This window comes from Miscanthus floridulus, chromosome 1 (assembly GCF_019320115.1).
Source record: "Miscanthus floridulus cultivar M001 chromosome 1, ASM1932011v1, whole genome shotgun sequence".
NCBI classification, from domain to species: Eukaryota; Viridiplantae; Streptophyta; class Magnoliopsida; order Poales; family Poaceae; genus Miscanthus; species Miscanthus floridulus.
This window is the reverse complement of record NC_089580.1, coordinates 42,980,180-43,049,840: the sequence shown is the minus strand read 5'-3', so window position 1 is coordinate 43,049,840 and position 69,661 is coordinate 42,980,180. Positions and strand designations below refer to the sequence as shown.

At 44.2% G+C, this 69,661-nt stretch overlaps 8 protein-coding genes across 8 annotated transcripts in view; 5 read left to right on the top strand and 3 right to left on the bottom strand.

Moving 5' to 3' along the window:
- Positions 1-16,946: 16,946 nt before the first annotated feature.
- LOC136501804 (calreticulin-like) lies at positions 16,947-20,777 on the bottom strand. Its single transcript, XM_066497367.1, has 14 exons — positions 20,548-20,777; positions 19,862-19,969; positions 19,570-19,762; positions 19,215-19,473; positions 19,059-19,115; positions 18,832-18,879; positions 18,627-18,713; positions 18,475-18,532; positions 18,316-18,383; positions 18,133-18,228; positions 18,002-18,049; positions 17,870-17,911; positions 17,627-17,773; positions 16,947-17,502 (listed from the first exon to the last, which is right to left on the bottom strand). The coding sequence occupies exons 1-14, from the start codon at positions 20,663-20,665 to the stop codon at positions 17,491-17,493; spliced, it is 1,341 nt and encodes a 446-aa protein (XP_066353464.1). The 5' UTR covers positions 20,666-20,777; the 3' UTR covers positions 16,947-17,490.
- Positions 20,778-22,100: 1,323 nt separating this feature from the next.
- LOC136481488 (uncharacterized) lies at positions 22,101-24,658 on the bottom strand. The gene is made up of 4 exons (XM_066478833.1): positions 24,420-24,658; positions 23,125-23,180; positions 22,587-22,653; positions 22,101-22,508 (listed from the first exon to the last, which is right to left on the bottom strand). The coding sequence occupies exons 1-4, from the start codon at positions 24,579-24,581 to the stop codon at positions 22,428-22,430; spliced, it is 366 nt and encodes a 121-aa protein (XP_066334930.1). The 5' UTR covers positions 24,582-24,658; the 3' UTR covers positions 22,101-22,427.
- Positions 24,659-26,625: 1,967 nt separating this feature from the next.
- LOC136501714 (probable protein phosphatase 2C 36) lies at positions 26,626-29,873 on the top strand. The gene is made up of 4 exons (XM_066497271.1): positions 26,626-27,130; positions 27,230-27,597; positions 27,690-27,926; positions 29,302-29,873. Exons 1-4 carry the CDS (start codon positions 26,797-26,799, stop codon positions 29,512-29,514), a joined length of 1,152 nt encoding a protein of 383 aa, XP_066353368.1. The 5' UTR covers positions 26,626-26,796; the 3' UTR covers positions 29,515-29,873.
- A 1,822-nt stretch (positions 29,874-31,695) lies between these two features.
- Positions 31,696-34,837, top strand: LOC136501536 (pentatricopeptide repeat-containing protein At1g11290, chloroplastic-like). The gene is made up of 3 exons (XM_066497087.1): positions 31,696-34,017; positions 34,434-34,502; positions 34,623-34,837. The coding sequence occupies exon 1, from the start codon at positions 31,736-31,738 to the stop codon at positions 33,941-33,943; it is 2,208 nt and encodes a 735-aa protein (XP_066353184.1). The 5' UTR covers positions 31,696-31,735; the 3' UTR covers positions 33,944-34,017; positions 34,434-34,502; positions 34,623-34,837.
- A 1,273-nt stretch (positions 34,838-36,110) lies between these two features.
- LOC136501627 (uncharacterized) lies at positions 36,111-42,412 on the top strand. Its single transcript, XM_066497168.1, has 13 exons — positions 36,111-36,448; positions 36,761-36,947; positions 37,254-37,326; positions 37,751-37,895; positions 38,302-38,411; positions 38,922-39,053; positions 39,137-39,278; positions 39,348-39,485; positions 40,056-40,213; positions 41,075-41,149; positions 41,241-41,379; positions 41,679-41,945; positions 42,096-42,412. The coding sequence occupies exons 1-13, from the start codon at positions 36,212-36,214 to the stop codon at positions 42,240-42,242; spliced, it is 1,950 nt and encodes a 649-aa protein (XP_066353265.1). The 5' UTR covers positions 36,111-36,211; the 3' UTR covers positions 42,243-42,412.
- A 4,535-nt stretch (positions 42,413-46,947) lies between these two features.
- LOC136481479 (galactokinase-like) lies at positions 46,948-52,689 on the top strand. Its single transcript, XM_066478824.1, has 13 exons — positions 46,948-47,286; positions 47,394-47,566; positions 48,234-48,280; positions 48,413-48,507; positions 49,167-49,249; positions 49,576-49,644; positions 49,791-49,976; positions 50,298-50,432; positions 51,044-51,178; positions 51,365-51,435; positions 51,575-51,652; positions 51,803-51,944; positions 52,264-52,689. Exons 1-13 carry the CDS (start codon positions 47,103-47,105, stop codon positions 52,372-52,374), a joined length of 1,509 nt encoding a protein of 502 aa, XP_066334921.1. The 5' UTR covers positions 46,948-47,102; the 3' UTR covers positions 52,375-52,689.
- A 12,362-nt stretch (positions 52,690-65,051) lies between these two features.
- Positions 65,052-65,834, bottom strand: LOC136455633 (protein FAR1-RELATED SEQUENCE 5-like). The gene has a single exon (XM_066455569.1). It carries the CDS (start codon positions 65,832-65,834, stop codon positions 65,052-65,054), a length of 783 nt encoding a protein of 260 aa, XP_066311666.1.
- Positions 65,835-69,294: 3,460 nt separating this feature from the next.
- Positions 69,295-69,661, top strand: part of LOC136481469 (probable glycerol-3-phosphate acyltransferase 3) — a 4,588-nt gene continuing 4,221 nt past the window's right edge. Inside the window, exon 1 of the mRNA XM_066478812.1 lies at positions 69,295-69,661. This exon is cut by the window's right edge and continues 532 nt beyond it. Within this exon, the coding sequence (XP_066334909.1) occupies positions 69,441-69,661 (221 nt within the window). The 5' untranslated portion in view covers positions 69,295-69,440.

Here is a 69,661-nt window from a genome sequence, read left to right as displayed (position 1 = left end):
GCCGAGTGTCCCAAAAGACCTCGGTAAATCAACATCACAACCAAGATCACGTGATTAAGCAAATACACATCACATACACAGGGTTGCAGTGGAAATAATATTACAAATGGGTTCACAAATAAAAGTACTAGTTTGGGTTTCAAAACCGCTTAGTGAAAACAACATAGCTTTCGAATGATTACATTAATATAAGTTCCAAATATATTGCTAGCATAAGTGACATCATCTGACAAAAGCATATAGATAAGAAGTAAGTATAGAATCACCGAGTCAACTATCCAGGAAATCTCGAGTTTGCTAGGAACCACATGTACCCGGGGGCCAACCGACTGCACTTTGGTCTTATCATCTTGCCCCCGTGTCCTACCACACCTGCTCCGGCACAGTGCGCTGCAGGCAATCTACTCGGCCCGAATAATCTCCCAGCTTCGCGGTCGGAAGGTACTTTATCCGTCCAGCTAAATGTAAGGCATGCGTTCAACATGACTCGAGGCCCAACAATGGTCGGTCCTTAATCGACACAGATGGAAACTAACAGCACCCCAGAACCCTGTCTGGTTGCCTCCAACTTTTTCCGTCCGGTCTCCAATTATCCATCACACATGGTTAATTCCAGGATATCATTCTTTCTATAGCTAAATTCTTCCAGTAACCACCTATAATGTAGGTGACCGGATATCACCGATCGCTACCGGTCTAAGCAAGGCTAAGCAGTTATTCGATCCTAACCTAACAGGGTAAAAAGGTAATAAGGTAGGCAAGGATAGTAATAAATGCATCAACGGTTTCAATCAACTCCTACAACTTAATGCAACAATCTATAACTCATATATAGAAAGAATTGCTTTTATAAATTAGGAGACTTATAATGCTCCGGGGCTTGCCTGGGATCCGACACAAGTCAGTTCAGTTAGCTTGCACCGTCTCCGGGTTCGGCTCCAACATCCCATCCTTCACGAGGTTTATCTAGCGTACCTAAATGAGATGCAAGATGCATGTGTATGAATGTGATGAATTGTAACACAAGATGCATCACATAAGCATTCAAGATAAACACAAGATTATGCAAGACATAGACACCAATAGCTATTTAACTAACCTCACACCACTAACTATAAAGAGCAAGCACATCAAGCATGTCACAAGTTTCCCAAGATCTTAGGTGCTCTAACTCAGTCATCATTCAAGGCATAAGTCACACTTAACAATATACAAGCAAACACTATAATTGGAATCTACCAATTTCTGGACATGCAAACAGTAGCTACAAGATTTAGCTATAACTGGAGTTACACAAATCCAAATGACTTGCAAGAAGACATTATGGAAAGCTTATGAAATTTTATACAATTCATCTTTAATCATCTTAGCATTATTCTCAAGTTAACTAAGTCAAATATATTCATTTACAGAAACTGGTCTACAACTGACAGAAAACAGCCATTTCTGAAACCCAACTTTAAACAGCTATAACTCTTAAACTACTTGGCCAAATGACACCAAATTTTAATAGAAGCTAGATACATGAATTATCTATAACTTTTGTATAAACAAGTTTCACAACAAAGCACATTATCACGAAGAACTTTGCTAAGTTTCCAGATCTATCCATAAACCACATCGGCAAGAAAATAATTATTAACTTATGTTGCAAATACATAATTGGACAAAACCAACTTTACCAACATTTCACACATGACTAAAGAACACCATAAAACCTAGTGTCCATGACCAAATAAATTCTTTTAATGCATTTCTTAATTTATTTTAGATAACAAGGTGACTTAATGAACATATACCAAAAGTATACAATAAACTCTACAAAAATTACAGTAGCTCACCTATCCTCTCAATAGTCTACTGTACAATTTTCACTCCATTTGAATATGTATAGCAACCTCTATGAAAAAGACAAGTCGCTAAAGCAAGAAATCATGTGAGAGCAAGATAAACCAATAACTCACTCATACTTCATCCAATACTCATGAAATTTTTACCACACATCAACTATCACATGAGTAGCATGCCACAAAAATTTCACTTCATTTGGAGCCCTAGATCTACAGTTATGAAAAATAACAAATTCAACTAGCATTACAACCTTACTGCACAAATCTATTTTTACCGCAAAATATTTAAACTAAAACATGCCATATTATAGATCCACTACATAGAAAATTTCACAAGGATTCCAAAAAGTCCTCATTTACTATTTTACGAATTTTCTACAATTTACTATGAATTTCCAAAGTTTCCTGCAAAATAATTACAAACCAGTCCTTACGGCACTATTCACATGAGTCACAGGTTCTGCAGAAAGGCCCCTGCTCTTCTTCGAATTGCTGTACGAGGTCCCTGACGCGAATTGGAACAGAGGACGCCGGGGAATCGGTCGGTGGCGGCCGGAGAAGGGCCGGCGGCGGTGGGGGAAAGGTGGGGAAGCACCAGGAGGTTGGCGCGCACTCGTAGGTGGCCGCAGCATGGCCAGAGGTGGCCTGTGGCCTGCTGGCCGCGCGAGCAGGCGAGACGCCGGCGGCTGCTCTGGCCGTGACGGCACTACGGCGGCCGTGGCGACAGGAAAAGGGGCGCAGGAGGGGCGGCAAATGACGGCGAAGGTGGTGGCGCACTCGGTAGGTTCAGAGAAGGCTCGGAGGTGGAAGAACGACAGCGGCGCAGGAGCTTCGCCGCTCGGCAATGGCGGCCATGGCCGCAGCTCGGCGTAGAGCGACCGGCGAAGCGAGAAGCGGCAGCGCGAGTGAGAGAAAGGAGTGTGGAAGCTCTGGCGCTCGTTATGGAGGAGCAGGGCGTGAGCCAGCGCGTGGCACTGAGGTGGGACGCGCGTCAACAATGGATGGCATGCTCTGCTGCATGGGCGACGCGTCGACCTGCTGTCGAACACCTGGCGTGCGTCGATGAGGGCAACGTGGGGAGCCGATTTGAGCCACTTCCAGGCCGAATCAGACCTTGGGCCAAAAACAAAGTTTGCTCACCTCGGACTGCTCTACATTTCTCATTAAGGGACTCCAGTCATTTGAGCATCACAACAGTGGGTAATTAATCTCCAAGTTAACAGCGTCAGCGCGTTGACAGCGATGAACAAAAGCCCAAATTGATGGTCAAAACGAAGTCGAACGAATGCCATCTTTATACATGCCATCTCCATCATGTATACTCCAACTTTTATCTTTGGACCCAATCAAGTTGCTTAACGAATTTCAGAGAACGCGAGACGTCAATGCCGATGTCGATGAATTTCTAGACTTAGAATATTTCTAAGTGCTGAAATCAGCAGCAAATTTGATCTTGTGACCTCGATTTGACTTACTTCCAAGATGATCTAGCTCTTAGTCCAAAAACAAAGTTTGTTCTACATGATATGGACTACAACTTTCATTTAAGGTCCAACCTCAAAACTGGTATAGATCCTGTTGTTCTACTTTGACCAAAGTAGAATCACGATGAAGCTTAAATTATCCTTTTTGATCCATTGGAGCATTTTCTTGACTTTTGTTGTAGAGTTCATCTAGAGTCATTTGGGCATGGTTGCAAGATTTGGTTGACGATCAAGAATTCCATTCACTTTATAAAATAATTCAAGCAACAACATAACTCGTCATTTCATGTGACTTCTTGATTCCAAACTTCACGAAACTTTTTCATGGATCAATATAGATGGGTATTGATGTGAGACACATGAAGATATTCCAATAACACCACCCAAGCATATATCTTGAAAAAGGGGTCTATAGGCGAGCAAAGGTGCAATATCCAAGTTTAGGTTGGGGCTCGTTTCTATAGGTTTGACCTTGACATCTTCATCATTACTTAATATGCCATGTTTGAGCTCAAACCCATTGCTTAACCAGTGGCAAACACCTAGGGTGTTACAGCCCTCCCTCCTTAAAAGAATCGCGTCCCGAGATTCAGGACGAAAGACTTTTATGGAAGAGAGACATGCTACCAGTTTCCAATATCAGCGATAGCTTTAGGCTACCTAGCTTCAAGCATAAGAGAGGCTAATTTGGTCAAGACACTTTCTGATACTTGTCCTTTGTAGTAAGTTTTGTCTGAAGAATTTCCTTCGTTGGCCTTCACGATGTATTGTTACTTTGGGAGGAATCTAAGATAGCAATGTCCTACGTACTTCGTCCTCGATGTACGAAGAGCGATACAAACGTAGACTAAATACTTGTAGCATCTACTTCCCTAGTGGATACAGCACATACCATATGGACTTTGCACTAGATCATAATCTTCTGAAGGATACTCGTTGCAATGGTTCCATGTGTGTAGTTCTCTTTCTCTGATAACAATATTATATGGTCTGAGTCTGCCGAGTGAGTGGTAAACGTAATAGCTGACTCTGTCGGCTCAACGTTCTCGATGATCATTCCTTAGGGAGCCTTCGTATCCAAGTTACAACAGTGATCTGGGTTGAATCTGATGCAACCTCTTGGGTAAAAACACATATAAGGTACCAAAGGCATGTCAGCATTGGAGAACCATTGACACAGAAGGATGTTAGCGAGGCTTGGAGGACAATACAAGTTGCAAGTAATCACAAAACTAGGGACTAGTTCACCACCAAGCAGGTTGAGTACAATTTGCCTTTGTGGTGCAGTTGCATAGCAAGTTGGGTTGACTTGCATCATAGCAAAACCAGCTTTCTTACTATATTTGTCGTCGAGGCTTCCATTCTAAGGCCAATCAATATCTCAAAAACCACAATCCGAAAATCCACGGTTTGACACCTTTCCAATTACTTTCGAATTGCAAGGGCACAAGTTGACTTGTAGAACATCTTGACTGCTCAACTATTATCGATACGAGAGGACAAAGGTATGGCACAAACATGGGTGCAAGGAGTCTTCTCTAGGGCATGGAGGATTGTCTAACAGCGATACATCTACAAGTTGTAATTTCTTGGCATGAATTACAAACACAACCATCTAATGCAAAGGATGATAGCAGTCACAGCAAAATTGCAGATTCTGTACCCTTTTGTTTTCTATTCATATCTCACAAACTACTGCTCCCATATGCACAAAATTTGGTGGGCTTGTAGATCCATGGGTCTTCTAACTACTCACCAAAAATCAACTCAAACGGACACCATTTGACCATCCAAATAATTCCTCTACCAAAACTGTTGTGTTCTGAAATGGCAGCAACCGAGCCGACAAGGTATCTCTCAAATCCGATGTTTTACTTAGCCAATACTCAAACCAACTTAAGACATTGAAGGGCCTTAAGCAAGGAATGAGATCACCAAGTTTGGGGTCAATCCAACTTCGTTTGAGTCACTAACCGCCGGCTTGAAGATAACCGGTTTAGTGTCACAAAATCTGGACAGATTTCGTGTTCTCCCTTTTCTTTGCTTCACACGTTGAGGTGTGTGTTTTGCACTCTCTACTTTTCTCATAGTAGCAGCAGCCTTTCCCTAGCTAAGGATGGAGGCTAGAGTTTTCCTTACATGCTTCTCTGGTAATACTTCAACCATCGTTTTAGACACCAACTTGACGATGCACAAGCATTGGACTGGTGGGCTGTTTTCGTAGGGCACAAAACATTATTCCACATGTAGGGCATTTCTACATTGACAAGGAACCATTCCTATATATCCTTCGGCATTTCATCCAATAGAGTCCGGACACATGTGTTAGTGGCACCTTGGGGCACAAAGATGCTGACTAAAAACTAGGGACGTGCTTTCGCTAGCTCCTACCTAGCCGATACCACGTCTTGTACTATATACGTGATTGTCCAAGATGGAATTGACTTGATAGCACATTTGGAGAAGAAGTAGCACTTGCATCGTGGGGTCAGGTTTGCTGTTTCCTTGATCAACATTGTCCTGTGAGATCTAGCCTTCATAGTTACCAAATAGTCATTACCTAACTGAAGACTAACTTTCCTACTGGTAACAAATCAGTTGTCCCTCAACACTTAAAAAGGTTCCAAATCTTCACTCTTGATAATAAAAATTTTGGTCGAAGCCTACCGATGGTCACCATTGAAGTCAGCAGAAAGGGGTCACACCAAAGAAGGTCGGTTCGTCTACGTCATCCTTATGCACCTAAAGATTGAGAACTTGGACAAGAATCTCATATATATACCAGGTGACCTATTACAGCACATAATCTCCTGGTCCATTTATCATCCGACTGATAACTTGTTCAATCTTAAGTGTGGTGCACCTTTCTGATCCAATGAAAATGACATAAGTTGCTCACTAGATGATCGACGTCATTACAGGGACAGTCACGTCGAGTAGAGTCACTTATCCACCACCTCTTGCAGTCTGTTTATGTTCCTATTATTGACCTGTTCTTCAAAGGTTAACCGTTGGACGACTTAAAAAGGGAGTCCTATTGCATCTAGTTCGACATATAGATCTCTTGACATGATGAGGAGAGATAACCAAGGAAAAGCTCATATGAAAATAACACATCGGTGCAGTTCTGTGATGGATCATGACTAGAAACCTCGATACCAACGCATGCCGAGCAGCATAGCCTTGTGTGTGCACCCACAGGGGCTCTCGGTTTCGTCGTGGCACCATAGATCGCTAATCATGGCACCATTACTGAACTGACAACCAAAGTGAAATTTCTAGTGGCACCAATTAGATTGTAAGAACAAGCATTGTGCAAAAGAGGGATAGCAAACAAGGATAGTCACAAGGTTAGGAATCAACAAGGAGGCGATCTAAAGATCAAAACACAGCGCAAGAGAACATAGCTTAATTGCCAAAGACAACTAAGTATGAGATTCTTGATTAAATTCCACGCACGCCTCGCGTCTACCAAGGTGATTACCAGATGAAAGATTATCATAAGATCTGGTCATGTTGAGCAACAACATGAGACCAAGACTGATAAACATCCAGAGACTTGAAAGAGTTGGAGATAAAACAAACAAGATTCGAGGGATAGAGCCAAGGCATTGACTAAGGATTTAGTCGATAAAGCATCGACATGATCTACGAGGAAAAGGTTCCAAAGCAGGGTAGATAGCGATTAGCATTGCGCCAGATCATCAGTAGAAGAAGGAGCAATGAGATCTAACAAGGATTTTTGATCAAGGTCCTCCCACACAGGAGCGGGACAACCACAAAACATGCGAGCAAAGAAGGGGCTAAGCTTGGGCCTAAGGTCAAGCAAAGGCATGGATAAAAGTCTTCGTAGCGCAACGTTCAAGGGCTAGCAACCACATGTACAGGCTCAGGCTCCTAAGACTTAATTGAAAATGATAACCATGAGATTACCAAAACTTGGATGTGGTTCTAGGATAGCGCTCTTCAACACTCGTATGCTTACCGAGGACAAAAGGGGTGATAACTATGGCACTAATTAGATAACAAGCATACATACCCACCACTTGGCTAAACTAGAGGACATTATAGGTTAAGCATGTAACCACAATTATTTCTAGCAAGGCTAAGCACACACTTTTCTTAAGCACTTCCTATTCAAGCAACATGGAACAAGACATTCTTGTTTAACTCCACACAAGGAAGATAGTGCAATACATCGATCACAAGTTACTTAGTACTTAGAACAAAGGAAGGGAAGCATATTTATGCACAAGCACAATCATGATGCATGCTCGTCCTACTCGTCCTCATGAAATTGTTAGCCTAAGGTGGCAATTACGTTCTATGTCGGTGGCATAACACGTACTCTCTCGATATATAGCTAGTCGTCAGCTACATTCAATCTACGCATTCATGGTTAGCGTACCTGCAGGCAAATTCATTGCAGCCCATCCCCACAAGAGATAAATAAGCGCACAATGAAAACAGTGAACTAAGATACTCTCCATATATACATCCCCAGATGTATATACTTCAATATCCATAGCTACCCGATAAATATACCCGCAATTAAGTACCTTCATATATACATGTGTGTAACATGTAAATATTCCAGTAGCCACAGCTAACTCTCCCTTAGACCGACAGTTGGACGGTCATGCTCTCACAACTCACACTTACCTGGACATAGAGGCAATTGATCCATACATTACCATTCAAGCGAATGGCATCCATACAATAGCACACCGTATGGATGACGAAAGAAAAATTGCAATAAAGTACATCCCTTAAAGTTAGTACTTAGATAGCCACCTAATAGTCCTTAACTGGGCATAAAGGAGGATGTCGCTAGCATAGTTTTGCAAATAAGTTTTGACAAATTTGCCTATAGCTAAAGTTTTAGTTAAAATAGACTTTTTAAAACCAAAACTTGGCTTTTAAAACTATGTACCTGACAGTATTATGCTTAATCTCGCCCTGATACCAGCTATGACAGAACCGCCCAATTTATACAAGATCAAGTACGGTTGTCCCCGCTAACACGTTGACACACCCATACTTTCACTCATATAAACCCGGTAGTCCGCCGAGTGTCCCAAAAGACCTCGGTAAATCAACATCACAACCAAGATCGCGTGATTAAGCAAATACACATCACATACACAGGGTTGCAGCGGAAATAATATTACAAATGGGTTCACAAATAAAAGTACCAGTTTGGGTTTCAAAACCGCTTAGTGAAAACAACATAGCTTTCAAATGATTATATTAATATAAGTTCCAAATATATTGCTAGCATAAGTGACATCATCCGACAAAAGCATATAGATGAGAAGTAAGTATAGAATCACCGAGTCAACTATCCAGGAATCTCGAGTTTGCCAGGAACCACATGTACCCGGGGGCCGACCAACTGCACTTTGGTCTTATCATCTCGCCCCCGTGTCCTACCACACCTGCTCCGGCACAGTGCGCTGCGGGCAATCTACTCGGCCCGAATAATCTCCAAGCTTCGCGGTCAGAAGGTACTTTATCCGGCCAGCTAAATATAAGGCATGCGTTCAACATGACTCGAGGCCCAACAACGGTCGGTCCTTAATCGACACAGACGGAAACTAACAGCACCCCAGAACCCTGTCTGGTTGCCTCCAACTTTTTTCGTCCGGTCTCCAATTATCCATCACACATGGTTAATTCCAGGATATCATTCTTTCTATAGCTAAATTCTTCCAGAAACCACCTATAATATAGGTGACCGGATATCACCGATCGCTACCGGTCTAAGCAAGGCTAAGCAGTTATTCGATCCTGACCTAACAGGGTAAAAAGGTAATAAGGTAGGCAATGATAGTAATAAATGCATCAACGGTTTCAATCAACTCCTACAACTTAATGCAACAATCTATAACTTATATATAGAAAGAATTGCTTTTACAAATTAGGAGACTTATAATGCTCCGGGGCTTGCCTGGATCCGACACAAGTTAGTTCAGTTAGCTTGCACCGTCTCCGGGTTCGGCTCCAACATCCCATCCTTCACGAGGTTCATCTAGCGTACCTAAATGAGATGCAAGATGCATGTGTATGAATGCGATGAATTGTAACACAAGATGCATCACATAAGCATTCAAGATAAACACAAGATTATGCAAGACATAGACACCAATAGCTATTTAACTAACCTCACACCACTAACTATAAAGAGCAAGCACATCAAGCATGTCACAAGTTTCCCAAGATCTCAGGTGCTCTAACTCAGTCATCATTCAAGGCATAAGTCACACTTAACAATATACAAGCAAACACTATAATGGGAATCTGCCAATTTCTGGACATGCAAACAGCAGCTACAAGATTTAGCTATAACTGGAGTTACACAAATCCAAATGACTTGCAAGAAGACATTATGGAAAGCTTATGAAATTTTCTACAATTCATCTTTAATCATCTTAGCATTATTCTCAAGTTAACTAAGTCAAATATATTCATTTACAGAAACTGGTCTACAACTGATAGAAAGCAGCCATTTCTGAAACCCAACTTTAAACAGCTATAACTCTTAAACTACTTGGCCAAATGACACCAAATTTTAATAGAAGCTAGATACATGAATTATCTACAACTTTTGTATAAACAAGTTTCACAACAAAGCACATTATCATGAAGAACTTTGCTAAGTTCCCAGATCTATCCATAAACCACATCGGCAAGAAAATAATTATTAACTTATGTTGCAAATACATAATTGGGCAAAACCAACTTTACCAACATTTCACACATGACTAAAGAACACCATAAAACCTAGTGTCCATGACCAAATAAATTCTTTTAATGCATTTCTTAATTTATTTTAGATAACAAGGTGACTTAATGAACATATACCAAAAGTATACAATAAACTCTACAAAAATTACAGTAGCTCACCTATCCTCTCAATAGTCTACTGTACAATTTTCACTCCATTTGAATATGTATAGCAACCTCTATGAAAAAGACAAGTCGCTAAAGCAAGAAATCATGTGAGAGCAAGATAAACCAATAACTCACTCATACTTCATCCAATACTCATGAAATTTTTACCACACATCAACTATCACATGAGTAGCATGCCACAAAAATTTCACTTCATTTGGAGCCCTAGATCTACAGTTATGAAAAATAACAAATTCAACTAGCATTACAACCTTACTGCACAAATCTATTTTTACCACAAAATATTTAAACTAAAACATGCCATATTATAGATCCACTGCATAAAAAATTTCACAAGGATTCCAAAAAGTCCTCATTTACTATTTTACGAATTTTCTACAATTTACTATGAATTTCCAAAGTTTCCTACAAAATAATTACAAACCAGTCCTTACGGCACTATTCACATGAGTCACAGGTTCTGCAGAAAGGCCCCTGCTCTTCTTCGAATTGCTGTACGAGGTCCCTGACGCGAATTGGAACAGAGGACGCCGGGGAATCGGTCGGTGGCGGCCGGAGAAGGGCCGGCGGCGGCGGGGGAAAGGTGGGGAAGCACCAGGAGGTTGGCGCGCACTCGTAGGTGGCCGCAGCATGGCCAGAGGTGGCCTGTGGCCTGCTGGCCGCGCGAGCAGGCGGGACGCCGGTGGCTGCTCCGGCGGCGACGGCACTACGGCGGCCGTGGCGACAGGAAAAGGGGCGCAGGAGGGGCGGCAAATGACGGCGAAGGTGGTGGCACACTCGGTAGGTTCAGAGAAGGCTCGGAGGTGGAAGAACGACAGCGGCGCAGGAGCTTCACCGCTCGGCAATGGCGGCCATGGCCGCAGCTCGGCGTAGAGCGACCGGCGAAGCGAGAAGCGGCAGCGCGAGTGAGAGGAAGGAGTGTGGAAGCTCTGGCGCTCGTTATGGAGGAGCAGGGCACGAGCCAGCGCGTGGCACTGAGGTGGGACGCGCATCAACAATGGATGGCGTGCTCTGCTGCATGGGCGACGCGTCGACCTGCTGTCGAACACCTGGCGTGCGTCGATGAGGGCGACGTGGGGAGCTGATTTGAGCCACTTCCAGGCCGAATCAGACCTTGGGCCAAAAACAAAGTTTGCTCACCTCGGACTGCTCTACATTTCTCATTAAGGGACTCCAGTCATTTGAGCATCACAACAGTGGGTAATTAATCTCCAAGTTAACAGCGTCAGCGCGTTGACAGCGATGAACAAAAGCCCAAATTGATGGTCAAAACGAAGTCGAACGAATGCCATCTTTATACATGCCATCTCCATCATGTATACTCCAACTTTTATCTTTGGACCCAATCAAGTTGCTTAACGAATTTCAGAGAACGCGAGACGTCAATGCCGATGTCGATGAATTTCTAGACTTAGAATATTTCTAAGTGCTGAAATCAGCAGCAAATTTGATCTTGTGACCTCGATTTGACTTACTTCCAAGATGATCTAGCTCTTAGTCCAAAAACAAAGTTTGTTCTACATGATATGGACTACAACTTTCATTTAAGGTCCAACCTCAAAACTGGTATAGATCCTGCTGTTCTACTTTGACCAAAGTAGAATCACGATGAAGCTTAAATTATCCTTTTTATCCATTGGAGCATTTTCTTGGCATTTGCCCAACATGAACCTTTCATGACTTTTGTTGTAGAGTTCATCTAGAGTCATTTGGGCATGGTTGCAAGATTTGGTTGACGATCGAGAATTTCATTCACTTTATAAAATAATTCAAGCAACGACATAACTCGTCATTTCATGTGACTTCTTGATTCCAAACTTCATGAAACTTTTCCATGGATCAATATAGATGGGTATTGATGTGAGACACACGAAGATATTCCAATAACACCACCCAAGCATATATCTTGAAAAAGGGGTCTATAGGCGAGCAAAGGTGCAATATCCAAGTTTAGGTTGGGGCTCGTTTCTATAGGTTTGACCTTGACATCTTCATCATTACTTAATATGCCATGTTTGAGCTCAAACCCATTGCTTAACCAGTGGCAAACACCTGGGGTGTTACAACGACGGCCCACGATAGGGAGGACCCGCTCGCGCCGATCATCTTACGAAAATGCCCTCGGACTACTCGGTAATCGCGCAAGCACTAAGAGCACTTTTCTACCAGTCTGCTATCTTATAATTATGCCCCTCCCCCTTTTCATCTTTACCACAGCCATACCCTTAGGCCCCCGCACGTGCACCGGTGTGGCGGCGCTGGCACCGGACGGTTATGCCAACCAGACCAACCCCTCCCCGCCCTATCTAAGGAGCCGATATCTACCTAGGCGCGAGCGTGAGACACTGAGCGAAGAAAGCATGAGTCGAGATGCCGCAGTAAGGCTGGACCATGGTGACGGAGCTCCTGCAAAAAGGCGGTGGCGTTCTGGTGAGTTACAACAGTGCCGGGGTAAATAGGATAGCGAGTGAGCTCTAGGCACTCACCACGGAACCAATCGAGGCAGTGGTTCGACCGGAGGTGGCCCGAGCTGAGCTAGCCACGTGCGCACGGATGGTGCAATGGTGCACAGCGGTGGCAATGCTGCGTCAGGGGTGGCTAGGTGGTGGTAGCGACTTGGCAAGGGTGCGCAGGGTGATGAGTAGGTGGAGGCGAAGTTGGTGGTGCAATGAATTGAACGCGAGCAGCTCTAGAGAGGGGGCTTGCCGTCGACGCATATCGACACGGTCTTATAGACTCAGCGGGAAGGAAGCTCCAAATTGGAGCATGGCACGACAAGGCTCACTGCAAGCTAGGGTCGGGTGGTTGGATGACTACACGACGGAGCCGCGGGCAAAGTTAATTGGACCGAGGTGCCTCCATTGACCCGAATTGAAAGCACGGGTCCAGCGACCATGGCGATAGAGGAACAGGGGATGGGAGGCATGGCTTGGCTCATCGCTGCCATGGCGGGACGTGGCTGTCAACTCAGTGCACAAACGTGCACAGGCTATAGGGCAATGGGGGGGATAGCGAAACGTGCTCTAGACGTTGGTCGCATGGCCATAAATCACAAACTGACGACGGCGGCTCAGTCCTGCGTGCCGCAGTGGATGGCGCCGGTCAGCGTAGCGTCGCGTTGAAGCGGATGTGATGGCAATGCAGGCGGGGCAAGCCCACACGTGGCAAGGGGACATGCGGGGAGGGCCATGTGCCGGTCGTAGCAGGCCAAGTGCGGCCACGCGCGCACGGTACCGCACTAGCGAGCGCAAGGCGGTAGAGCGGCCAGGCGGACACGACGGCGGTGGCAGAACGCACACGGGCGACTTCACACAAGCTGTCACGGCTAGCAACAACACGGTGACATGATGCATGGAGTCAGCGACACGACGAAGCGGCGACAGTGGACTAGGCAGGGCAGTGGGCCCACGACGACGGCGGTGGTGACGAAGCAGCTAGTCCATCGGGCACGACGTGCGCGTGCGTGCATGAATCGCGTGCCCGGGGCGCAGCAACGGTGATGCGGGGCCTACGTGGCTGTGCGCGTGTGCGCGCTAGGACAAGCCCGTGTCACGGTGCCGAGCCGACCCGAAGCCTGGTGACCGCGTCCAGAAGCAGAAGCCGGCCAAGAACGTGCCTTGCACGCTTTTTAAAGCATCCCAAAAATCCATCTCAGTGATCCAGTTGCTAAACCACCTATTTAACACTCAGGATGGTATGTCAAGCTACTAGAACACACCCTAAGACCATATCACTACTTAGCCTGATTCGTCTGCAAAAATTGCCGAACTTAGCTTCGTCAAACCATTTTCTAACTTAAGAAATGTGACTACGTCTTGATCGGTTTTGCGTCGAATGCGATTTCCAAGCTACTAAGTAAGCTAGCTAGTGAATCCCGTTCTCGACCGCACGTATTTCATCGTCACCTACGAAACTTACACTACAAACTTTATTAAAGTGCCAGATATACGTTCTATAGTATTTTCGTTCAATAAAAATTCGTTTAGAACTCTAAGCGATATAACGCGACATGAAATATAACATTCGTTTCGTTTTTTCGATGAACGTTTCGAGTTACGTACATTGCTATACACCATATATTACACACATTTACACATAATAATGATGCTCATACAGTGTTTTAGCAAAAGATTGTACAGTGTAACACCGAGGGTGTTACACGTAGCCCACTTTGCAAATGGTTGAAAATTGACTCCTGCTCCACAATTTCTTGTGAGACTTCCTAAGATATGCAGTTGCTGCTGGCTTAGCTATCTCCATTGCAACCCAATGTTTGTCAAACAAATATTGGCTCCATGAGTACGCTGCTGGCCAGAGGTGGTCATAAAAAACCCTTACCATGATGCCATTTGTTGAAATTCATCACCAAGTGAAACATGCATTTCCTATGTCCTGCCTCTAGGAACACCTCAGCTACCCCTGACATCACTGCCTGCCCAGCATCTGTGCATATTGCTAACCCCCGTGGTGATCTAATGGCCTTCTTAACCATTTGCATAAACCAAACCCAATTGTCACTTGTTTCATAATCAAACACCCCAACACAAATCGGATATATCCAATTATGCCCATCAATAGCGGTAGCACTAGCCAACTATCCTTTGAATTTCCTAGTCAAGAATGTGCTGCCAATTGCTAAGTAAGGACTGCAACCACTAAGAAAGACATCTATGCAAGGTTTCATGGCAAAGAAAAATCTTCTGAACATGATTTTGCCATCTATTTCATAATGATCAATCTCTATTATGCTACCAGGGCAAGATATCTCAACTTGTGACTTAAATCTAAACAAATTGTCAAAGCTACTATCCCAATCACCATATAGTTCCTTCAATGCTAATTTGCCACCATCCCATACTCTCTTGTACGGGATGCTCACCTTGTGATGTTCTTTTGCTCCAAGGGTTGCATCTTCAATCAGCCAATCTTTCACATTTTCACATATCCAAAACTTGGTTGCATTCTTTATCATTTTTTACCGTCTACTACTAGAGCATCGATGAGCAGCAGTGTTCTTTTTAACCTACACAAGACAAAACAAGCTTAAAAAGAGGCAATGAAAAACGATGCACAAGGTCAGATAAATGAATAAGGTTAGATTATTACCATAAATAGTGCGCATATCGTGCATTGTAGATGCATGTAACCTCCATGGACAATTGTCTTTGTCTCTCCTTGAGCAATAGACCCAGTATCTAGATGGTGCACTCTTCTCAATATTGAATTCGAATTCATGTTTGATTGCATGCTGAGAAAGGGCCACCTTGAACTCTTTCATATTGGGATACATGGTACCTACTGCCATTGGAGGGTTGTTTTTATCATAATCGACATTAGGTGTGTGATCTTTCCCATAACCAGCCAACTCCTCATCAACTTCCATATCCTCACTCCCATCACCATCCTCACCATCACCGTCCTCACCATCACCATCATCATCTTCATCACCTCCCCTATCACCATCACCATCCATATGCTTTCCCACATTGTCTGTAGGAACAATCTATAGATACATACCCTCTTCATCAACACCTACAAATTCATTCTCTGGTAATGGGTTACGAAGGTAAGAATCATCTTTCGTTTCTTCTGTGTTCATATTAAGTTGCTCTTCCTCATCAAAATTCCACTCAGTGATAGGTTCATACATCTCAGAGGGGTCACAATATGCAATGAACATATGCACAACCTTTGTCTTATGATGTTTCTCAAACATAGACATTAAATCTTGGTCACATTTCACTTCTAGGAAGGTTTTCAAAGAATCATCATAATACTGAACATGTGCAACTTCTAAATAGCCAGGAGGGTACTGCTGAACAATTGATTTAACTAAATCCATATAATTTGCCAAGTCCGAATCAAGAACCTTCTTAAAGTTAAAACATCTGACATCTTTTCTTGCTTTTTTGGTTACCAAGCAACTTAATTTTGAGATAGAAAGTTGAATTTGGATCCAACCTATACATGAACAAGGAACTAGTTTCAAATATGCTGATGTCGTACATTTTCCTGCTATACTAATCTTACTGAACTGGGGCACAAGCATGGGGAACTCACCGATCATCCGAGTCAATGCGTGCTCCATGCTGTGTTTCCGGCTTGTACCGCGCCCTCGGCCTCAGCTTCCGCCTCGTCCCCGGCCATCAGGAGCAGGGCGTCGCGCCCCACCCTGGCTGCTTGCCGCGGGCCTGGCCGCGCCCCCTGCAGGAGGCGGCGCCGCTGGCCGCGGCCCTTTGCCCCTTGCTACGCCCACGCCCTTGGCTTGGCCCCTCGTCGCGCCCTTGGTTGCGCCCCTCGACGCGCACCAGGCAGCGCCCCATGGCGCGCCACCGGCCTAGCCCCTTGCCGCCCAAGCGCCGCTGGCCTAGCCCCCTGAGTCCACGCGCCGGTTTGTCCCCCTGCCGCGTCCGCCCGCGCCCCTGCCTCTTGATCTAGGGTTCCGGTGGGGGAGGGAGACGAGGGAGAAACAAGTCGGGCTTTTTTTTCTTTTACAAAACTTGCTCGGTCATTTAGAAGGGAGAGGAGGCTAGGGGTATTTATGTCTCCTACAACACAATATGACAAGAGGGACCCACTTTTTAACTAAGAAATCTAACAAAATGGACGGTAGTGTCATATGGAGCATTGAAAATGGAACACGGGGCCATACAAGAAATTTCAAAACTTTCAGGGCCATACAATGAATAACTGAGTTTCACGCCATACAAATAATTTTCTCCGGACAAAACGACGCTACCAACCAATACAAACCGGTGCATGTCACTTGTCACGTCCGGCGCCGTCCGCCGTTTAGGCCAGGCATGTTTTTGTCACTGGCCAGCAAGAATTGAACCAACGGGACCAAACAAATCGCCGGAACGATACGTAGGTAACCCAATAAGAAAACGGTGGCCATTTTTTCGCCCACGGAATACGAATAACTAAGGCGACGAGCAAAGCATGTACTATGCAAAACTGACGAAAACTTGATTTCACGATGTCTGACTACCACTCGTATCAGGGGGATAGACACGACAATGGGAAATGCCCATTGCCACTGGTATCAGGGGGATAGACACTACAATGGGAAATGGCCATTGCCGGATCTGTTCCTTTTCAGTAGTGTTATTCAGTGATGGAATACTCGCGGCCTTCTTCTGTTGGGATGGTAACTCTATCATCAACATCTCCGACTGAAACTGCAACCGGAACACAAGATTTGACGACAAGTCAACTCTGGTGCTTTTCATCCGCACGCTCTAGAGCTCATCCTGCGCAAGCATAAAACAGGAAGGAACGTTAGAAGTGGAAAACAAAATATATAGGGACGACTAGTTGTTATAGGGACGACGTTTTTTTCTTTTTGATAAGGGTATAGGGACGACGTGAACGCACATGTTTCTTCTCCTCAGCAGGAGCATCTTTGCTGTCCTCGGCCGGCTTCGCATCGGAAGCGACCTTGCCTTCTGCGTCAGCAGAGTCCTTGGCCACACCGGTAGCAGTATTATCAGCCTTGTCATCGTCGGCATCATCTTCGTCCTCCTGTCAAGCATAAGAAATTGCCACTTGGCGTTAACAAAAGATTGGCACAGTATATAGGCAGAAACTTAAGTACAAACAAATCAACCCAAAGCTTACATCTACATCTCGGTCGTCATCGTCGTTCGCGCTTGCAGATTCCTGGTAAAGAGGAACATTGCAAGTTAATACAGTCTCTAAAAAAGAACAGGGATGGCATTGCACAAAAGATAGTGAGTAATTCTGCATTACCTCCTCAAGCCTCTTTTTCTCAGCCTCGTCAAAGGCAGCCTTCTCGGCCTGAAATAGATCACTACTTTAGTTGTGTGCAATTAGGAATGTGTAGTACAAAACAGTAACCCTATATAGACAAGTTGGCATACATCTTTGTGCTTGCCCCAGGTCTCATCTGCAAACTTCTTGGCGTACTCAGGGTCGTCTGTTATCAGAATGTTGTCGAACAAAGTTCCTGATTTAACCTAGTATGATATAGAGAATGAAAATTAGTGGGGGCATCAAACAAGATAGCTAAGAAAGTCATTATGTTCATGGAGTAAATCAATAACCTGCCACAGCTCAATGCCAATGTGCTTCAAACTGTCAAAAGCGTAGATGTAAGGATCATCCTTGAATTCTGCATGCATCAATAAACAAATGCATATGAACTCCTAAAATAAGCATAAAAGGTGAAATGGACTCTTCTCAAAATTGAAATGTAAATATACCTGGGTTGTCAATCAAAGGGGCCTTCCACTTGCCTTTGTAATCAGGATTCTTGATTTTCTGAAGAACATAAAGACCAACTCATGTCAGCAGCTGTGTCGTGGCGCACTTCAGCTTTGTCTAGCATAATTAAGCCACTTAGTCATGTTCATACCTTTTGTTTCCATGGTCCTTTGTACTCTGGGTTAGGAATGGTTGGGGCTGTCCATTCACCATCTTCCTCATCATCCCAATCCTCTGGCTGCAACAGGTATTGAAGAATGTGAAATCAAGGACCTGCTTAAGATCAGATCACAGAAGATGTATATACTATGGAATAAGTGCCATAAAAAATACTATGTAATAAGCAAAATATGCACCTTCTTTGCATCGGGGTCAGGAATTTCCTTGGGAATATCATCATAACCCTGCAAAGAACAATCGAAGTCAGACACCAACAGTGATAAAGATCATTCGTAAAAGGCTGCTTATAATACTACAATATAGGCTCATATTGTCATCCAAGTAAATGATACTTTCTGAGTTACAGAACATAGTGGACAGAATATGACCCAAACTACTATGCCAAGCTTAGTAAAGTATATACCTCTGGCTTCTTGTCCTCAGGATCAGGAATGTATTCCTTATCATCCCAGTCTTCTGGCTGCAACCATTACATTCTACATTAAGCTCCTCTGTGAAAAGAGTTCAACCAAGATTTTACAGTATTTAGCAAAGGCAGGAAGAATTGTCTAAACATCACCTTCTTGGCTTCAGGGTCTTCGATCTTCTTTGGAGGAAGAATATCCCAATCATCATAGATGCTGCCAGATTGCTTCTCATCGTTATCAATGAGAATGCTGTATGTGGCATCAGGCCGGATGATCAGGGTGTAAACATGTGTCAGCTGGTCTGTCTCGCATGGCACCTCCTTCTTGATCAAATGGTTCTTGCCGTTCTTAGTAAGGATAGCATGGACCTTCTTGGTGGCATACCCACAGATATCCGGCCCAAACATGATGCTGAAAGTGAAAATTACAGATACAGTTTGTTCAATCAACCAGTCAGAGATGTTATACCTTCAATACGCAAGGAGATGGATGGAGACCGATCTTTACCTGTATGGGGTGTCGCCACCAAACTTCTTCTGATCAACATCAGACCCAAGCAATTTCACATAGCCACCGCCACAGTCGAGCTTCTGCTCGTGCTTCACCGAGAACTGCAGCAGCAGGGTCTTGTCCTTGTTGCTGAACTCGGGGTACTGCGCTGAAATGGCGTAGAACCTGTAGTCTTCAGAGGTCTGGATTCCTGTACCCACAAACAGAAATGGATGTCACTTAAGCAACATGCCGATCGAACAGAACAGAGACCATCACGGTCAGTGACCCTACAGATGTCGCTCCTCACCTTTGTCGTCGGCATCTCCGTTCCATTTGCCGGACGTGTGGTTCCACTCGCCTGCCGTGTTGTCGTCCTTCTTCCAGTCGGACTTGACCCATCGATCCTCCCATCCATCTGTTTCCGTCAGTTTGCACAATTCAGACGATAGATAGATTCTCCGGGTAACGACGAAGTCATCTCACAAACAACAGATGGCAAACATGGGAGGCACACAACGGCAAAAATTTGAACTCATACTCTAAACCTTGGGCCCAACAAAACCTATCGAGTCACCCGAAATTATTGCAAACTAATTAAAAACACCCACACGATTACCACTGGAACAGGTTGAATCAGTGTAGAATACAGACTTTCGCAAAAAAAAAAAAGTGTAGAATACAGACGAAATGAAACACACTCCTAGACCGTGAGATCACGAGAAAAAACATCCAGCGGCGTGTTGGGCTAGAGATCCCTCGCGGCGCGGCGCGCGCGCTGGACTGCCACGGACGCGAACGCGCTCTAGAACAAACGAGACCACAAAAAACAGCAACAGCCGCACCGGCATCGCTCCACGAACCAACGAACAGCAATGCAAGCACATTGTCTCAGATCTAGCACCGGGACGCCTAACCTATTTTTGCTAGATCCGTCACTCGGGAGGACAGGAGATCCAGAGATCACGAAGAGACGGGTGAGATCCGGGTGTTTACCGTCAAACTTCTCCTGGAAGAAGACCTCGCCGGCGACGCCGGCGACGGACGCGAGCGCGATCAGGGCCGCGACGGCGGCGGCCGCGGCGGGGGACGACGACCTCTCGAGGACCGCCATCACTGTGGACGGCGAGCGAACGCCCACCACTTCGAGTGGAACCTGCTAGAACCTTCCGCTGATTCTTCTCGTGCCCCGGAAACTCTCCTGGTGGATAGCGAGCGCGAAACGCACCGCGCTTAATAAGGAGTGGGGGCGGCCGGTGAGGTCCATCCTTGTGTCTGACGGCTGGGGCCGCGAGATGACGAGGCCCGCAGTGCACACGTGTGCTTGCGTGGCCCGCAACGGCTGCCCAATAGTAACTCACGGGAACAGCGGCTGGCCAATGAGGTCGCGCCGCGTGGCAAGGGCGACGTGTTTCGGAGTTCCGAGACGTGAGTGCCACCTGTCACCATGCGCGCCGGCGCCTCGCCCCTCTGGAGTGATCGCTCTTCGTCCTTTCTGTGCAGATGGCCCGCATGCTTGGAAGATCTGTCATCTGTGCATTGTACGTGCAAATGCCACCTCTCCCCCAAAAAGATGCAATTCTGGATTTAGACAAATCAAACTTCCTAAAATATCACTAAGTTTTAAATAAATAGTATTAATGTTTGCAACTCAAAATAATATTACTCTTTATACATATTTAATTAAAGTTGAGATAAATTGATTTTGTAAAAAAAAAAACCACAACTACGTCCTTTCGGAGATAGAGGTAGCATATGCATACCTCTGTAGTTCCATTTTGTGCTTCGAGAAAGAAAGAGCATCAACACTTATGCCTCTCTCTATTTCTAACTAACTACTCAGAAATTTAGAGCCCATTTGAGAAGGCTTTCTATAGCCCTGGCTTTGGCTAATGTGATACTATAGGACGATATTGTAGTTGCACTACTCATAAAACGATTTTTCTTTCTCCTAAAAAACAACATAGATTAGAGTCGAGGAAACCATCTTTTCTTTCTCCATTGGTTTTAGCTCCTCAGATTACTGCAACATGGAGCATGTTTCAGCAAAATAACAGTGTTTTTCTCTCACAACAAATCAGCCGTTTTTTCAGCCAGCCGAACAGGGTGAAAGAAAGCCCTCCCCAGCTCCTCAGGTTATTGTAGCGTGAAGCTAGAGCTTCAAAGTCCTCTCAATCCAGCAAGTTGCAGCTCCCCGATGGAGCATTGTTCGCCCCCAAAAACAATGTGGAGCTGGTGAAGCAATTTTTTTTTTCCACTGGCTCTGGCTTCTCATATTACTGTACTATATAGGAGCTAGAGCCACGGAGAGCCCCAAGTCCCAAACGGACCCTTAACGCAGGCTGCAGCTCCTTGATGAAGGATTGCCACTGCAACAAGCAAACAGCTGTACAGTACGAGCCCGCAGGTCGGATGATGCAGAAGCAATCAAGCACAGACAATTTGCCATGTTTCTTACCTTTGAAGACACTTCACCTAGATATGACTAATAAATAGAGTGATCCCCATTTTCTAAAACCTTCAGAGACCTCACGTCTTGGGAAAATCCATTCGAGAAAACTGTTGTTTGTATCGGAGGTTCTCATTTGTTTCATACACATTTTCTGTTTCTAATGTTTGCAGCTATCTCCGAAAATACAAAATGCAAATGAAGGTAGAGGATTTTCTGGTTAAAACCAGAGGCTTTTACAGCAGAACAGAAAATAGTTCGCAAACATCATGGCAAGAAAGGCTCTTGGTCAATGCCAAGTATGATCATTTCATTTTTGACATAGCAAACTACCAACACAGGCACAGAAAAGTACTACTGCTTCACATCATCACATGTTGTACTGAATTGAAGGAAACCATATAATGCTGGCAACTAAGTCTCCAAACTAGTGCAGCAAGAATCGAACTGCAGCTACAGCATCACCTTTGTGCTCTCGGAGGGTTCTCTCTGCAATCTTCTTGTCCAGCTGCATATTCAGATACACTTGAGAACAGCTTTTTAAAAAAATAAACATTATTTGTCAGTCAAGGTTTTGGATGAGTACCTCAAGCTCATTAGCAATAATTTCAACATCGGTAGGGTTGATCTTGACAGCAGCAAGTTCTTTCTCCCTGATGAAAGAGTAAATGCAGTGAATGTGATAAAACTGTTACATGGCACTTTTCCGGAAAAAAAAACAATATGTCAGCAATGGAAGAGATGGACTATATCTGCTTATTGTGTACATTTCAGATGGAGAGTTCATATCATCCAATAAAATAATATGTTACAAGAACTACAGAATAATCACAGAGTGCACAGAAATTGAAACATCAAATAGTCAAATAGCATTATAGCAATATAGTATACTGAAATGCACCGACCACCAAAAGGAAAAGGTTAGGCTAAAATTACAGAATCAAGAACGCTATATTCCAATTAAATTTTCTTCCAATTTGCATGCTACTTTCTGATCATCCAACTCAATCAAGATCCTGGAAGCTTTATTTTCATACTGTGCTGCAAAAAGTGCTGCCCTACCGAAGCTACCGTAGAGGAAGGATCGCAAGGAGCTAATAGTTGTGGACATGTTATGTGCTAACCTCAGCCTCATTGCATTCCAGTCAGCCTCTTTGGATGAAGCAAGTGCCGCCATGGCCTGCAGCGTAAACAAAGCATGTAAAAAAGAGTTACACCAATTTAAAAGCATAGCTGAATCAAACACAACATTTCTCTATAACTCTGCAATTGACTTCTACTTTTATCTACGACTTTAGTATTCATAAAACTATAAAATAACGTTCAAGATCATTGCAATGAGCAGATAAGAATCAAAGGTGAATAGAAATGTTATCCAAGCAAATACAATCGAATGCCACTTATTGTTGATCCAATGCTTTCCCTCAAGTGCATACTCTAAATGTATATCATTTTGGACATAATAAGGTCCACTGTGGGCTTTCTTTTTACTACTAATTTCTCGCGCAGTTGTTGGTAAGAAACTACGAATCTGCAGTAAAAGTATTTTAATGACGAAAAACTGGTGTTACTTTACTCGGACAATCTAGATAAATTTAGTAGACAAAAAAGAAATATATTTGTACATGGAGTGACAGCAAAAATTCTATAGGGTGCTAGAAAACTGAGTTTAATAATAGATAGCAGTTGACAATCATGTTGCAAACTATATTCAGATCTGTAAGAAATCCTACAGACATCTTTTGTGGTTAAGCTAGAAATAAGTACATAACTCGACCACGACATGGCGTTACTGGTTTATTTTGGAAGGAAACTTAAAAGAAGGTTAGAACAGATTGACGTGCAAACAGAACCTGCTAGAAATATCATGGGTCCTGGTACAATCGACATTCGGAAATTATGAGATGTCCATGTGCTTGCTTCCATTTGTAGCAATGTAAAATAGCAGTTAGACTTCCCATTTGTGATGGCAGTCGATTCACAAGTGCAATAGCAGTTAGACTTCCTACTTGTGATGGCAGTTGCTTCATATGCGCAATGGCAGTTAGACTTCCTACTCGTGTAGCGGTCACCGGTCAATTCTTAAGTGCAATGGCAGTAGTACTGATACAAGATTTTGCACAGAACAAAACGTTTTGTTATTTCTACTAAACGCAGTATATGTTTAGTTGATGAACCAGGATTCAAGCAAGCAAAATTACACATGAGCTAGCTATACCAGGATTCAGGTAAATTTACAGGCAGAACTTTAGGTGAAGCATGGCATCTCCGCAAAGCAGGTATACTGCACAAAATCTAAAACCACCTATGTGTGATGGATCCAAAAAGGGTAACATCGTCCAGCTATTCCTCACTAGAGCACTAGAGAGGAAGCAGAGAGAAGGAATCGGTGGGGGCGGGGAGGGGGGATTAAACGTACGGATTGGACACGGGATGAATCGAGCTGCCGGTCCTCGACGTGATCGGTGAGCTTGTCGAGCGCCTTGCTCTGCTGCTGAAGGTCCTTGGAGTCCACCGCCCCCTCGCCCTCGGCACCGGCCCCCACAGCCGCAGCCGCCTTCTCGTCGCCCGCCGCACCCATCGCCGTCTAAAACCCTAGTCCGGATCTCCTTTTCTCCGATGAGACGAGTGTGCGCGGCGCGCGTGTGCGGGGTGCGGCTGGCGCGATGGCCGTGCGCTTACTTCTATTCCTCCATTCGTGCCTTAAGATTCGTGTACCATTAGGGCCTTAGGCTGTCTGCGCCGCGGACCTGCAAAGCACGCGCTACGGTACCGGCCGCACCGCTCGCCTGCAAAGCGTGCGCTATGGTACCGGCTGGTCGATGGACCGCTATTCAGAGAGTTGGGGAGAGATAAAGGGGGAGGGAGGGGAATAAAATATGGAATAGTGGATATAGAGTATGGGATAGAGATAACACGGGTGCGGGAGAAATGGGTATAGAGTAGAAAATCTCGATGACTAAGATAGAATATTCCTTTTAAGAGATAGAAATAGAGGTGGACGAGTGCGGATAGCCTTATAGAATGAGACGAGAGAACACTTTACGGGGATCAAAACAGTTACGGACGTTTACATTTTTCAAAGTTTAGAGACCTTGAAAAGTTAAGGACCCCTATCAAAGAGAGAGAGAGAGAAGTTCAGGACCTTGGAAAGTTTACATTTTTCAATGTGTTTAACTATAATTTTACTGTTTTGTATATATGTCAATATTTATTTCTTTAGATCTAAACAATGTGCATTTGTGTACTTTGTCCTGAGCATTGCGTACGTATATTCTACAAAAGTAAAATCTGAAAATACAGTCAAGCTCAAATTATTGGATGAGTCGTGCTTGGTTTATAACCAAATTTTTTTTATCTAGGTTAGGATTTTCTTAGTCTTTTTTCGACAAGTGCTCAGATTTAATTATGTCCTTGCTACATCAAATTCATAGTGACATGATAGGTCACAGTTATGCTAGCATTTTAAAACCACAAAACGAGGAGAAAGCCATCTGAGTAAAAAGATGTTCTCTATATCTTTTATCATCCAACAACTTTTCTATATCATATGCGCACATTAGAGAGCCAATCTTGTTGTTAGAAGGCATTTTCCACGGAAACTCTATCCCTATCAATAAGACTAGAATTCAGCATTGATCCGGACAAGTTCCAATATTTTGTATTAATTTTTAAAGAGAGAAAATAAATCTATGCATACAAAGAGCGAAAATGTAAATCCCTTATCGTTGGGCGAACAAGTTAAAGAAAGCGTGAACGATAATGCGTTGGGTTGTTGAGACTTTAGAGGTAACAAATATGAGTAGAGAATCATGGAAGACGTCTTTCTAGAACACTAGCTTGTGTAAGGGGGTGTTTGGTTCTTTAGTCACTTCTAAAATTTATATCATATTAAATGTTTATATACTAATAAGAAGCATTAAATATAGATTAATTACAAAACCAATTACATAGATGTAGGCTAATTTGCGAGACGATTTTTTTAAGTATAATTAATCTGTCATTAGCACATGTTTACTGTAGCACCACGTTATCAAATCATTGACTAATTAGGCTTAAAAGATTCGTCTCGCAAATTAGTCGTAAGTTGTGCAATTAGTTTCGTAATTAGTCTATATTTAATACTCTATGTATGTGTCTAAACATTCGACATGAACAGAAATTTTAGGAGGGACTACGATAACCAAACATGGCCTAAGTATGATGTACTACCGAATAATCCGTGATGGCCACTTGATATAAAAGTATATGAAAATGTCCGGAGGGGTGTGTATATATATATATTATCTTGACGTACACAAACTATTATTCTTGCCGGATCGAAGTCTTTGAGAAATCATGTGCGGGCACACCCGTATGCGATGCGAGGAATGCAAGAGCTGGAGCGGCACATCGCGCTGGCCGCACGACACGCCTCGCCCGCCCGCCCGCCGGCGGCTGCTTACTTTAAAGCACGCACAAAAAGAAAACGATTATAAAATTTGTTTTTTAACGAAAAAAGGTTCACCTCACGTCCCCACCCCACCGAGCGCGACGCGAGCGAGGAGGCAGGCGCGCACCGCGTCGCACCGGCTCGCCCTGCCCGCTGCCCCCACATCCGGTCGTCCGGCTCGGCCGTTCCGTTCCCCTCCCATTCTTCTCGTACGCCGGTACGCGGCCGATTGCGACCCTCGCCCCACTCGCCCCTCCCCACACCACCGAAACTGCCCCGCCTCCGCAGCCGCCGCCCGCGCCCGCGCCCGCTCGTCCTCCCCGCACCGCCTCGGGGACGCCCCGGTCGGCGATGTGGCGGGAGCATGCTGGGCCCGCTCCTCAGGCTCCTCTCGGCGTGCGGCGGGGTCTGGCCCACCTCGCCGGCCCCCGGCGCCCACGCCGCCGCGGCCTCCTCCTCCTCCTCCTCCTCCGCGGACGACTCTGAGGGCCGCGACGGCCTGCTCTGGTGGCGCGACCTCGCGCGCTGCCACGCCGGCGACGTCTCCGTCGCCGTCGCCCAGGCCAACCAGGTGCTCGAGGACCAGTGCCGCCTCGACTCCGCCCCGCCCCTCGGCACCGTCGTCGGCGTCTTCGACGGACACGGCGGCCCCGACGCCGCCCGCTTCGCCTGCGACCACCTCGTCCCCAACCTCCGAGGTAATCCACGCCCGAATGCAACCCCGTCCCGCGGCCGGCGCGGTGAGAGTGAAACTGTATAATAGGCAGGCAGCTGACGCTTGATTGATCTGCGCGCAGAGGCGTTCTCCGGCCCTCGGGGCGTCACCGCGGACGCCATCAGGGAGGCGTTCCTGGCCACGGAGGAAGGCTTCCTCGCGCTCGTGTCAAGCCTCTGGGAGGCCCAGCCGGACATCGCCACGGACGGGACGTGCTGCCTCGTCGGCGTCGTGCACAACAGGACCCTTTTCGTCGCCAACCTCGGCGACTCCCGGGCTGTTCTCGGGAAGAAGGTGGGCCGCGCCGGGCAGATTACTGCAGAGCAATTATGCAGTGAGCACAATGCCAATCAGGAGGCTGTCAGGCAGGAGCTCAAGGCGCAGCACCCAGATGATGCTCAGATTGTTGCACTCAAGCATGGGGTCTGGAGAGTGAGGGGCCTCATACAGGTCGGTCTTACCTGAGTCCCCTGTATAGTATATTCATTCATGAATCAGAGACCAGTATGTCTGGTGCTTATGATTATGTGGTGGCAGTGCAGGTGTCTAGATCAATCGGTGATGTATACCTGAAACATGCAAAGTATAACACAGAGCGGATCAAACCCAAGTTCAGGCTTTCTGAATCATTCAGCAAGCCATTATTGAGTGCTGATCCATCTATCATCTCCCGCAATCTTGAACCAAATGACTGTTTCATCATATTCGCGTCAGATGGTTTGTGGGAACACCTGAGCAATCAGGAAGCTGTTGAGATTGTTCACAACCATCAACATGCTGTAAGATTCCTTTTCTTTTAAGTTCCATAACTACTCAAATTACTTATGTGATTTTCTTGATCAATCCGGTATCCAGTCATTTCATATAGCAACCTTAAAACAAATACAAACAGTTTGCAAAATGTTCATGGCCAGAACACTTAAGATCACAACTATATATTAACGCCAAATTCTGCAATATCTCTATGGAGTTTTTGTTTTGCAATGGTAGCAACTAGCAATACTTTCACTATACAAAAAGTTTAAGAATCATCAGAACTAGGAAGTTGCTAAACACATGGTGAACCTATTATTCTACCCATGGAATTGTGGACTAGAATTATCAGTCAGTGTGATCAATTTGGAATGTGACGGTCTCTAGTTCTCATAGATTGCATTCACTTTAAAGCTCATGACTGTGATAAAATCCAGGCAAACACATCCAGAGTGAATACAACTTGGTTGCATTAAAATCCAGGCCTTACCATTTTGCCAGTATCAGTATGAAATTGGTAGTCCACTATGGCCAGCGCGGTTGCTACAATACTAGCAATGAATTCATTCTGGATGTGTGGCTGGCATGCAACCTGTATCGGGATCCCACAGTTCTGCTCCTGTTGTGATCCAGCAAGCTGTTACAACCTTTGTTGCTTCGCATTTAGGGTCATTTATTAGGTATCAGTTATGGGAAAAAGTTTGCTGTATCAATGGTGTCTTTTTTTTTGAGGTAAACATGCCTTTCATTAAGATTAAGGGACCGAAGCCTCAACAAGCAGCAGATGGCTTACACAAGCTGGGGCTACATGCCACACCTCCAGCCTAGACGAGTTTGTGACCTGCTTAGCGAGAGTATGTGCTATGTGTCAACGGTGTCCTGCCCGCCAGTAATGCTGCAAGGAAGATTGTGGTCATGGTATTTATTGTCAAATGACGCAAACTGTGTACATGGTTATTAGACCTATGATTAAGCGTAATAAATGTACTACTTGCATGAAAGGAATATCGGTTCTGAGTTTTTTTGTAAGTACCTGGGATGCACTACCATGACTGACGTCCACCTAGTTACTTTGTCCCGTCTTATTAGTTTTGTGTATTTGTTTGGTCTGCTGCCTCTTGACGACTCACTTAGCTGCCATGGCTGGACATGTTATTGCTTTGTACACTGAAATAGCATGTAAGATATCGCATCAGTCTCCAATTTGACACGTTAAGTTACTGCACTAGTTTAACGTGCTCAAGTTAAGTTAGTTTATCTGCCACTGATGCATGTATTGCTTTGGTTTTCTTGGCTGTTGGTTAAATAGTACAATGTCCTTACAAATACATTGAATTACTTTTGTTACTTTCAAAAACAAGAGTTGCATTTACTATGATTGCTGCTTTTTTTCTTACTCAGGGAAGTGCAAGAAGACTCATAAAAGCTGCTCTACAAGAAGCAGCGCGGAAGCGTGAGATGCGTTACTCGGACCTTACAAAGATCGATAAGAAAGTTCGCAGGCATTTTCATGATGACATTACTGTCATCGTCTTATTTATAAACCATGACCTATTATTGAAAGGTGCTCCGCAAGGACAACCCCTCTCCATCAGATGTGCCCTAGATTATTGACAGTGAGCTAGTTCATCCACTGGTGTTCAGCTCCTATGGGCAGCCATATCCAGAGTCAGCTGACATGGTCAACCGGTTGTGAAAAGCGCACAACCTCCGGCACCAGTTTCCTTTTTTGTTTCCCATTTTTGCACATAAAATTGACAAGTTGCTGAATTGCCAGTTTTCCCCTCTTGAATTATGTCGGATAAAATGCAGATACTCTTCGGTTTTGGAGATATATGTCTAGACTCTAGAGCGTGAGGGAAGGTTACTGATCCTAATTCTGATCGGTTCGTTCTCTTGCTTACAGCTACAGCTAGTTCGTTTTGTATGTGACAATTGTCAGCATGTTTAACCACAGCCCCTGACGTTTGACAGCGACCCGGTTACTGTACTTCAGGCCGTCATGATCATAAATTGTTTATGCATGCTTCAGAGTTGGTATTCAAGCATGAATTAGGATCAGTGTGATGTGATGATCATTGATCAATCTCCCATTCGGTGTGAGCTTTTGCCAGTGAAAAACTGCAGAATTCTCTCCTCTTATTTTATTCATGAAATGTCTAATTGTTCTACCGGATAATTCCTTTTTTTAATCACTGCCTTTTGCATTCACTCACACACATCACGGTCCAACCAATCATGGTTTTCCACGTGCCCAGGAAAAGAAACGGAGCCGGAGAAGTCACAATTTCCAGCTCTAGTCCACAGTTTCCAGCTCCCTTCACCTAGTTCATTTTTTGGGTGAAGCTTTTTTTTTGGAGCCATTCATTTTTGCCGGAGAAGCCACAGCTTCCAGTTCTCTTCGCTGGAGAAGCCACAATTTTCAGCTCTCTTCGCCTAGTTTTTTTTTTTTTTTTTTGACTGGCTTCGCCTAGGAGCCATACCAAAGGGGCCTAAGTGTTGAAGAAATCGATCACCGGTCGTATGAATGAAGGAAGCATTTATGTATCATTTTCTTTGAGGTAATCACGGGGTGGGCGGTGTATGTGTAGAAACACTGCAGATAAGTTACATGAGTAGCAAGATACAGAAGGGGATGCCATTATGTTTTTTTTTTTTGGTAGATTTCTGTGAAGCAAACTAGATGTGTCCGGTCAGGGAAACAGAGTATAGTGTAGCGCATGAATGATAGAAATCACATATGCACACAAAGTTGAGTTATTCTGAACAATCTTTGAATGGTAGTATTTTGGACAAGCTGCATTCCAGTTAAGCTAAAAATGTAGAACAACTAGAGCATAAGATGTTGGGAAAATATACATATATATTAACATGCAGAACATTTTGCACAAAAAGGAACCCCACAAGCATATACATGGTGTTGGAGAGCGATGATCACCCAATGTTGTGCACCAGAACAATTAAATGTAAACCTTCTCTAGAATATTGGCTAGTAGGCAGAACACCACTATCCATGCCATATTCTTGTCACGAGCTGGTGACTCGGCCCTCAGGTCCTGTGTAGCGTGCACATTCTTTGGAATTATTTTTGTCTTACTTACCTTATCATCTTTTTGCTTGATCACCTCCTCCTTTGCTGGATAGCTTCATCGTTTAGCTGAACGACCAATATGAAAAAAATGTTGCGCAGTGAGCCCTTCAATTATCAAAATGGGATTGCGCATAAGCCCTTTAGTTCTCACCACACGGAATATGCCATTTCATATCAACCAAAGGATTAGGCCCTGAACATGACCAAATACTACAGCACAACCAAGAATTTCAATTACTTCAAACACACACAATATTCTGGTAACTAGAGCTACATCAACATGTTCAAGGCACCCAAAAAACATTAGATGTGTGCTCCAACAAAAAGAAAGATCATATTTGCTCTGTCCTGCCCACATTCATTAGTACAAAGCCACCAGATATTCTCCCAACATAAGAAGAACATGACCTCCTTTATCGCCTAAACATGAGATATTGCATGACAAGTACATACATGATCACCAATCATCGAATCTAGTAACCTGCAAGTATGCTAGTGAGATCATGTGAAAAAAGCAGAAAAACATCATAATTGAATCCAGTAAGCCTCTGCAGTTGCAGGCTTCCCAACGCAAAAAAGAAAGAAAGAAAAAGAAAAAGGACACATACATTCAAGCTAATATATCCCAGTTGGGCCGCAAATCCCTGATCAGCTGAGCCCAGAAAATGGGCTGATGCAGACGACACAAAGTACGGGCCTCGGCGAGCCGGCCGGCATGTCGATGAGCTCCCCAATCCGATTCCGATGCTGTGCTGCTGCGCCACCGCATCCCTCCCGTCTCCGTCTCCTCCCTCGCATGCCGCCGACCCCCACGCGCGCCTCAGGGCGGCGGCAGCATGCTCCGACCTGCCGGGCGCTATCGCCGCCTTCGCCTCCATGTCATCCTCCTCCGCCGCCCACGCGGCCGCGCGCCCCGTCCTCCGCACCTTCACCGCGCTCCTCAAGCTCTGCGCGGCGCGCGCCGACCTCGCCACGGGCCGCGCCGTCCACGCGCAGCTGACCGCGCGGGGGCTCACCTCCGAGTCCTTCGCTGCCACGGCCCTTGCCAACATGTACTTCAAGTGCCGCCGCCCCGCGGACGCGCGGAGGGTGTTCGACCGCATGCCCGCCAGGGACCGGGTCGCCTGGAATGCGCTCGTGGCCGGGTACGCGCGGAACGGGCTCCCCGCGCCCGCGATGGAGGCGGTCGTCCGGATGCAGGGGGAGGAGGGCGGGGAGCGGCCCGACCCCGTCACGCTCGTGTCCGTGCTGCCGGCCTGCGCTGACGCCCGGGCGCTCCGCGCTTGCCGAGAGGTCCACGCGTTCGCGCTCCGTGCGGGGCTCGATGAGCTCGTCAATGTCTCCACGGCGGTTCTTGACGCCTACTGCAAGTGCGGTGCGGTCGAGGCGGCGAGGGCGGTCTTCGATTGGATGCCGGTCAGGAACTCCGTGTCTTGGAACGCCATGATTGATGGGTATGCTGAGAACGGGAACGCCACGGAGGCTCTGGCTTTGTTCTGGAGGATGGTCCAAGAGGGTGTGGATGTGACGGATGTGGCTGTGTTGGCAGCATTGCAAGCGTGTGGGGAGCTTGGATCTCTTGACGAGGCGAGGCGTGTCCATGAGCTACTTGTGAGGGTTGGCTTGAAGTCCAATGTGTCGGTGATGAACGCGCTTATCACCACGTACTCCAAGTGCAAGCGGGCAGACCTCGCTGTCCAGGCGTTCAATGAGCTGGGCATAAAAAAGACATGGATCTCGTGGAATGCGATGATCCTCGGCTTCACGCAGAATGGATGCTCCGAGGATGCGGAGAGGCTTTTCGCTAGGATGCAGTTGGAAAATGTGAAACCAGATTCGTTCACCTTAGTCAGCGTGATTCCTGCAGTCGCGGACATTTCTGACCCACTGCAGGCAAGATGGATCCATGGGTATTCTATCAGGCACCAATTAGACCAGGATATCTATGTCCTGACGGCCCTTGTCGACATGTACTCCAAATGTGGGCGTGTCTCCATAGCTAGAAGGCTCTTTGATTCCACAAGGGACAGGCATGTTATCACCTGGAATGCGATGATCCATGGTTATGGTTCGCATGGTTTTGGCCAGGTTGCAGTCGAGCTATTTGAAGAGATGAAGGGCACTGGCAGTTTGCCCAACGAGACAACATTCCTCTCGGTCCTTGCAGCTTGCAGTCATGCTGGTTTGGTTGATGAAGGGCGGAAATATTTTGCTAGCATGAAGGACTATGGGCTTGAACCTGGAATGGAGCACTATGGTACCTTGGTGGATCTTCTTGGACGAGCTGGGAAGTTAGATGAAGCTTGGTCTTTCATCCAAAACATGCCTATAGAACCTGGCATTAGTGTTTACGGTGCAATGTTAGGTGCTTGCAAGTTGCACAAGAATGTTGAATTGGCTGAAGAATCAGCACAGAGAATCTTTGAGCTGGACCCAGAGGAGGGGGTGTATCATGTCCTCTTGGCAAACATTTATGCAAACGCTTCAATGTGGAAGGACGTCGCGAGGGTGAGGACTGCTATGGAGAAGAAAGGACTCCAAAAGACTCCTGGATGGAGTATTATCCAGCTCAAAAATGAGGTCCATACCTTCTACTCCGGAAGCACAAATCACCAGCACACAAAGGAAATATATGCAAGGCTGGCTAAGCTCATTGAAGAGATCAAAGCTGTGGGATATGTGCCAGACACTAATTCGATACATGATGTGGAAGATGATGTCAAGGCACAGCTACTTAACACCCATAGTGAGAAGCTTGCCATTGCATATGGGCTCATTCGAACAGCCTCTGGCACGACAATTCAGATAAAGAAGAACCTTCGAGTTTGTAATGACTGTCATAATGCGACCAAGTTAATATCTCTAGTGACAGGACGGGAAATAATCATGAGAGATATTCAACGCTTTCACCATTTTAAGGATGGTAAATGTTCATGTGGAGACTACTGGTAGTGAAATACTGAAGGCAGTCTGAATATCCATTTTTGAGATCATATAGGAAAACTTCACTGGTATATGAATAACAGGTAAAGCTAGCTATTCTATCTGTTTCACACACATCATGTTTTGATTGGAGCATTCTCTATGTTGATTTCATGAGGAGTGTATACCATGTCTTTTTTATAGTCAGTGTAGCTACCCTTTGCATTGATGGTTCTTGGTTAAGCTAGTGAACTGTCCAGCAGTTCTTATGATCTCTTCACCATTTCAGGGAACCTACTGTAGAGTTACAGATTTCAGTCCATTTGGCTTTGTCCTTGATACATTTTAAAAGTTTTTTTTTTACTTCCATACAAAATAAGCCTTAAAACTTCCTCCATAAGCACACTTGTCTGACAATATATTCTGTTGTGGCACTTCAATATGGCAGTAGCATTAACACAAGAAATCCAGCAAATAAATATGCATCTTATAAATATGGTTGTTCTCCATGTATTTGCAGTCACTCTCACAAATCATGAATGCTTCTATGGAGGAGCTGGCTCGATGCCCAGGAATTGGTCAGCGTAAGGTACTGCAACGTGCACACATTGGTTATCCCTTTGACAGAAACTGCAAACTCCCTATTTTGAGTTTTTTTTCTTCTACCGAACCCTGTTTCACTGTTTAACATGTGTGTGTATTGTTTTAGGTAAAACGACTCTGATACCTTCCATGAGCCATTCAAACGGGTTTCTGCCCGCCCAAACCTTGTCGTACCGGATACCCCCAGACCGAGAGAAAGCAAAAGGTCAACCTTCATCTACAGATGACAGTTTGCAAGATGCGGTAGAAAAGCCAGATGCGGCAAAGAAGAAGAAAGGTTCTGATGTAAGGTCGGCCCTTACCGCTGCCTTTGCCAAGTATCCAGAGAAGATCCGCAGCCAGGGCCACGATGCAGCAAACGAGGCCGGTGAAGGTACTAGCAGCTCAACCATGGAAGTAGCAGTAGGATGTTGACGGTACTAGAGAAATGCTAGTTCGTGCCTTCCTGTTAGGTGCCTGTTGTTGTTGTTCTTGTAGAAATTTTCCCTATGCATGTTCCCCTCTTGTAACTGTTCACCCTCAGAAGCATGGAAAATGTTCTAGCACGTAACAAATCCTTTTGCCTCCTCTTGTGAGAAGAAATGACAAGGCCACGCAAAATTTTGTGCTCGAAAGATCTGTAGATGTCCGGGAGAATGTTAAAATCACTATAAAATCTTCAGAGCCTGGGGGGGCAAGCTAAAACTCTAGTGAATGTTAAAATCACTATAAAATCTTCAGAGCCTGGGGGCAAGCTAAAACTCTAGTGAGAAACAAATAAGATGTCATTGTTGCTGTCCAGAGCAGTAAACAGAAAAAAAAAACAGTAAGGCCGATCTCTCAAATCAATCTAATTAAGGTGGATCAGAGACACCACGCACCTACAAATTAAGATATATGGAGATTGGAATTTGGAAGACAAATTGAGTCATGAATTCTAACAAGGAGGTGCAGTTACAATCAAATTTTTACCCATTTTTGAACAAGTATACCAAACAAAGGGTTGATTCATAAAAAAGAAGCTTGGTCACCTTTGAAGCAAGCTTATATGCTTATATAAAATAAAGGAGTTGCTGCTCCTACAGAGGCCATCAAGACAACATCTCTTATAATTGGTTTAATGAAAGTCCGATTGAAGAGAACAGCATGGCATAGCCCTTAGACAAAAACAACCGATGATATCAACATCGTTGCTATCGTTGTCATGTGTTTTTAAATTCACGTATGCTTCGTTCAAAAATACGAGGGCATATGTTAACAACCAAAATATGATCGGGAGAGTTGAAGATGGGACTAGAAAATCAAAGACAACAAAAGGATCAAATCTGGGCCAAACACACAAGTTTGTCAAAAGACCGGCCTGGTTTGGAGGCAGCAGGCAAAACTGGCCCAGGCCGGTTTCTCCAAAAAGAGTAGCCGTGTGCTATTCAAACCGGCCCAGGCTGGTTTCCAAAGCTGGTTTGTCGGGGGAAACTTGTCGATTTCATCTGGAATAGGTTTTCTAGTGGGTGAAGCCCAACACCCAAGACCAGGTTAGAAAAAAAAAATACACCCAAGACAGAGAAAGATCACTTCAAGACCAGGCGTAGGCGGCCATCGCGCGCGAAGCGAAAACCATTCCCGCTCAAGACGCGGTGGCCGGTGGCGCTCTCCCGTCTCTTCTCTTGGACCCTCCCTTCCCGTTTCCCGCCCTCGCTCCTCCTGAGCTAGGGGTCCATGGATCCCGCCGCCGCCGCGGCCTCCGCCGACGGGGGCGCATTCCTGGAGTTCGTCGACTATGCCATCTCCATGCTCTCCTCGTCCGCCGGCGACGGCGACGGCTACGAGTCTCCGGGGGACGGGCCGGCGCCGGCGCGGCCGCCCTGGGGGTGGGCGGTGGCGCAGCTGCTCAAGTCCTGCTGCGCCTACTCCAGCGGCGTCACCGCCGCCATCCTTCTCTCCGACCTCTTCCAGGTTAGGTTGATTCGACTCGCTGCGTGGTAGTAATTGGGTTGATTTTTGTTTCTACCGAGTCCATGCTACACGTCTCAATATTCTTACATTTCCGTAAGCTGATGCGGGCCTTTGTTTATGCTTTGTACTCGGCTCGAATTTGAAGCAAATGTCAATGCCACGAAGGAGTTTTAAGCTAATAGCCTAATCTAGTCTCTACAAAAATTTGTACAACAAAGGCAATTTGAACCTTTTTTTTTTTTTTTTGCTTATTACCATATCTTTTTTTTTGTACAGCCGACAGTAGGATTAAATCTTAGCTTCTCTTGTTAGTCTTGGACAGAACAGCGAAAATCCCTGACCTCGAAGAGGAAGGTCGAGCTGGCCAAACTTATGAACACGAAGAATAAGAGGAGGCGGCTTCCAAATACTGTTACAATCGATTCTATCCATGAGAAAAACTTCCTTTCTCCCAACAGTGTCCTTGAAGCTGTTGTCATTGACGTGTTTGTCCTTCCTGGTATGCTTGTTCACTTACACCATACTTCTATGCTATGAATAAGAAGCTATAGTTGTTAGTAACTTTCCTGGTTAGTTGAGTGATGCAGCATCGTAGGGTTCTCTCTGTTAAAACCATATGACTGCCATGCGTAATTTCCGAATTTCTACTCATTGGTGCAGCAATACATCAAATAGAATTAATGGTATCCTTCAAAAAATAGAACTAATGGTCAAACCTGCTTACAATTTTAGCTCACTTTTTGATACATGACTATCAACTTGCATTTCTCCACAGCATCCTTAGTCATGTGTCTTTCTTCTCTAGGTACAAACATATACATGCTTACCTTGGGAGACATGTGGAGTGCATCCACAATCGACCTATATTTACACCGAAGGTAGAGCTGACTACATATTGCTTAGTTTATATTTGTTTAACTGATGTATGCCAGTAAAGAATTCATCAGCAAATTTGGATGGAAACCTATGTATGCAAGGAATTCTGCAATGCTAACTATGGTTATTAGAAATTATTGTTGAACTTTGAACACTCTGAATCATTCATCGCCCTGAAATGTGTATAATATGTAAATTTTCTAGTTGTAGGATAACACAGATCTTTCTGATTTACAAAAGTTAGATTATTGATCCATCACCCCAAATAGTGCGCGCTATCGCGCCCCCTCCCCATGCTCAGTCAGTAACTTAGCATTGTCAGTAATTTATCTTTTGGAGTGCAGTTCATCGATAGAGCATTCTTTTTTATTTCGTTTTGTTGTATTACTCTTGGTATTTGGAATACTTATACAAATTTTGTATCAGGTACTATGACTGCATAGGACAAAATGGTATATTGAAGAAGGGTCGAGAAGTTATGCTCACAGGATGTTGTCTTCGTACAGCAATGGAGGGATCTGGCCATGCTCGTATTTTGCCAACAGAATACATGATGATATTATTGGATGAGGTAATGGTTCATTGTATTTATGTGTATGAGGCAGCACTGCTCAGAGCACATAATTTACTTGCAATTTATTACTTTTTAGGTAAAGTTCCTTTGTATAAGTTGCACATTCAGTTGGCACAAAGTCACAATGACTTTTCATACCACAACAATTGGCTAGGAACTTAAATATTTTGATAAAAATGTCAAAATCATTTTATGTCTATTTTTCTTGCTGCAAATTGTAAAACCCTTGCTTCTTTCATGAATTCAGGCTTGCAATATTGTACTCGTTTCTTTTGGCTTAGAAAAAAAATACTGTATGTGCTTCTAGTCAAATAATTTCAGCTTTAGCTATTAGAGATTAAATTGGGCAAACTGCTGCTTAGTAAAATTTGTTTTTTAGCTCACACACGTTTTATTTGTGCAGGACCAAGATGAAGATGCCTTGATACTTGCTGCACAGTTTTGCACCTATTCATTCTCTTCTATGATTCTAGAGGAAAGTAGAAACAATGTTCCATACTCATTTTATGCCAGGTAAAGTGATATTTATGGGTTGTTATACTTACGAGCATAATTATTATTCTCAGTTTTAGTTTTAGTTTCTACATTTTTAGTTTTAGTTTCTACAAAATTTGCAATTACTTTCTTCATTTTCTGTGCTCTCAGATTTACAAAATCTGGACACAATCATTTTCTTTTGATTTTTTAAATATTTGTCTGCTGAAGGGCGGGCCTGGTTCAAGCGGTAGAGTCTTACCGCCTGTGACCGGAAGGTCCCGGGTTCGAGTCGCGGTCTTCTCGCATTGCACAGGCGAGGGTAAGACTTGCCACTGACACCCTTCCCCAGACCCCGAACAGAGCGGGAGTTCTCTGCAGTGGGTACGCCCTTTTAAATATTTGTCTGGTAAAATATATGGAGACACGGTCACTATGGTAGTATGGTTTGCTGATAAACATGAGGGAATCGAGGGTTTACTACTTACTAGTCTACTACTTTGTCGCACAGAGTTTCAAAACACTTCATCTTTTTTTTCTCTTTTGCAGGATTGAAAAGATTGAGTCGTTGGAACCATTTAGATGTACAGAAAGAATGCAGGTCATTCTTGAAGACAATGATGATGCAAAGATGAAGTTAGTTTTATGGGGAGAGCAGACTTTACTTGCAAATCTGTTCAGGTTCATTCCACTGATCCACTCTATATAAGAACTAAGGACCAAATATTTATTCAGACTACAATAAGCTAAACATATTATTTCAGTGTAGGGAGCATGCTTGCACTGGACAGACCTTTCATAGCAAATTTTATAGACAATAATCATGAGGAGTCTCAGGAACTGTGCCTTGAATATGGCAGTGCAACACAGGTTTACATGGTGCCAATTGCTCAACAAGAGGAACAGGTTTGTAGGGATATCTTCATAGTTCTTTCTGCAGAACTCCATTTTACTAATATGTAACGTGTGTGCTAGGTGCCTTTTACACCTACTACTCAAGTAAAGAGCCAAGGACCTCGTCTGTCATGTGTTCCGATGGATAATGTAGCTTCACAAGTAACATTACCACGTGATTTGCATGGTTCAATTGATTTCAGCAAATACCCATTTCGAGTATGTAACTTACCTTCATTCATTAGGGTCTTCTCAGAAGATAGATTTTGCAACCATGATGATGTTTGGAACCTGAATACTTACCACTTTAGCCTTCAACAACTGATTCTGCTGATCCTTAAATCTCTATTTACTACTGATCTATATTGGTCTGCTTGTGATACTATCATGTTTAGCTAAACATACTGCTTAGTTTGCCAGTGTAAAAACTGAAAGCATTGATCTCTTATTAGCTATTACGTCTCATAATATGATCAGTCCGGGGTAGTTCTCAATAAATATTGTGCTTTTATTCCACCAACTTTCTGCTTAATCACTAAGCGGTGGGTGTCCATTTGCTTACTGCTTACACTTTTTAGAACATTGGTTCCAAAAGTTCCTTAGCATGCACATGCAGATATTACCCTACCATCAGTATTGCTGTTTCCCTTTTTATTCTCTTCATAAGTAGAAACATACTTCTTGAGAGGAACACCTGATGTTTCATGCTTTCTGTCATTGTTTTCTGTTTCTCAAATTTCTAACGATCATGTTTTCTTCATGTTTTTGTATAACATGCCTATTTTTTAGGCATATGTAAGTGACCTTCATGATAAAATGGTGGGAATCAGTCTGTTTGGTATCGTAACTAGTGTTTGCAAAGTAAGCACATCAGGGACTACATTCTATTTGGAGTTAGAAGACACAACAGGAGTTGTTCTGATGAAGCTTATCTTTATTGGACCCTGGTACCGCCTTTTGTACTTAAGTGATAGCCTATCTATTTATTTTCTCAGCCATGCATTCCTTTCTCTGAAATCGCATGCTTGTTTGACTGATAAATCAAATGTATCATTATTTCTGTTTGTCATGCTAAATCGAATGTGCCTTATGTGCAAGAACCCTTTTTTTTTGCAATGGTTAGGTTGACATGCATCAGCAGTTTGGCTGAGTTAAGTGCGAGATCTTAGATTCCTGACGCTGGTCACCACATTGTTCTCACTTAGGCACTGACAGTATCAAACTGCTTGTGCATCTGTGTTATCAGTATGGTATAATGATTGAAAGAAAAGCTATCCAGTCTTTGCCTTTCTAAAAATTGCTTGTTTAAGAGTTTTACATATGAAATCAATTTGATTTACAACAAAACGAGTGATTCCCCTCTGTTGCCTGGGCACATGCACTGATGTTATGAGGTCATAAATTCATTATACATTAAAACGTTTGTCACTGGACCTGTTGTGTGGGCTGAGTGCTCTGGCATTTGATATCTAAAGCAAAAAATCTGTAGTAATTTTAATATCTTTAGGATGACATGTCTTTGTAATAATAACTAGCAGCTAATAACTTGATATCTGATGGCTGATGCTATATTTTGCTACATCCATCTGACAGGCTGTTGCTCTTGATCTTTCAGTAAAGTATGAGGCTTTTCACCTCAATAATAAGCACTATGTTGTCTTTGCTATTCCAGATTCCATCATTCCTGCCCACCATTCTTCACATATCTGTTATTTTGACATATTGTTGCTTCCTATGCCAATTGAACTGTTTATGTCCATCATGCACCTGAATTCCATAACAGTATATAAATGTCTCTTACTCTGCAGGTCATTGGGTAGAGTAGGAGTTGGGCATATGGTGTACATCTCCGGTTTGACTTGCGCCTTGAGTTCAACAAATACGTAAGAAGCATTTTCCTTTATATTAACATTTACTATCTATACGGTACTATGTGGGCAAAATTCTGATTGCTGGCTATCTTATGGTTAATAGCCTTGAAGTCTCATGGCGTGAAAAGGAGCAAGGGTCTCAATTTGTTAACTTAAGCTTGCTGCCAGCACTCCTGAACTCAACGTGCCTGCATAATTTATCACCCTTGTCAGATCTTCCCCGTTCGACAAACAGAACACATGTAAGTCTTCTCTATTACTGCCGTGAGGTTGCTTCCAGACCTTTTCAAGTTTAGTTGAATTGGCATTTTGCTAAAACTATTGATTCCATATTACCATTCTAGAAAACGACTACCAGATCACCTTTAACATGCTCCCCATACGGAAAAGACTAAAAATATATTAAAAGGGCTAAAAACAGTCACAGATTATGTTTATTTCTGTTCAGAACTCCATTGCATTCTTCAACTGTGACTTCAAGAGTGACCAAATTGTTTTCTGATGCTAACATCCTTTATTTGTTTGACGCCTTGATGTTCAGATATCCCATGTTCGGTTAGATCGCATTGATTGTGACAGTTTAAAGGTGTCACTGTTCCATAGCATTTGCGGCAGCGTTGTGAATGAACATTCAGGTGGACACCAGTGTTCATTTTGTAAGTGTGCCTGCGAAAGTGCATGTGCGCATGGCTTTCAGCTGCACTTGACCATCGCAGACGACAGTGCAGAGGTCTTCGCTTGGTGTGTTGGGCAAACAGCTATCGAGTTCCTTCAGATATCTCCTGATGAATATCTGGAGCTCCCCGAGGTATGACCTACGAAAATTATGCAGCACATAAAACATTGTCTTTTGAACTTGCCATGGCAAACAAGCTTCCACCATTAGCATGGGTACGGTTGCATGATGGAAACGCATTACTCTGTTCTGATTGAAATTTCGTGATGATAAAATGATCAGGATGAACGGGCAATGTATCTCTACACTCTCCAGAATGAGAGCTTCGTGGTGGCTATTGCGAATACCAGGAAGCGAGCCGATGGATGTGTTGTGGGTGATGAAGCTGTCCCAGCTTGGGAGATCACGAGAGCCCAGAAATGCGAATGAGTCCATTTAGCACTTGAGAAAGAAATGCTGATGCTGAAAACTTACTGTATTACATGTGTTTCAACCTTTGGTTTTCAAAGGTGGCGTCATCAATTCATCATTCAGCAATGCTGCTTAAGTGAGCTTCAGTACGATAGATAAGATGGGTTCTTCATTGACAAATTGTTAAATTCCGAGAGTAAGACGTCGAGGAAGGCCTAGCGTTTGGATGCGGGCATCAGCATGCGTAGGTTCCTGTGGCACCGTAGTTCTACTACTACACTACAGGAAGCTGCCGCTCTTCATGGTGGGTGACAGCTTTGCTTGGCAATGCAGCCAGAGCCAGCCGAGTTCAGATTTCTCTGAAACGGTGCCTTATATTATATCTTGGGAGTTGTACCCAGCAAACAACACCGTGCCTGGTACGTCTGGTCAAAGAAAACAAACGACGATGGTGAATCATGAGTTTATTTTAAAATTTTGATAGAATGACTCTTACTCAGATCGTGAGGAATGAAGTGACGAATTTACATGTTCCATTCCGCAAAACAAAAACAAAAAAAAACATAGAGTGATGAGATGGACTAATTTTATCTCTTCAAACCAAACATCCTAACGTTTTCTTGGCACAGCGGTTTTCTGAATTTCAGATACAATTTCGGAATTTCCTTTTGTTTTCGATTGCTGAGCCCTGAGCTCCTCAGCCTACGCAACCGCGAGTAAAATATATAGGTTGATGACTTTGAAATTACATGTGACAGATTGACGAGGATAGGGTATCGAGTTGATTTACTCCCACTTACGCAGTCAATCAATATACAAAGTGCATAAATAAACTTTTGTGTTTGCGATGATACGATGCGCATGGTGTTGGGCTGTGCTTCTGTCCACGTGTGCCGCACACCGCACTTGGCATTGCCTAATCGAACGGATTAATTTATAGTGGCTCTAAAGATGATTAGGATGGCGTGGCGTCGGAAGTTAAGGCGCAGCTTTCGCTTCCTTGCAAAGCTGGAAAAGCAGGAAGCTCTCTTTTTTTCTCTCCACTAGCTAATGGCCCGTGCGTTGCTACGGGCAACAAACATACAAATCCAATTCATTCATATGAATAATAAATGAGTAACATCTAAAAAAAATCAAGCAAGTAACAAAAGAAAAACTCATATATTCATTGCTAATGATTTTGAAAAGATGTAGATGAATAGAGCGTGCTCACGGGAAAAAAAAATCATTTTACAATTAGGAAAAAATCCAAATTACTCCCCCTCAAGTTTGGCATATATCCATATTACCCTCTAAACTTACATTTGGTTCAATTTACTCCCTCCAACTATTTCAGTCGGTCTAGTTAACATGATTTGTTATTTTTGTTTTTCCACGTATTAGTTGAGTCTTATATCAACTTTTGTGATATGATAGAGAGACATCATAAGTTATGTTAGAAAAATATATCTTAACTTTTTGCCACTATTTTGATAGCTTAGGAAATTTAATAATAAATTAACACTAGAGATACAATATCGTATAAATCATAATGATGAAAAATTCATAGTGCATTTTTCTAACACAAAATACAATGTCCTCTATCACCTCACAAAATTTGAAACTAAAATATAATTTGTACATAGAGAAACAAAAAAGAAAAATTTATTTAAGGTGTTGCCTGGACCAACTTAAATAGTTGGAGGGAGTAAATTGAACCAAATGTTAGTTTAGGGGGTTATTTGGACATAGGCCAAATTTGGAGGGAGTAATATGGACTTTTTCCTTACAATTACAACTTCTTTATTGTCAACAAACAATTCTAAGATCGCTGATTGCAAAGATGCACATAGGCTGCTTTGATGACCTCCGCCAGCACATGCCACCTGCACCTCCTGTTCTTATTCCTGGCCGTTGCAGCAATTGCAAAACATAACCCTACAATTATTGCAAAAATCCTTCGAAGTAGTAAGCTACAATTGTGAGTCAAATTTGATCATACAACTTAGCTAGGAGTTGGCAAATGGTGGCATGTACACAATATCACCGAGCTGTCGCTAGGCCTGATCTCACTTACAGCACATTAGTCACCTAAAGCAATTCAATCAGGGAAAAATAAAACAATAAAGGCAATATAGGAAACGACGACAACAACAACAACAAAGTCTTTAAGTCCCAAACAAGTTGGGATAGGCTAGAGTTGAAACTCAACAGAAGCAATCAAGGTTCAGGCACGCGAATAGCTGCTTTCCAAACACTCCTATCTAACACTAAGTCTTTAGGTATATTCTATCTTTTCAAGTCTCCTTTTATTATCTCTACCTAAGTCAACTTCGGTCTTCCTCTGTATCTCTTCACGTTACTATCCTGGCTTATGATTTTACTACGCACCGGTGCCTCTGGAGGTCTCTGTTGGACATGTCCAAACCATATCAACCGGTGTTTGACAAGTTTTTCTTCAATTTGTGCTATCCCTAATCTATCACGTATATCATCGTTCCGAACTCGATCCCTTCTTGTATGACCGCAAATCCAACGCAACATACGCATTTTCACGGCACTTATCTGTTGAACATGTCGTCTTTTCATAGGCCAACATTCTGCACCATACAACATAGCAGGTCTAATCGTCGTCCTATAAAACTTGCCTTTTAGCTTATGTGGTACTCTTTTCTCACATAGGACACCATCTTAACGACGTCGAAACAGGTTAGAAAAGTTGTATATGGACGCTCAGATCTTCCCTAATGTACTTAAAGCTATGGTGTTACATTGGACACTGATCAATCCTAATTGTGGTGCCGGCTAGGAGGCCTATGCCCAGGGTGCCGAGTGGCAACGGTGCTGCTTGCGTGGGCCCACGTCGCCATCCTGTGGGAACAACTCACGTAGCGTCCGCATATTACCTGGGTCACCGCTGAAGATTTCTTCGTACGCCTTCAGGGTCGACGTCGACAGAGACGATATCCCGCTGGTTAGTTCCATGTGCTTCAAGACAAGGTGCTCACCTCGCTTTGACGTCAGGATATGTGATATGCACTATCCGCTTGCTTCTCTTGGGGAGCACGGGCGGTGTACGTTCGTCGTAGGCTGTATCATCTCCGGGTAGCTTCAGGAGTGGCGACTACCTCACATTTGTGATTCGCTCGATGAAACGCTTGAGGCGTCTGTCGTTAGAGGTCATTGAGGGGATTGAGGGGACAGAGCGCGGTTGATGATGTCCGTGGCAGCCACGACCGTCGCGTTTCCTGTGGTGGCTGCCCCGACTAGCGCTAGGTCAGGGCGCGCCTGGACATCCATGACGCCTAAGCCCCCTCCCCCCCGGTGGCGGCCCCTGCATAGGTAACAACGGAGGCGAGTCAATCGTGGGCAGCCTCTGCCGGAGAGCAGGCGACCACCCAGATGCGTCCGCTTCCTGAGCGGCCGCCGCCGAAGTCAGCCGGGCGCTCAGTCACGGCTCTGTTGAGCGACTCACGACGTGCTTTTCCACGCAGCTTTTCTAGGAAGTACTTTTGAAAAATGCTACGGCTCTGGAGCTCCCCAAATAGATAGCTTCACCAGGAAGTACTTTTGAAAAGAGCTATAGCTCCCCAATCAGACCTAACACCTGTGTATAGCCTGGATTCTTGTAGGCTCTCTTAAACTTCTTTGCGCCAATTTAAATGTGTACTTCTTTAAATCAATTTATAGAAAATGTTATTCACACTTATGGCTTTAAATAAATATATTATCAAATGTGTTCCATAATTAACCTAATAATAACCGCTATCATAAATACTAGTAATCTTTTTTATATAAATTTAGTTAAATATAAAGCTATATGATTTCTCAAAAACAAGAGTTACATTCGCTACATAGGGAGTACTCCCTCCATTTCAAATTATAATTTGTTTGACTTTTTTGACTAAATATTTGACCACTCGTCTTATTCGGAATTTTGTGTAAAATATCATTTCTTTTGATGTGACTTGCTTTATTAATAAAAGTTCTTTATGACTTAAATTTGTGTATATTTGCACATTTTTTTGGATAAGACGAGTGGTTAAACTTTCAGTCAAAAAAGTAAGCGCTTGTTTAGTTCCTAAAAACTTTCCCAAAAAGTGCTACAGTATCCATCACATCGAATCTTACGATACGTGCATGGAGCATTAAATGTAGACGAAAAAAACTAATTGCACAGTTTGGTCGGAAATTGCGAGACGAACGTTTTGAAACTAATTAGTCCATGATTGAACAATAATTGCCAAATAAAAACGAAAGTGCTACAGTAGCCAAATTCCCAAAATTCGCAAACTAAACACAGCCTAAAACGAACTATAATTTGGAACTAAAGTAGTACAATATAACATTATACTCCATCCTTAGAGTTGTTCTAAGTTAAATTATTTGAAATTTATAGAAATGAGCATCAATACTTATGACATCAAATTAATATAACTATATATTATGAATGTACTTTTATCATTTGGTTTCTTAAGTGTTCCTACTCTTCACTATAAAGTTGGTCAAATTATTATTGATTTATTTTGGGACCGAAGGATAAATCATAATCACCAGTTAATTAATAGACAGATCTTATCCTGGCATCCGATCCGATCCTGATCCAAGTGCCACGCCCGCATCCGTGCCGCGTGGATTCCAGAACGCACGGGCGGTGGCACTGACAGGTTGGCCCTATCCGACTAGGAGACAAGAGGCTACAGCTCATCAGCACGGGATCTCCCGACGGATACAAAGGGGTATAGCCCAGAAAGAGAGAAGGTTCTACAAGTCAATCGCAATCACGACGAGTCATCACGCCATACAACACGGACAGCGACGAGACGCCGCCGCCGCAGGCGAAGCCGGTGCGCAGCGCGAGAGTAGCGGCGAGTCGGCCGCGAGAGTGACGGCAAGGACATGGCCACCTTACCCGGCAGTGCCCCCGCCGAGGCGGCGGAGCTCGTGCCGACGCTTTCTTCGCTGGAGCCGGTCTACGGCGCGGGCGCGCAGCTCGACGAGGCGCGCCTCCGCTTCGCCCGCCTCGGGGACCGCTTCCACGCCGTCTACGGCGCCCGCCCCGCGCTCTTCGCCCGCTCCCCAGGTCCGTCCGTCCCCGTCCCTGGACTGCGCGTGCGCGTGTGTGCTTCAGAGTGGTTGAGGCTGAGACTGAGACTGGCCGCGCCGCGGGCTGGCTGGCTGTTGCTGCAGGGAGGGTGAATCTGATCGGGGAGCACATCGACTACGAGGGGTACTCGGTGCTGCCCATGGCCATCCGCCAGGACATGATCGTCGCCATCCGGAGGGCCGAAGGCGGCCAGGTGCGGGTCGCCAATGTCGACGACAAGTTCCCCCTCTGCGTCTACCCTGCCGATCCGGACAAGGTACCAATGCCCTGCTCTGCTGCCTGCTCTATCCATTTAGATAGATTGGTAATACAGTTTTTGGGCGGTGTTGATCCGATCGGGGCTTCATTTCGACGGTGATTTGGGGGAAAACATGATGCTGTCACGGGGAATTTCTAGGCGCGATTCTCCGGCCGTGCTCCAACTAATCTGCGTTCTTAATTTAATTTACTCGTGGAGGGGGAGGTACGGCACGAGGATCTCGTCTCGTTCCTACCATTGGAGCGCGGCGGCGGTTGCATTGCTTCCGATTAATTAGCATATCGCAACAAAAAGCCCGTGACGTGGGGCAGGTCCGGTACCTTACCCGTGAACTTGATAACCTGTGGTCCTCAGGTGGGTCACGGAACTGACCTGCTTTGGACCTGAAGGTCCTTCCCTGCTACTTCAGCGCAGTGGGAGCAGTTGACTAGTAGGATAGTTTCAGCTACCCGATGGCACTAACAGTGAACTTGTAAATGCTGCTAGTAGTTTCTTGGTCGTGATGCAGCCAATGTATACCTTGTGCTAAAGAAATTCTTGTGTCAGGTATAGATTTCCAATTACTTCGTGTTGATAGTAGTACCAGCTCTGCTTGCTGCGCAAAAATATGTTCGTATTTGTTTGCCTGGTCTTAACAACATTAAGTGTTTTGTTTCTGGTGTAGGAAATTGACATAAAAAATCACAAATGGGGGCACTATTTCATGTGTGGGTAAGTTACAATTTTGAATTCTTGCTGCAGAAACCTGGATATTGAAGTATTTTGTTCCCAATTATTTTTATTGTAGAAAATGAGTATATCAGTATGTGATATGCTTGTATCCACTTGATTTGCAATCTGCAGATACAAGGGAGTTTATGAGTACTGTAGATCAAAAGGGATAGATCTGGGCAAACCTGTTGCACTTGATGTTGTTGTTGATGGCACAGTTCCTCAAGGTTCGATTCAGTTCTTTAGTTGTACAAATCTTTCCTTCTGTTCAGTGCCGGCCCCGAGGGTAGGCCACGAGGTGCGACGGCCGAGGGCCCAAGTGGAGGAGGGGCCTAAGCCCAGGTATACAAACCCTCAGGTCCTATAGTCTATTAGGCATTAGCAAACTAATAAGAAGAGAGACATAGAACTGGCTAGGCGGTCCAAAAAGACAACATTGACATTTATTTTCTAGTTTCCTTTCCCCATGGCCCTCGGGTAGAGAGGAGGCGAGGAGTCATGCTGCACACAACACACTCTGATCGTGAGTTTGGGACGTGCGCCTTACACGCGTGGAGCTGGCGAGCCGCGCCGCCGCGAACAGCTAGACTACCAGAGACACGGACACGGCGCACAAGGACGACGACCAGGCATGGCTCCACGACGACGACATCTTGATTATTTGCTTCTTATGAATTGCGATCACCGATTAGTTGCTTCTTATGTTATTGAATTTGCTTTCGTTTTGCAAGTAAAATTAGCGCCTATATATTATAAGATTTTATACATGATTAAGAGGGGCCGTTACGACGAGATCGCCGGAGGCCCTTAAAATCCTAGGACCGGCACTGCTTCTGTTCAAATGACATGTTTTATAAAGGTTTGCTGCTGTTATTTCTCTTATTAGGCTCTGGATTGTCAAGCTCAGCAGCGTTTGTCTGTTCAGCAACAATTGCTATCATGGGAGTCCTTGAGAAAAACTTTCCAAAGGTATTACTTTAATGCAATTAATTTTGTAAAGCGCTAATATGTCGCACAATTGGCAAGAAACAAGTGCCTTTTTGCCTTTATGTCAAATGGACGTATAAGTGGCAGATGCAGCAGAAGTAAACACCCTGCTTGTTAATGGCTGTACAAATTGGATAGCCAAAGTTGATGGTGGTTGCTGATTATGCTGATGCATTGTTTCTGACATTGACTATATTGGTGATCAGATGAATTTTCACCCATTTATATTCTTTTTACGTGTGTTTAGCACAGCAAACTTCCAGTGGTCAATTCCTATTTATATTACTTATTATATTCAAACCATGCAGAAAGAAGTTGCTCAATTCACTTGTCTGTCTGAGCGCCACATTGGAACACAGTCTGGAGGCATGGATCAGGTAATACAATCCAGGAATTTTTTGTTGAGATTTGTAGGGTGTTTCTTATCTTTTTTGTAAGTAATGTCAGTTGCTAAAGTAAATTAAAACGCTTTGCTTAACTCAATTGATCTTGTTCCCATTTAACATTTCATTGTATTTTGTAGGCTATATCTATCATGGCCAAACCTGGATTCGCTGAGTTGATAGATTTTAATCCAATTCATGCAACTGATGTCCAACTACCTCCAGGTGGTACATTTGTGATCGCCCATTGTTTGGCAGAGTCCAAGAAAGCAGAGACAGCTGCAACAAATTATAATAACCGTGTTGTGGAGTGTCGCTTAGCAGCGGTAAATGACAAATTAGTTTTATTATGGGCTTGCTTCTAAAGTATTTTCAATCTCATGCTCCTTTTTAGTACTGTATTGTGACAGTACACCTATTGCACCAAAACAAATGACTAATATCTTAATAATGCTCAAGTATTATCAGTTGTTTTTTTATAAAAGGAAACGAAAGAAGTAACATTGTAGCTTATGTAATTCAGATTTTAAGGAAATATCACTGTTTTATGTTGTATCTGGGCTAGAGCATGGTACTGGTTATACAGGTAGAAGGTTTCCTCGTCATTTCTGTTTGTTGAGCTAATAGCTTTCCCTTGCACTTTTCAGATTGTTCTTGCCATCAAACTAGGGATGGATACGAAAAAAGCTGTCTCCTCTGTTACAACCCTCTCCGATGTTGAGGGTCTATGCGTTTCTTTTGCTGGGAAAGAAGGTTCATCTGATCCTGCAATAGCTGTGAAGGTGCACGACTTTTAACATGACTTTAGACTATTGGCAAGAGAAATATGCTTATGACTGAAGAATTGCCCGCCCCATCTTCATTGTTTGTTCTCGAAGAGAGATTCACAGTGCTAGGTTGTTGTGTTTTTACAATTTTATTTAGCATTTGGTTCTGCCATTTCATCCAATTTATTTATTCTTGAGAACACATATGCGGACTGTGCATAATCACATTAAGAAAGAAATAAAAGATGACACTGTACCCAAATCACAAAGGCCAAACAACCAATACTAAGCCCTTGCCTTGCTGAGCCACTGGGTGGTCTGCCAGTTTTGGAACCTTTTAGTTCCCTTTTCTGCATCTTCTTATTCTTCCCTGAGTAGGCAGATTAATTTCAGTTTGAGTGGCCAATTTTTTTTCAACAGTCTCTTTTCTAGACTTTCTTTTTTACAGTTTTGAACTTTTGATACTGTGTGATGTTACTCAGTAGGATGGTTTATCTTTTTGATGTTGGGAAAGGATAATTTGATTTTTTGATGTCTGAAAAAGATCAATGCTGTGCAAGATGGAGTAGCAAGGATATTTTTTTTAAGCCATACAGTTTTCCTCATATTGCTGTGCAATATTGCAGAAACTTTTGCATGAGGATCCATGTACAGCTGAAGAAATAGAGAAAATTACAGGTGAAAGCCTGACAGCTGTCTTCCAGAGCTCTCAAACTTCCTTGGATGTTATAAAAGCTGCAAAGCACTACAAGCTATTTCAGGTGGATCTCATGCGCTTATTATTATTTGTATTCTTGTAGCCATCCAAGTTGTGCTATTTCATGAAAACAACTGCATAGGGTCAGAGGACCTGTTTGCGAGTTTAGAACACTTTGAATAGAAGCTTGCTAGTTTCTTTTAACATAGATGCTACTTGAACTGTGTGGTGATGCTTTTATTAATTTCAGCGTGCGACTCATGTCTACTCTGAAGCAAGGAGGGTTTATGCTTTCAGGGATACTGTCTCTTCAAAACTCAGGTGGGTTCACTATTTGTAATCTGCTTCTTCCCTAGGTTGTGTGTATCTTCACAGTACTTTGAAAATTGATCCTAAAAAATGTGTTTTGTCATATGATACAGTCATTCTTCTGCTGACACATACTGTTGTCTCCGTGCAGTGAGGAAGATAAGCTTAAGAAACTTGGTGATCTTATGAATGAAAGCCATTACAGCTGCAGCGTGCTATACGAATGCAGGTATCTTTGCAGTATACTGATGGTAACAGTTCAAATTCGTTGTGGTGATTTTTCTGCCACAGGCTGTTTATATTAACTATCATCACAAGGCACTTGGCGTCACTTTGCGAAACTTATGAACATACTGACATATTTCCCTATATATACCAGTTGCCCTGAGCTGGAGGAGCTTGTGAAAGTCTGTAGAGATAATGGAGCACTAGGAGCACGTCTCACAGGAGCTGGGTGGGGTGGCTGCGCGGTTGCTCTGGTCAAGGAGCCCATCGTCCCTCAGTTTATTCTGAATCTAAAGGCAAGTTCGAATGTCTCATCTCTCATATTCTGACTGCTGCATCCAAAACTCTTGGTAGTAAGTGAGCTTGTGACATTAGAAAGTTACAGACATATAAATTGTCCATAGTCTGGTCTGTTGTACCCCGATTTGTATGTGTAATCCTTGCCTAAAAACCGCCGCAAGGATCGCATGGCATGATGCGTCTGAGCTTACTTAGGGTGGCTGTCACTATCCTGTTTATAACTGCATAGTGTGATGGTGCATGCAGACACACAGATTCTTCCATGGCCTGGCTTTGGCTCTGAAGTCTGACAGCACTGATTTCTAATTTACACAGGAAATGTACTACAAATCAAGGATCGAGAGGGGAGTAATCCAGCAGGGCGATCTGGGCCTGTACGTGTTCGCATCGAAGCCGTCGAGCGGCGCGGCCATACTGACGTTGTAGGCAGGCAGAGGCAGCCGCCATTCTTTCACGAGCCCGCTGTAAATCCGTAGGTTCCGTACCCTGGTCCCAGACTTCCCTGTAAAAACATGGAATAAGTTGCCGGCATCTCGATGAACACCGAACTGTTGTAAAACATGTAGTATTAAATTATCTCAGGCAACACACGCATTAGGCATTGCTTGCTTGAGTAGTAGTATTTTGCACTGTTGCTCCAGATTTGAGGCACGCGGCACGAGTTCGTGGCTGGCTGCCATGGATGAAGTTAAAGAAAAGAGGAGAAATCCGAATCTATGTACGGATGCAACTTGGACTTGATATCCGTGCATAGATAGTACGGAGTACTCCCTCTGGTCCACAGACTCTGCATCAGTTGTACTATGCTCCTGTATGACGCGGCGACGAGCACCACAGCCCGCTTGAACTTATCAGTGTCAGTCAGTCGTGGTACAGTGTTTATCTCCTATAACATAACAGCTCCACGTCGACGGTGAGGCGGTGAGCGATCGCCCAGCCCATGCCTGCTGCATGTGCGATGGACACTGGACCTGCGCCGCTGGTTCCGCGTTTACATTTGGCCAGTCGCCAGCCCAGCTGCCCAGGCCAGGTCTCTCCATCAAGTCCTTCATCTTTTCCGAGGTGCTACAAGTCTACAACTCCGTTGACCATTTCACGCATCATTGTCCTTGTCCGATGCTTTGGACCATCTAAGCACACCGGAGTCGTACACCCCTAAAACCTTAGGCTTGGCTGTACTCCCTCCGTTTTTTTTAAGTGACGTATTTGGTTAGGCTACACAGACCAAGGAGAACGCTTCGTACTCAGCGGCTCATTGGCTGCATGCAGGTTTTAATTGCAGCCAGGAAGCGGCCGGACTCCAGGAACGAAGCGAACCGGGGTGGATCAAGATAAACACGGATGCTGCGTTTTTTACGGAGAGCAAACAAGGGGCTACGTTACCTCATGTGTAATCAGAGATGAGCGGTGCTCTTTTCTAACAGGCCAAGCGACATGGTATGATAGAGCTTTTGATGCATGTTCTATGGAGGCAGCAGCCTGCAGAGATGGCCTGAAGCTAGCTGGGCGCCTTGGCTTCCAGCGAGTAAATTTGGAGACCGATCGACTGTCTTCAATTTGTGCAGCTCTGGAGGAAGAGGGAGTCGCAGCGATCACTCATTGATGCTATTTTGAAGGAGATTGTCTTGCCTTTCAGGAGGTTTCCTTTTCTTATGTTAATAGATCATGTAATAAAGTAGCACATGTTTTAGCTAAACAAGTTTCGGAGACGTGGCATGTAACTCCGACGTGCCGTGTACGACTTGATAATGTGTGAGGCTTCGGCCAGCTGACTAATGAAGGCAAGAAAGTCACAAAAAAAAATACGACACTTATTTCCGACATTTTTCCAAAACCAAATACGGACACTTATAAAAAAACGGAGGAGTAGCTACTCCTAGGACTATTTAAACTCCTCCTTTCCTTCTAAACTAATTCAACTTTTAGAATTGTCCTAAATCAAACTATTTTATATTTGATCAAATTTTATAGCAAAAGAGCACGGTATCTATGACACCAAATTAATATAACTAGATATATAAAATACTTATTTGGTATCATAGATGTTACTATATTTTCATGTAGAGTTACTTATAAACCTAAGATAGTCTGACTTATGATAATTTTAAGATTTTCTTTTTCTACGTAGGGAGTACCAGCACACTAAAGTTGTACCATTAATACTTTGGCTTAGCTCTATCTACTCATAGTTTTGGACTACTTAAACTACTCCCATTGTCTCAAATTAAATCAATTTCTAGAATTATTCCAGATTATGAAACTATTTTAAACTTGACCAAATTTTCTATAAAAAGAGCACCGACATTTATAACACTATTAATATAACTAGATATATCATGAAATATATTTTTATAATATACTTATTTGATATCATAGATGTTACGATCCTTTCATAAAGTTGCTCAAATGTAAGATATTGTGGCTTAGGATGATTCTAAGAGTTTTTTTTTTTTTTGGTACAAATGGGGTGCCTAGAGTTGTACGACCACTAACATCTAGGCTTTGCTCTAGCTACTACTAGCTTTAGACCATGTAAACTACGGGTAGTGTTCTACCACTAACACCTTTGCTTGGCTCAGGCTACTCCTGACATAACGTACTCCCTTCATTCAGAAATAAGTCAAATGACAAGTGTATTTTAACAACAACAAAAAAGTCATATATGATAGATTTTGATTCTTAATTTCTTTAACAATGCATTATCAATTGCTAATATCATCTACGTTAGAGGCATTATCTATGAATGTAAACCTACTGGTGCATGTTACGTATAAGTTTTAAACTTGCCTATAATTTGACTAATCGTCTATCAGACTCTGCAAAACTTTGACCTTTAATTTCTCTAGTCAAAATATACTTATTATTTCTGTACCATAATAACCAGGTTGGATTTCTCTTTTCCCGGCAGGAGCTCCGAAGAAAACGCGAGGCGCACCGCCGCCTCCCCGCTCACCCGCACGCGTCCGTGGCACGCGCCTCTCAAATCTCGTCGTCGTCCTCGTCGCAATTTATGAAGCGCTACCGTGCAACCCCTGCGCGCGTACGAGACTAGCGTGCACGCCTACACGCGCGCGCGTGTTCAGACACCCTCACCATATGCGCGCGCCTCAGGTGGTTCCACGACCTCTCTAACGGGCCGCGAACTCATTCTTCCTCTCTCATTAATTAATGAATTATTAATCAATTATTACGACTTTTTATATGTATATATGAGTATATTTATTATATACTATAATGGAAATACGTATGTGCGATAGAGCTAATTTTGCGCCAGGGATTTGGATGTTTGCATGTGACATGATCCCAATAATTGTGAGTATGGCCAAATTTCCATCGGCATGCGGTCTTTACTTTTCCTTTCTTTCTTCGGAAACGCTCCTTATAGGGAGTCTCTCAGTTCGGATGGACCCTGTACTCGCCCATGCCGCCCCCGCTCGCTCTGCTTGCGGGGCAGACCCTTTCCTCGCCCGCGCTGCCCCGGCTTGCGCCCCCGCCGACCGCCCGCGCTAGGCACTCGCTCGCTCACTCCCGAACTCGCGCCTCCCGTCGCGGTCGTGCTCTATCCGCCTGCCCCTGCCCCTACCGAGGTCGGTGCCGCTGACGAACTCCACACCGGCAACCTACGCACCAGTGTCGAGCTCCACATCGACAAGTCTCCATTTGTCCAAGCATCAAGCAGATGCTACGCTGAAAGCGTATGTTACAATAGTATGTTTCTAAGAGTTTCAAATGTTTTCAAGGTATGTTTCAAGTGTTGTATATCGATATTGCAAAAGTAAACTGTGATGTTACACATGTTGTAATGGCCATACACGTATGTTTCAAGTGTATGTTCCAAATGTTTCATCTGTTCTAGACGAATGTTGCAAGTGTTTTGTCTGGATGTTGCAAAAGTAGATCTAGATATTGCATATACATGCATGTTGCAATTATATGTTTCAAGTGTTTTCAGGTGTTTCATACATATGTTTGCAAGTGTTTTATCTATATGTTGCATATATTTGCAATGGTTTTTAAATGTTTTTGTCATTTTCACAAGTGTTTCAGACGTTTGTTTCAAGTGTTTCATCTGTCTTTTTTTATATGTTGCATCTGGATGTTTCAAAAGTAGATCGAGTGTTGCATATATAGATGCGCGTGGGAAGCGGCCGGCACCGCGGGACCACTATTGGTGTGCTTCCTCGCTGAGCCCGACGCGTTAGGCGCTCGTGGGCTCCCTGTGCGGGCAGCGTAGCAAGTCCGTTCTTTCATTCTATCTTTTTGAACGAGGGGAATTCCATTAGATCGGCGGATCCGGATCCGATCATATTCATCAATAGCTTGCATCTGCATGCATATTATATACAATAGAAACGAATACTATACTCCTGTCCAACACATAAAAAAACACATCATGTAGTGATATGAGACTCAAATACTATACTCATCCTGTCCAACAGCATTTTGTAACTTACGTCTTACGATATGACATCTCAACCCATCCGTTCATTCATACGTACATACTGACTTATTCATTCTCCGTCCCATCATGAACATATCTATACACACACGTCGTTTTAAAGATTTCTACCAATCAATTGTTTCTGATTTTGGCACTTTTTCCTCAAAATCTTGTCATATGTGAGTATAAGCTAAGTCACTCTGGTTGAACTGTTAATGCCAATCCACCACCGGTGCTGGCAGGGATTGATCGAAAATAAAAAATCATGTGTTTCCCCTATCGCTCGCTAGATCCTTGGCTGTGTCACACTTCATCGGGTCATAAATTATTCTATTCTCTATCTTCTTATCTTATCTTAGATCTCCGAGAGTTTCCCTAAACATTCTTCTAATCTTTTTTTTAGAAAGATGGGAAAAACACCTCTCCAATAACTTTTAATCTTTACTCTTAATCTTTTAGGACTTGGAAAATTCCTCCGCCTTCTACATAACTTTACACGGACGAAGCCGCGCGCGGAGACGCCATTCCTGCGCGTCGTCGTTCTTCCCGCGCCGTATTTTGCCGCGAGGCCATGTTTCGTGCGCTCTCCATCGGTGGTTCTGGGTCGCGGTAGAAAGAAGTTGCTCCTCCATTGCTCGCCACCAGGAACTCGCCGCTCCATCGCTCGCCACCGAGAAGAGGATCGATGCCGCGGACGTGGGATTGCTGCGCCGCCGCCGCCACCTTGGCTTCGTGCCGGCCGCCGCCGTCGTAGGCTGGGAGGTGGTGTTGGCTTCGTGCCGGCCGCCGCCGTCGTAGGCTGGGAGGTGGTGTCGTGCTGCCTTCCTTGTTCGATTGCCCCGCCGCCGGCCGGCCACCCATTTGATTTCAGAGTTGCATCAACATCCATCCATTTATCTAATCGATCTATAGTAGTATCCTGTATCGATCCCCTGTATACATCAAAGTTACGCACTTGGGAAATACTTGATGGCCGGCTGCAAGCTGATGGCTACCTGCTGCTGCTACTTGATGGCCGGCAACCTGCTGATGCCTAGCTGCTGCGTACTGCTGCATGGTACTGTATGCATGCGTGGTACTGAACTACTACAAGTGCTGGAAGGAGACCACGGCCGGCTGGGGGGGCGCAGGCCGCCGGCTGCGACGAGCAGAGCTAGGGCAACACGAAGGAAGATGGCGGCGGCGGCGTACGTATGCGCGGGGACGAAGAGGTACGCACAAAAAAAAAAAAAGAACGCAAAAAAAGCTTAGTGGGACCCAAAATTGATTTTTGAAAAGTGAAATATTAGAAACTATTGGAGATGGTCTTCTTTTTTCTCCTAATATATTTTTAAGGAGTCAGGAAACACAAAGATTTTTAGAGAAAAATTTAGGGAACTCTTGGAGATGCTCTTATCTTATCTTATCTTATCTTTTTATTATATCTCATACTACAACTAAAAAGAACAAAGCGTTGAACACTTTTTGGTGTGGCATTCCAACGTGGGTCTATCGTCCTACCTCCCCGTGCGATCCTGCAAGTACCCGAGTCTCTTCTTTGGTGCGACATTTGCCTCCGTAGTTCTGCCTGCTGCGTCCCTTTTGGTGCGATTCCCGCACCCCTCGCTCTATCCCGTCCACCCTCACCGCGCCCGCTGCCGCACGCGCCCGCTCAGGCTCCCGCGCCCGATCGCAACTTTCTTCGTGCCCGTGCATTGATGCAGTTGCTACGGGATACACCGGTGACGAGGCCGGCTCCCTCCACGCGCGCCTCACCGACGCCGATCCAGGACGCCCACGCCAACGCCAGCGCCTCCGAGATCTTCGCGGGCCACCGTGCTGCTTGGATGGATGCCGAGCGTCGCCTCCAGGTCCACACCGCCGCCGCCGCCGCCAGGGACGAGGCCGCCTCCCTCCACGTGCGCCTCACCGATGCCGAGGCCGCGCCGCGCATCCCGCCTGCGTCGCACAGCACCAGGCTCAAAACCAAGGTACACACCGTGTCACATTCCCCGCGTTCAACAAAAATATTCAATCAATTCGCCCATCTCAGCTTAACCCTATAGAATCGCAGACTAATTGTGCTTCCGTTTCCAATTGCCCAGGTAGAATCGCTGATCGAGATGTTGCGGAAGCCGTGGAGCCTGAGCCTCGGCGCGCGACCAGCGGCTGTTGTTGCGGCGGAGTGACCATCCCCTCCCAATCCCCCGCCCCCACCTTGGTCGTGCGTGCCTGCATCCTTCTCTTCTTCAGCGAAACGAGCCGGCGCCGGTCGGCCGGCCACCAGCAAGGTTCACGAGCGGTCGCTTGAGGAGGACATTGTTGTGACAAGGTGATGCGTTTCTTGCTCTCAGCTCACCTATTTTCCTTGCCAGTCTTCACGTGGGCGTTCAGTGCAATCGGTTGGTCAGTTATATGTGTTCTTTTTTACATCGGTGCTGGTGGAATTGCAGAATAGTGTATTTGAATGTTCGACCACGCGAATCAGAGAATCACTAACTAATGAAACATTACGCATCCGACGCTATGTTTTAGGGGGTTGAGATACAAAATAAGGTTGGGCACTTAATTATGGATCAAGGGTACCCGACTTATATATTTCTGAATCTAAATTGTAGGTTCATATGTCAGTGTCATGAAGTTGAAAACTGATAGTTGTAGCATAGGAGTAGGGCAGAATCATTTTCTGACTTTTCCGCTGCTATAGGTCACTTGATTATTTCTCCGTGGCATTATCCGGGCACATATATTTATTTATTGGTTTCATTTTTGCCATGTAGGCAGATTGATGGCAATGGAGGGGACCTGTTTTATGCCTGTCCTTCGATGCAAGCGGAACTGCCTGCTGCTGTGCTGATCAACAACTCCCTGACCAAATCCAGGGCAGCTTGAGACTGCATTGTTTGGTGCCATTTCAAAATCCAGGAACATTTCAAGATTCATTTCTCCCAGTCACAGCCATCTACAAAGAACATAGGTCCATGTTGGAGCTTCAGCTCGTCTTCTGATGGCAATGGATACATGGCTGAGAACTTTAGTGAGAGTGATGAAGATTAGTTAATTCTACTGTGCTAGAAGCAGGTAATTCTTCACACAAGGTGGTCTGCTTTATATGGAGAATGCCATGCTACATTCAAGTTTTACTTAGGCTTTGTTTATTTGCTACGCTGGACTTAATTTTCCGATGTGATCAATTGTTTGACTTCTATGTTCTGCTCGTTTAGCACAAGTATCTTACTATGTGAATAAAAAATCTGAATGATTTCCATTGTGGTTTGTAGTTTATATTGTAACTGTACTGAAATTTGAAAGTCATTTTTATTGGTTTGTATTTCAAAATCCCACTATTTTTTTCTCAGGAGTTGGAAATGACAAATGTATTTGAGCTGGATTTGGAATTCTCATATTTGGATATGGCAAGGACTCAGTTGGTTCGGATATGGCCTATCCGATTCTTTATTTGGTGTCCTTTCTAGATGCGGCAGATACCAAACCAATAGAACAACAATTTTGGAAAGAACAATTGGAGCAGTCAGTCAAACACAAATATTTTGCCACCCAGATTTAACATGGTGATTCAGCTAACTCAAAAAAACAGCATGATAATTGATGATTCCTATATTGCTGATGGTCTACAACTATTCAATGGGAGTACATCATTTTCTTTAACTACTCTGTATCAGCCATCTCGAATATCACTAAGGCACTGGTCACCACTCACCAGTATTTGATCTCTGAAACTATTGCCTTTCAGACTGCAAATGGAAGGCACAAGCAGGGAACATTTGTGTTAGGTCATTCTTTTTTAAGACCACAAGACATGTCATTCAACTGCAAGTGCAGTGAGTTATATTAGGATGTACTCCCTCTGATCCCAAAATAGATGACAATTGTCTAGATTGTAGATTCATAGCTAAAGTGTCATCTATTTTGAGACGGAGCGAGTGAACTTAGTTGTCTGGTAGCTTGCACTTGAGTTAAAACTATACTTTGCAAGTATCATGAGGGCATGTTTCAAAAATCTGACATGTCATTGTTTCTGAATTACAGGCTACTCCTAGGGCTGGAGGATGACCATGTAGTTTCTTTGCACCCATACAACTTCCACGAAGTAGTGAGGTCCTGGGATCATGCGACTTGGGAGGTCATATAGTGTGGAGGGGATGATCAAGGAGCAGAGCTTGTTTACGAGTGGGTGGTCGAGCATGGGATGATGCTTTGATAGTGTTGAAAACTTTAGACATGTAGAGGTTCACTGGAACTGGATGGTGCTCGGGAGGTAGTAAACCTGACAGCCATCAACCTCAATGAAGAGTTGATGCTTTTCTTTGCCAAGCAAATTTAAAAACCTATGTTATAAGGTGGACAAAACTTGATTTTGTGGTTTTCTGAGAAGATAGTTTTCCTTGTGATATGGTTTGAAGTTTACCCCGGAAAATTTCCCCTGAAATGGCATTATTTACTCTACTTGTGCGTTTATTTTCATGTGTATTAACATTTGCTTCTATTTTCATTGTAATCCATTTATCTGAACAATGTTTGAGGTGAGGGCACGGTTACAGTTTTTAGTAGCTTTACGATATTGTCCAAAGCTATGAGATGATTGATGGCTTGCAATGATCCTTTCATTAATTTATTTTTCTATCTATGTTTAATTGTTTATCAGTCTATTTTATAGACATGCCGGTAGATAATGGATGACAAAATTTAAGCATCCATAATTTATCTCTTTGACTTTGAGCATGAGTTTTTTTAATTGATATATTGTCCTTTTTTTACCGCAGCGTTAGCACGGGCATGCATGAAAAATGAAGATGTCTTTACACTTCAGAAATCTTTCAAGAAGAACATGCATAGATTATTCTTGTATTGAATATTATATGTATATACAATCACCTAAATATTCTAATTAAACTACAAAATTTTGAATTAGGATACGAGGTAAGACATGCAAACAGATATTTCAAAACTACCTGTAGAGTCCAAAGAACTTAATAAATAAATCCTTCTGGAAGCTATGCAAATTCCCTTGTTAGTGTTATCATAGTACCTGCATGTATTCATGGAAAATAAATTGTATTATTAGGGCAGTACCAGGCTTCCTCCAAAGATCAGGCAACTCCTTCAACCCTAGAAATTATATCAATTGATTACTGAAGAGAACGATGTAAGGTAGAGATGCCAATATCCTTGAGACAGATAACATAAAGGACTAGAGTCCCTCTATGAGATTGCTCATAAGAGACTCAAACTTATATCTGATCATGGTAATGTTGAATTGCTTTGCATCAAAAGCATCGGCAATGATAAACTGAGGACGTAGGTTTTAGTATGCATAGTGGAGGAAGACTCAACCTTGGCCTTCTACGTGCACTCAACGGCAGGGGTTGGTGACGGCGGGGAGGCTTTCACGTAAAGAAAAGGGAGGTGACGAGAACTGTCGCTGCTCGCGCACAATGCGCCCGCTATAGCCGAGCCCGGTAGGAACGAAAGAATTTTTCATTTCTCTAGGGCCAGGCCCAGGGGTGCTTTGAGGGGCGTGCCGGCCTAGCTCGTGGGCTGGTCCAAGCAAACAAACAGCCTGGGTTGCACCCCCTGGGGTCAGTGGCCCATCTAGACCAGGCAAACAAACGCCCCCTTACTAATCTAACTCGTCGCTCTCGCAAGTGCTCGTAAGGCTAAGGTGTGCGTGCATGCATTTAGAAGAATGAGCGTGCGTGCGTGTCTAAAAGATTTTAATATTACACACAAACCTTTATAAGAAATAGTCGTAATTTTTTATGTGACATACCGCCAGATATATGGGCCAGAGGTACATGCACCGCTCATATATGTGACCATCACCGGGCTATCGGCCGAGCAGACCATGACTTTGATCTAATCTGTGTAGCTTGCTTGTCTTGCTGATATGGAATGGAGGTTAAGTGTTCAGATGGGAGAGCTTACAAAACTACTTACGTACAAAACTGTTTGCTTAGGACTGGGAGGGTGATGTCACCATGGTTATGCCAGCAACAATAGCTCATGTATTATTTTGAGTTCTGAGTAGGTTATTAAGGTGAAATGCAAACACTTTGAATTCAACAATTTCCCCTGACACTTCCCCAACTTACTATGTTTGTATATTAGTCAGAATCAAACATAGTCAGAACTCCAGATAGCTGCCAACCAAGGCTGCAGGTGCACATGGGAGAAAGTGAGAAACGCTCTGCAATCAACTGACACAGACTAAGAAATAGAAATGAGAGCTTTTTTTTTACGGAAACAGGAACTCTGAGACTTTGACTGTTTGATCAACCCCCATTTGCCTAGGTTGCTCTTCGTCACGACATGTAGGGTGTCGTAAAGAATTTTCAGTCTGGATTCGGAGTGTATGAGCAAATGACAGACGGAAAACACCTTGTCACACAGTACCATCATGCCTTGAGTTACCACCAAGACAGAATTTTTTCTTGATATAATATTATTTAAATAAATAATTATAAATTTAGATGCCACTTTTAAGAAATTGCAAATCTAGTACCCTATCGGCAATTAAACTGCTGATAGGCCCCTATCGGCCACTCGCTGGCCGACAAGGTACTAATCGGCTAGAGGATTGCCGACTGGAGCTCCTATCGGCTCGTGGTGTGCCGATAGGTCCCCTATCGGCCACTCGCTGGCCGACAAGGTACTAATCGGCTGGAGGATTGCTGACTGGACCCTTCTCGGCACAGCCGATTGGTCCTATCGGCTCGTGGTGTGCCGACAGGGCTTCACCACCTTTCCAATGGACTTTCCTTCTTCTTTTTGCAGCTCGTCTAAATCAATTTGCACATCGACTTATTTATCCTATTACTGCTAATCCAAATTCTAAGAGGCTTATTCCATGGGTATGCTATTCTAATATGATTCTATATATTATTTTTAAATCAGGGATGATACGTGGAAATTTGAAGCATGGTAAATTCGTAATGGTGGTGTGACACAAATTTCGGCGTACTCAGGATGTTTTTCTTTCCCTTTTTGTTTATACCAAATTTTTGGAATGGATCATGAAAATCACGACGCCAACGGTATCGGTTCACGCGTAACAAAATTGGACTATGCTAGAAAGGAAATCGTGGAGTTCAAATTAGATTATTTTCTTTTTACTCAAGAATTGTCTAGTCGTATTTGTCTAGTTCTCTGTATCGGCCCGGGGTACAAATGTAGACCTCGGCTACTGTAACATTTTCATCTCTCGATCAATACACAATCTATTTTTCCAGCTTCACGCCATCGCACTAGGGGTAGGGAGTAACGTAATTCTCGGCGAGTTAGGAGTAGCGTAATTCTCGGCGACTTCTTCGGTAGGCTACATCATTTGATCTCTTGCTAGATTTGATATTAATTAAAGTTATCGGCTTCTATTGTGTTTAGTAAGGCTGTATCTTGTGATCCAGGCATGTGGTGGTGCAACCGGCCATGCTTGTTTTCCAGGATGAGAATGAGCCAGCCTGTGGTCGGAGGTCGCCGGAGAGTCGTCGGAGAGGGAGGGGAAGTCGCCACGCCGAGCTGGATCCTGCAGTGCACTCAACGGCGGGGTTGGCGGCGGCTGGGAGGCTTTCACGTAAAGAAAAGGGAGGTGACGAGAACGTCGCTGCTCGCACACAATGCACCCGCTATAGCCGAGCCCGGCAGGAACGAAAGAATTTTTCATTTCTCCAGGGCTAGGCCCAGGGGTGCTTTGAGGGGCGCGCCGGCCTAGGCTTCGTGGGCTGGTCCAAGCAAACAAACAGCCTGGGTTGCACCCCCTGGGGTCAGTGGCCCATCTAGACCAGGCAAACAAACGCCCCCTTACTAATCTAACTCGTCACTCTCGCAAGTGCTCGTAAGGCTAAGGTGTGCGTGCATGCATTTAGAAGAATGAGCGTGCGTGCGTGTCTAAAAGATTTTAATATTACATACAAACCTTTATAAGAAATAGCCGTAATTTTTTATGTGACATACCGTCAGATATATGGGCCATGGGTACATGCACCGCTCATATATGTGACCATCACCAGGCTATCGGCCCAACAGCCATCAAGAAGGAGGCCCGCAAAGGCTGACGCGATTGACCAACGTGGAGATCAATGCAAACCAGGGTGGCGCGCATGACGTTTTGGCGGTGTGCTGACCATCCCGACCTGGAGGACACCGCGGTGGTGACCACCGTGACCATTCAGCCCGCGGAACTTGTCCACCGGCTGCACCACTCGCTCGAATACCCGCGCCGTGAAACCAACGCGCCGCGCCACCCAGCACGCGTACATCCCGGTCCAGATAGGCATGGAGAACACCACCATCGCAACGCCTAGCCCGACGGTGGCCAGCATGGAGAACCACATAAGCAGCGCGCCCACGGCCAGGGGCACGCCGCCTAAGCTAGACCAGAGGATGACGAGTACCACTGAGAACGCGGCTTGACTTTTGGATACGTGCACCATTAAGTTGCCCGTTTGGGCATGTAGTATTTTTCCAATTTTTTTTTGTCATTTCGCACTCACTTAAAAATTAATTTTATCAATTTATACTTCCAATTTGGGCATGTACTAGTTAGATTCTCATGTTCGTCTCAGCGGAATCATAGGCCTAATGTGAAAGGAAGTGAATCGATCACTCTCATGTGTTGCCAGAGTGAATCACTAGCCCTGACATGATAGGAACTAAGCCGCCACTCTCACGTGTCGTCCGAGTGGACTAATAACACGGAAACGGGATGCTTCTGAACCATGGCATCAGAGAATGTGCTAAGAATCCACACATATGACTCAATTGTCTCCTGGGAAATAATTCCACATGCAAAAAGAACTGTGCTGCCATGGTGATTCACCCCAACAAAAGGAACAAGGGGCAGGTTGTACCGATTCGTTTTGTACGTGCTATCAAATACGATGACATCACCAAATGCTGCATAATCAAGCCGACATTGACTATCACACCAGAGCAGTCCCTTGAGGTGCCCTTTCCCATCAGTCTTGTAGTTGAAGAAGAAATCAGGATCCCTACGTCTGCACTCTATCAGGTAACTAATGACTGTTTGAGCATCACTAGCAGCAACTGTCTCCACCTTATTGCGATAGCAGAAATTATACAAGTCCCTTGTTGTAAATCCAACCTTATCATACCCATCATACTGCATTTCCATAATATCTATTATCTGGTGTTTGCGGATCCCAGAAATTTGCATCGCCACAATATTAGCTTTTTGCTCATCGCTGATTCTTCTATGTAAACGCAGAAGACAAGCAAGGTCTCGTTCCGCCATTGGATGGTTGTGTTCATAGATGAAATCCTTCACATACCACTGCCTTGTGTTCTGATCCCATGCAATCACAAATTTAGCAGGGCATCCAACACGAGTAATATTCCGTGGCTTCCGCTTCTTAATCTCCCTCTTCAGCTCATTCTCTTCGCTGGAAACCTTCACAACTGCAAACAAACTTCCGAAGGGTCCTCTCATTGTGGCCGTTGCCCCACTCACAATAGCTTTTCCTAACAGTAAATCATTTTCCCTTAGCATATTTGTTATAAAACAGATATCCTTCATGTTTCACTACCTAAATATCTTCCTAACAATTTCATTGTACTCCAGCAAAGAATCAAGAACCGGCATTTCCTCCTGCATCAATCAAAAAAACCGAGTACATTAGTATGCCACGACCAGATAGTTGCATCATTCTACAAGATATCTTATGTATAACAGATTCTTTGCCTACAGGTTCTTTGTCTATCCTTTCTAGAGACAATGCGGCATTTTGTCTGTCCTATATGTCCACCTGCAGGGATTGTTGTTTGCTCTCTTTTTTTTAAAAAAAGAAATTGTTATATGCTCTCTAGGGTGCACAGATGCTTGCTGCACCCTGCATGTGGACTGACGGTGCACAAAAAAGATTACATGAGAAAACCTTATCTCAATTTAAAGTAAATAGTAGCGAGAAGTTATGATATAGGTAACAAAGAAACCAAGCTTCACTAAAAGATGATGATACACAAGTTATCACCATCTGATCAGGATTCATTCAATGAACATTACCACTAAAATTGATTGTATTGCAAGTCACTAACAGGGGAGCAATACTACAGCTCCAACTCACATTAAGAAGCACTGCAGAAAAAAGGTCAACTACAAAGTGCTTAGGCTTTAAATGTGTTGACAAATTTTGCACAATACTAGTTTTTCTCAAGATTGGATTATTGCTCCAAAGGAGGCAAGCCTACTCAAGTCAAGGTCAAGCATCAGGTTATTTTCTGAGCTAGGTTGTTAACCTTCCCGAGCAGTTTGGCATAAGGCACAAAAATCTTACATGTGAGCTACCATTCTGAACCTTGTTCTAAGTTAAGATGAATAGGGCTCAGCTGCAATTTTTGTTACTTAGCAGATGGAACAACCAGAATCCTAATTGTCGTAACTCAATGTCAAATGAAGAACAGAACAAAGTGAACTGGCTCTGGGAATTTCTTCACAACCCAACTGTCCATTTGAACCAGAACATAGGAATTAGGACAATTCTTGCTTGCAAGCAATTAATTAAACAGCTAATGAGATACTGTAACTGTGACCGCTATCTATTCACTGACTTGACTCTAATTCAAGATAATACGTGCGGAAAAATGACACTAGCAACAACGCTAGCATTATAGTTTGATTGGCGCGATTGCTGTAGAACAAAATCGGAAATCAGTGGCGCTGCAGCCCGCTGCAACAAAAGAAGCACCGCCAGCAACTGCAGGGCGGCATTGGGGTAGAGACAGGATCAGGCCATCAGAGGGACTTACCCGCACGGTGTTGCGGCGGTGCTCACGGGCGGCACTGCAGGGAGCGCGAGGGGCAAGAGGGAAGCGGTCTGTAGAGGCGGAGGTGCCGCTCGTGTCAGGCGGCGGCGTCGGGGAGGAGGGAGGAGCGACGGCGCTAGGCACGAGCGAGGGTAGGCCGGCAACGTTTCCCTTCGCGTGGGTGCGTGGGCGGGCTGGGAGGTGGGCCAGCGGGGGTGGTGAGTTGGCTTTGCGAAATGACCATGATGCCCTTGAACGAATAAAATCAATAAAAATAGCTATTTTAGGTAGGCATCAGGAAGCGTCAGCAAGCGTTATGAAGCATTTCCAACCATTGTAAAGGGGCTCATAATATATATAGGTGACTGTCGAGATCAAGGTTGTCAAAATCGTAGGTTCTAAATTGAATCGGAAATCTTTAAGTAAGATGGTTATCATATAGTTGTAAACATAAAAATCATGAAAACGTAATACTAATTAGAATCATAGAATCATACCCCTTAGTTAAGGTCGCAAAGGCGTATGATCTCATATCAAATTCGCAGATTTTAGCAACTATGTCGGGATGGCCTTTTGTTTTAGTTGAACTTGGTTGTATGCACGCGTTAGCATGTGGTGTACCAAAATATCACTGTATGGACATAAAAAATATCACTGTATGGACATAAAAAATCACTGTATGGTTTAGATATAGCTTAATTTGCTCTGGGGTCATTCATTTCTCTCTTTATCATCAACCAAATTTGTACATACTGGATGCATCATGCATGTGCTTCAACATTACGTGTGTATTTTTTTTCTTTTGCACAAGGAGCACAAAACATGTGCGGTGAGATTTGAGTTCTCATTCTAAAAGTGTCTGTTTGTTTTTCGAAACATCGTCAATATAGATCTTAAAATTATTAGAGTTGTCATAGAGATTTAATTGCAGTGGCATCACAACAATTGGCACAGACAATGACAGGTTTTTTCTTTTTTTGCCAGGCACATGTGGATGGCGTTTTAATCTTAGGAAAGATAGTGATTAGAGTGGCATGTTCTTATTTTTTATAGGTTGTGTGCTTATATGTTGTGGATTAATAAAATCCTTCCTTTCAAAGGTAGTCATTTATTGTGAATTAGAATATCACCTACTATTTAAAGTATAATTGACCAAAAAAGTTGGAGTCCCGAAGCAAGCCAGCCACTACTACAGATTCATGCATCACTACCGGGTCTAATACCAATAACAATGCCTAACTGAAGGAAGAGGACAATCGGTAGTAGAGTTAAAAGAGAAAGGTACTTTAGGGGGTTGATTGGTTGGCTGCATATGCCTCAGCCAGGCTTGTACTGCTTTCTGGGCCTTGCTCGAGGGATGCAAAAGAGGCCTCTTAGCCTGGCTATGTAGATACGCAGATTTTGAGTGTTTCTGGGGAGCCAGGCTCGATGGATGCTTGTGATTACCCAGCTGATGATGTAGTGTATGCGTAGTAAATATCAAGTGATATTAATGTGTTTTAAAGAAGTTTAAGACATAATAAGATAAAATAAGAGCTTTAAGAGTGTATTTGTACTAAACAAAAATCATAGTCATAATCTTGTATTATTATTTTTCTCATGCAACATTCTTCATACACACAATCAAATAACATCTCTTCTCAACCAGGCTAAATAGGTGCACAAAACACGACGGTGTTGCATACGCTCAGCCTGTTGGCTCTCACATACGAGCTAGCCTCTACTCGTACGTGAACCAATCACCTCCTAGACTGTTGGTAGGAGTCTACCCATCCAAATAGCCCAACAAATTTTTAGCTAGTTACTGTATGTTTAGCCGGAGTTAACAATTTGCTCCAGACGATCAAACAGGGTCTAACAATTACCACATGATATATATTCTTTCTTTTGTCAAGTTACAAAATCCGTCCATGCACACTGTAGCCATAATGTCTCAAATAATGTCATGCACTAGCTATTTATTTTGGGATTGAAAGAAGCTCACATATATTAAATTATGCGACACCACCCGGCCATCGACGGAAGGTACTTGATACTCGTTGTACACTGCACGTCTTTCGTTTGGTTCGCGTTTCACTTTCTTCAAAGCTTAGGCAGCATAGTCTCCAGCTTGCATTTATTCAATGAGAGACAAATACTGACCATGGATGTATATATATACATATATGCAGATGCCATTGCCGCCTAGCTCTACCGATCCACTTCTCCATCGCGCAGCACAACGCCTGCCAAACCTGCAGCCATTGTCGCGCGCGATCGAGCTACTAGCTACCTAGTCCCTGACCCTGCAGCCATGTCCAAGGCCTTCGCCAAGTCCCTCTCCCAGCTCAACAAGGCCCTCATCAGGAGGCTCAACGCCATCGTCGTCACCCGGGCGCAGCCTGCGCCGGCGAGGCCGTCGCCGGATGGTGGGCGCGTGGCGACGCCGCCGCCGCTGGACCTGGTGGACGCGCTCCCGCCGTCGTCGTCCGCGGCGGGCGGAGTCGCCGTGTGCAAGGTGGAGGGCGGCCTACT

What these genes read in the sequence shown, in the direction of transcription:
- LOC136501804 (XM_066497367.1), bottom strand. Translation starts at nt 20,665, where the DNA reads ATGGCGGTCCTCGAGAGGTCGTCGTCCCCCGCCGCGGCCGCCGCCGTC. An exon ending in CTTCCAGGAGAAGTTTGACG is followed by an intron (nt 19,970 to 20,547) that starts GTAAACACCCGG and finishes TGACGGAAACAG; the next exon opens with ATGGATGGGAGGATCGATGG. An exon ending in CCCTTTGATTGACAACCCAG is followed by an intron (nt 18,384 to 18,474) that starts GTATATTTACAT and finishes TGATGCATGCAG; the next exon opens with AATTCAAGGATGATCCTTAC.
- LOC136481479 (XM_066478824.1), top strand. Translation starts at nt 47,103, where the DNA reads ATGGCCACCTTACCCGGCAGTGCCCCCGCCGAGGCGGCGGAGCTCGTG. An exon ending in TGATGGCACAGTTCCTCAAG is followed by an intron (nt 48,508 to 49,166) that starts GTTCGATTCAGT and finishes TTCTCTTATTAG; the next exon opens with GCTCTGGATTGTCAAGCTCA. An exon ending in TTGAGAAAAACTTTCCAAAG is followed by an intron (nt 49,250 to 49,575) that starts GTATTACTTTAA and finishes CAAACCATGCAG; the next exon opens with AAAGAAGTTGCTCAATTCAC.
- LOC136501627 (XM_066497168.1), top strand. Translation starts at nt 36,212, where the DNA reads ATGGATCCCGCCGCCGCCGCGGCCTCCGCCGACGGGGGCGCATTCCTG. An exon ending in TTCTCTCCGACCTCTTCCAG is followed by an intron (nt 36,449 to 36,760) that starts GTTAGGTTGATT and finishes TTCTCTTGTTAG; the next exon opens with TCTTGGACAGAACAGCGAAA. An exon ending in GACCTATATTTACACCGAAG is followed by an intron (nt 37,327 to 37,750) that starts GTAGAGCTGACT and finishes ATTTTGTATCAG; the next exon opens with GTACTATGACTGCATAGGAC.
- LOC136501536 (XM_066497087.1), top strand. Translation starts at nt 31,736, where the DNA reads ATGCTGTGCTGCTGCGCCACCGCATCCCTCCCGTCTCCGTCTCCTCCC.
- LOC136481488 (XM_066478833.1), bottom strand. Translation starts at nt 24,581, where the DNA reads ATGGGTGCGGCGGGCGACGAGAAGGCGGCTGCGGCTGTGGGGGCCGGT. An exon ending in ATTCATCCCGTGTCCAATCC is followed by an intron (nt 23,181 to 24,419) that starts GTACGTTTAATC and finishes TTTACGCTGCAG; the next exon opens with GCCATGGCGGCACTTGCTTC. An exon ending in TTATTGCTAATGAGCTTGAG is followed by an intron (nt 22,509 to 22,586) that starts GTACTCATCCAA and finishes CTGAATATGCAG; the next exon opens with CTGGACAAGAAGATTGCAGA.
- LOC136455633 (XM_066455569.1), bottom strand. Translation starts at nt 65,834, where the DNA reads ATGAGAGGACCCTTCGGAAGTTTGTTTGCAGTTGTGAAGGTTTCCAGC.
- LOC136501714 (XM_066497271.1), top strand. Translation starts at nt 26,797, where the DNA reads ATGCTGGGCCCGCTCCTCAGGCTCCTCTCGGCGTGCGGCGGGGTCTGG. An exon ending in GAGTGAGGGGCCTCATACAG is followed by an intron (nt 27,598 to 27,689) that starts GTCGGTCTTACC and finishes GTGGCAGTGCAG; the next exon opens with GTGTCTAGATCAATCGGTGA. An exon ending in TTCACAACCATCAACATGCT is followed by an intron (nt 27,927 to 29,301) that starts GTAAGATTCCTT and finishes TTTCTTACTCAG; the next exon opens with GGAAGTGCAAGAAGACTCAT.